Below are 72,089 nucleotides of genomic sequence, written 5' to 3' on the forward strand. Positions count from 1 at the left end.
ATATATATTATGTAAGCGAAACAAAATGAATTATTAAGCTGGTAAATTTGAATAACCGTTTTACTAGACTAAATAAAATATCTACAGATGCACCTAGCTAGTATCAGAAATATAAGTATAACGAATGTAACAAGCATATCTATACTTTATATATGATAATGAAAAAAAAAACACAAGAACCTACACAGATTTAATATAAAAATTTAATAATATCAAATTGTTAAACTAATGTCTAATTGTTTATTTATAAACTACGAGTATATAAGTAATAAGTTATAAGTTAATATTTTTATTGTTAATATATAATATCCATTTTAGTTAAAATATATCAATTTCATTTAAATATTTTAAGATGTTTTATAAATACCTAGACACACTTCTTTCATATATTTTGCAATTAATTAAGCTGCAATATGTATTAATTAAAATAACGCATATAAAAATATGTTAAACACGTCATTTCATAGAAAAGTAGTTATATATATTATCTTAAATCATATAATATGTATACAGGTACATTTAAAAGATACCAAATGACTGTATATTATTATAGTGCATATTAAAATTAATAACATATATAATACTTAAGTCTATATTAGTTTATTATACACGTGTGTAATGTATATATAATGTATATATACATAAAGCCTAAATGAGCCACAGTGAATCGAATACTGTTTGTTCAATTGAATGAATAGAGATTACACATAGGCTATACATGTACTGTGTTTAGGAACTGCATTTAAAGTATAGACCGTGACTTTATCCTTAGCAATTATTATTTAAAAAAAATTACACACTTGTGTAAACAGCATTATTTATAATGTCTTAAAAATCTATTTCAACTGTCAATATCATATAAAATATGTTTTGTACATTTAGTAGGCATTTATTAATCTTATGCAGTTATGCGTACTGCAAGTGTATGAATAAGTGAATTTACACGGGAACTTTTCTTTACGCTTAAATGCTTGATGGAATTAATTTGAAAACTAAACTATAAAAAATACTAAAAGTATATAGATATAGATGAAATTTAAAAATGTATTGATGTATTTTTACAAAAGGGTTTGAAACATTTTAGAAATTTTTACATGACCTGAAAGTTTTTAAATAGGAGAAAAAATGAGATCATTGTATAAAAAATTTATAGCTTTTTATATATTTGCATCATATTATTCTTTTTAGAAAATTTAAAAGTTATTGCTAAAAAGTTTAGTGTGGTAAACTTGGCAAAGTTAATATTTTTATAATTTTATTGTAAGTGTTGTTATTATAAAACTGAAAATTGTTAATTACAAATATCATGGATTTGACGATTGCAGTCTACCATAATTGATTGTATATTTACTAACATTTTGTAATTAATGGTGACTATTTTTTTTTTAATATACACATTTTAATGAGTATTTAATTTGTCAATTAACTTTTATTGAATTTTAAATGTTGTGGTCAGATAGGAACGGAGTAATTCTTCGTAATACCTATGTTGATATAATTATATTATATATACGCGCACACATAAACATAAATGACACATAAAAGTAATACCTACGAATAGTGCATGCGCGACTATACATGAGACGATTATAGATAATAATCCAAAGAATATATTAATAATCGATACGGTACATAATAGTTATCGTATCTGTTGTTGGCTGACCGATGATCGTTCTGACCACCGTCTACACTCGATGTAGTAAATTAGGTATACCATATGATACAGTGGCATATCGATATGGTGACAGGCGGGCAATGGGCCACGGGCCCGTGACTCTTGAGCTAGAGCAGGAATCATCAACTAATTTCTATGGAGGTCCGTTTTGAAACTTATCAAACTGGTCGCAGTCTCGAACAGCCCGTAAAGTTTGGTCGAAACCCATTGGTTATAATTTAAAACCATTATTGGAGTACAGTATATAATATATACGAGTATACTTATTGGGAACCTTACGTCAATAATATAATTTCAGTTTGTCATTATTCACCAATCATCATCGTGAATTTTATCAATAATAATTCCCAATGGTTTTAACCTAACCGTGATCGTTTTATAATATATTTGTTGCTATATTATTATGATGCAATGAAACGAAATTTCGAATTTTAGTATTAAGTATATACAAGGGGATTCTTTTATCAAACAACACTAGTTATTTCAAAAAGTATTAACTTTTTTCATTTTTTTTTCAAAATATTTGGTTTTATGTTTTTCTAAAACTATGTAAATTTTTTTTTCCACTTGTATATCTAATAGTGAAACCACTATCGAATTTTGATTTTAAAATGCAACCTATATTTAAAATGTCATAAAATAGTAGGGCTATTTTTATCAATTTTAACGTTCAAATTATAATTTTTCGTTAATTCGTTAGCGAGATATAGCTTTTCAAAGTTGGGCTGTTTTCGGTTTTTATAATACTTCTTATTTCTGAATACCAGTAGCCACATGGATAATAAATAATAATAATAGGTATACATATTTTCACATGTAATAATTCGTTATCGACTATCGTTCAACGCAGTAATGATAATGAACTCTGTACCTGTAGCCTGTAGGTTGTAGTCTAGTCAATATTAGTCACACATATTGTTATAACTAATTTAAATAATAACCAGGCTGGGTATACAAATAGTTTTGATAAGAAATTAAATAAATAAGTTGGGGCAGTCGTCCAAAGGTCTACCACTCTTATCATTTTTCGGACAAGCGCTTATCACAAAAAATAAATAGGTACTTTTTGTTTGTAAAGACTGCGGTATAGGTAAAAACCATGGACTAACCTTTATACGGTCCGTAGTAAAAGCAGAGAATCATATTCGCCATATGAGCGGCGTATAGAGAGATAACCAATATCAAAGACGGTATAAAGAATAGAGATTGTGCACAGTTTTTTGAACAATATAACAACAATTACACTGTATAGCATTCTATTTATAAGATAAAATATTTAAATGGTTCAATCTACAACCATCAGCGTAACTAGAGAGGTGGCTTAACTCCCCCCTATAAGGTTTTACTTTTTAGCCTCAATTATCCTTCAAATTATTTTTAGCTTTGGCTTTCTAGGACTCTAGCCCCTGTAACTATTAAATACTAGTTATGCCCATGTCTACAACCGTGGTCTAGGCTAACCTAGTTTTAAATATTATCGTTCTGTATTTCTTTAGTGATATTAATTTGTATTATTTGTTAATGCATAATTCTGTGTGATAAAGTAAAACCAATAAAATACAGTTAACACTATAAATTATAAGTATTAAGTATTAAAGTAATGTAAGATATTAATTGTTTTCAAAACGATGTAAAACATGTCTTGAAAGAAATTTAATTACAAGATAATTTTTACAATGAATTATAGTATTAAAATATTATAATACTTTCATATTATGATATTGTTATCATAATGAAACCACGATAATCAAAATTTAAAATGATAAGTTGTGTTTCATTTGATTTATTATTAATTATAATTTTGTGATATTACGTGATATCATATAGTGGCATAGTCCACTATAGTCCATAGTTCGTATCCCGTATTCGTGTAGGTAGTATGAGGTACAAATTAAACAATAAAGATATTATAGTACCTTTGGTCGAACGATAACAATTTATAATTTGAACAACTGTCTATACTAGTCTTTGCAAATAATAATTGTGTTCTAATCAATGCTTCACAGCCGTAATAACCTTTAGGACCAACACCTATTAAAACATTATAGTTTTAGAAAATTATGAAACTAAATATTTTGAAAAAAAAAAAATTGATAAAAGTCAATACTTTTTGAAATAATAAATGTTATTGTTTGATATAACAATCTCTCCGTATACTTAGGTATACAGAACCGTAAACAGCTTTACCGGGCCCCAGGATCAAATATTGCAACCGTATTGTTTAATATGTTTTATTTTGTTCTCATAATAAATAATAATATTAATTGTATGTATTGATAATATATTTTTAGGCTTAGGGCCGGCTCTGGACATATATATATATATATATATATATATATATATGACCCGTATATATTATACGTATATATAACAACCATGAACCAACCCGTTAATTCGTTAATCACATACAGTTAGAAACCTGAAGTTAAATGGTTAGGTGCAGTGTCAAATGTTATAATAACTTATAATACACAAATTATTGTGTGTCAATTTTGACCTTCTTGCAGGCTGCAGCTCAAAATCAACAAGCCTGGTGTTGATTTCACACTTAGCTATAATTAAAATAAGTAATATTCGTTCAATGCAAAAACAGTAAAAATAGATTTATATAACAGTATCAATAAAAATAGATAATTTTCTAATAAATCATAAATGTTACTGCGTAGGTATTTTAATAAAATTCATAATAATATAGGTATAAAATACATAAAAGTTTAAGTTCCAGCATAAAATGTTTTTAAATTATAACATACATTATATTAATTAATATATCGTTTTTATCGTTTAAATAAGTAATTTTGTCCAAATTAAAACTTAAAATGTCTATAAAAAATAATTATTTTTACATATATGTATTTTAGATTTTATGATTTCAGTATGAAATACCTATCTACATGAAGAATCTTGTATATCATTTTCAAAACTTTTTATGAATTTTTATATTTATAAAATAGATAGTTTGCATTTTTTTGCGATTTTGACGAAATTCTAATTTTAAAAGTATATAGGTATAATATTATATATATAAAAAATGATGCCTTTATGTATTTTTAATATTTTTATACAGATATATAAATAACTTTTATGGTATATTGCTGTATTCAATTTTCAAAAATGTTGACCTACTAGCGAATAATTTTATCGATATTTATAGAAAACAACTAAAAAAATTTAAAAAATTTCTCATATACCTAACTACAAATAATTCAAAAGGAATTAAAAATTTGAAAATTTGAATGTAAATAAAAACGATAGGTAATATCAATATTTGGTAAAAATCTTAGGTTATTCATTTTTGACTTACATCTAAAAAACAAAATCAATTTTGTCAAAAATTGGATTTGTGTAAGATTTCCGTTTTTACAATTACAAAAATAAAAACGAGAATCTAAAAATTATCCCTCTGAAGAAAAAACGCTAGAAACTAGATCCAATTTGATATCCAAAAACAAAACCATCATCCCTATTTTTGAAAATCGAAGTTATTTTTATGGATTTTATACTTATAGTGCACTACTGTATTGTATAGTAAGAGTTTTAAAAGTTACGAGGTTAGTCCATCCAAGTTGTCTTAAAACTTTAAAAATGGTTGGTACCAAACGATAACTTTTAATTTGTTAGTATTTGCAAGTCGTTCACGTGACCGCTAAATTTTGAAGTTTTGCTATTGACGTGATGTTTTAACCTGGAAGTATGAAGTGAATATCAAATAAGCGAAAGCTAATGATTATAACAAATATTTGCAAGTTCGTTATTATAATTTGAAAGTTACTCAGGGATTCATCTAATTATCATCCCTAATACTATATTATTCAATTTTTAGAAACGAACTTGCATTATATTTACTTGAAAATCATTGGCTTTTGTTTGACAAGGATAACCAATAATTATAAAAAATTCTCGATTGAAACGGTTGTGCTAAATTCCCCGTTTGCAGATAATGGCTGCCATATATAGTGACTTGTATACAGATATTTGCTTTAAACATTATTATATAGCTTATTTGTTTGATACCGATTTCAAAATTCTAGCCAAAAATGGGCTACGTGAAGTTGGCTCAGTAACTTTAAATTTTTTGGTTTCTCGGTGAATATAAGTTTTGACTTGCAAATTCTAAAAATTGATTTGCAAATATACATACTTGCAAATAACTTGAAAAACAATTGCATTTAGGTACATTTAAAAAAAATTACAGTAGATACTAGTGAAACAATAAAATAGGTGTAATATAAACTTATCGGTAAAAAAAATATTACTCTCCCCCAAGCTCCTCTCATGCAATTCTGAATACGATCGTATACTAGCTGTATATCTATATCTTACGGTAATATTTTTATTTATTACAATATCGTATTGAATTATAGGTACCTGCATGTACATAATATATTTTGTATTGTGCACTGCGATAATGAAAAATATCGTCGCGGGACCATCGGACAGTGGTTTCCCCCTTCGACCACTACCGTAAAATTCCCCCGTCCGATTGTTTTCGGTGGGCACTGCGTGCGCAACCATCATACACCAATCACAGGTCCTGTGGGCGGAGCTTGTTCTATCGGACAACTCGGAGGTACCGGGTCTGCCACGCGCCAACGTCAGTCAGTCGTCAGTGAATCACGGTAGTGCTTCCGTCATCGTGTTCGTCGTCCTTCCGTTTGCCTCCACCGCAGCCGCCGATTGACGTATAGCCGTAATTTCAAAAAATCTCGCATAGGCCTAAGTCACGCTTATTTTTTGTCTGCAACGATCACAGGTGAGTTGATAATAATATTTTATTATTATATTATATAATTTCTATCGATCGGAAATCGTATAACAGGTCACTGGGATGGGACTCGCACGATAACCTGCGACGAGTTATTGAAAGGATTTGACGTAACGTAGGTAATTTAGGTATTTAAGTATTTTCACAATATTTGATTCTAACGTCTTTATTCTGCTAAATTATTGTGATATGGTAATATTCTATTATATTTCACGGATAACTATTCGGTAGGTACCTATAATTATTCTTTGGGAATGGAACTGAATTTTAATTTTTAATGGAACTAAAAATAAGTTTATCCGTACATTATTTTGATAAATACCTGTATGACAATTGACAATTGTCCACATTTATTAATATTGCGTATACCGTATATTAATATCGTGTACGATTTAAATGTTTAAATGTGTATGGCATACACACATAATAATTATTGTTATAAATGTATGAGTATCAATAATGTCTCTCTCTCTCTCTCTCTCTATATATATATATATATATATATATATATATATTACTTACGTGTATCTAGTAAATTATCAAAATAGATTTATGGGGTTTATAAATATTTATATTGTAACATTTTTTTGACCATTTCTTATATGTTTCAAATATGTTTATAGTAAATACCTAATGTTTTCGTAAATTAAATAACACAACGTAGGTATACTCACTTACGCACAAATGAGTGATGAGTATTTCATGCATAATTTAATATATTTTAATGTCATCCGAAAGTTGAAATTGTGACTTAAAAAAAATGTATACTAATTTATGCTTTATTCATTACGCTATAATTTGTCGATTAACAATATTTTATAATTAATCATTTACCTACCTACATATATAATATTTAATTTATTATACATAATATATCTTTAGTCGTATTCTTGGGCAATATTGCTATAGAAATTATTCTCGTTTTCTCGTTAATTTTGATATCGCATTATCGCGATTATAGAAACAATTTATTACATTTTTAGCGTAGAGTTGTACTGTATATATTGGATAATATAAAGAAAAATTTTTAAAATAAATACTTACTCGTTTAAATTTAGTATACTGTAATTACCTAGATATTTGCTCGAGCTAAAAAAATAAAATAGAAATTAAAAATCAAATATATTTTGTTTATTTTGTCTGTAGTTTAAAATACAATTTATCGTCTCGTTATTATTTTTTCAAAACATGCCTTGAAAGAAATTGTATGTTATTTTTATACATATATTTTGTTTATACGCTGATCGCCAAAAAACCTCGAAAAAATAACAAGTTATTATAATTTATAGGGCTACAACACATAAACGCAACCCAAAAATGCAAAAATAAATATCTCATAGGCGTAAATAAATTTTACAAATTTAAAGTGTATTTTATTAAAATTATAATCAAATTATTAATCGAACTATTATACTGTAGTAAAATGTGTATATATCCCAGGTATTCCACGCCATTTATTAAGTGACGTGTACATGTTAATTTAATATAAAATGTGTGTGCTAAATAAAATGTACCATGTGCACCCTCTGCACACGTCATAATAATATTTTAATTTATATATGCTTATGTTTATTCTTAATAGTTATTACATGTTAGGTACCTTTAAAATAATTTCCAACTGTTTCTTTATAAATTTTTTTCGTACATATAAACATATTTTTTTTTTAAAAATGTAGATAAATATATAACTTTCTATTTCCATGTCTTATATATATAGATAACCTATGACAACGTATCTATATAATATAATATATAAACATAAAGTAGGTACCTACATATTAATATATTAGTTATGTGATATAATAATGCTTCAGGTAAGATGTTTTTATTCAACGAATATTGAGCAATCATCATATCTATATTATTTAAGATAGGTGATATATATATCCAATTGCGTTTCATAGCTTTTATTTTCTGACTGTGATATAGTATAAAAACGTTTGCTTGTAGCTCCATTATTGAATATATAGGGATATATACCACTCTTTCTGCAGAATAAACGTATCAATAATAGACAATCCCTAACTACTGTTCGAAACGACTCTCTAGCCTGATTATACGCATAATTTCTGGACAGTTAGATCGAGTCACATAATAGGTATAATGTTTTTATTGAACAATATTTAATATATAATATAATATATATAGTGGTATAATAAGGAATTATATTATATTATATTACTTCAGTATAATGATTATTCATTAGTGTTTACTTTTTTGTCAGTTAAAAATGAAAAAAATAACAATTGGTGGTAGGTACCTACATAGGCGGTGATTGGGGGGGGGAGCTTAGCCCCCCAAAAGATCGATAACCCCCCCAAAATTATTGAACCATTTTTCAAAGTCACGTAGCCGGCCGGACGTCGGACTTATTTTACAACAATTGCCAAAATCTTAGAACTTAACAAAATATTTTTCTCCCCGAAATTTTGTCAATATAATAATTATTACAATATATACCTACTTGTCATCGGTGCGCACCAGGCGACCGTCGCGACGGATTGAAGTATTCAATAACTCTTCAATATTATGCATTGGAAAAGATATCAATATCAGTATTGAGAACATTATTAATATATTTGATAATCAAAATGGGTTTATTATAGTAAAATAATAAAATATTTTTTGTATTATAAATTAATGATTTTAAAGTACATATATTATATGTAGTTAGTAATGCGTATTTAGTAGTTTTTCTTTTTAGTTGGTAATTATTAGTTGTTTATTTAGTAGTTAATGCGTATTGGAGGTAATACAGTGGACACCGCTTTAAGACTCATTTTGGACCAGCGTAAAGTGAGTCTTATAACCGAATGAATCTTATAGTCGAATTGAGAAAAAAAATTGATTTATATATTTATGAATTTTATTTTATTATATATTTTGCATTAATTTTAATTTACTTTAATACATATAGTATTACATATTATTATATATCTATTATTGAATAAATTTAAAAATTCTGATCATAAAATTAAAATTATAATACATATACATATTATAAAAGTTATAACATATTAATAAAAAATGTATTTTGGATACGTTCGGTTCGGTTCCAAACGATCTTGAGCCTAATAAGTGACTGAACCTTATATCCGTGAGTTTTATAAACGGCGTATATATTGATATTAGTGAGGGGGTGTTCGGGCAAAGCCTTCGCGGCTTATTTTGCAAAGAAAGATTTTAGCCCTCCCTAAAATTCAATCAAATCTCCGCCTATGGATACCTATATCAGAAGTGAACTGATCTATCGTTAAGAATTGGATTTCGAATAGTTTTTTTTTTTTTTTGTAAATAGACTAATTTTTCATATGGCTTACGACATGTATACACGGTGTTATTCGTAATTAGTATACTATAGTATTATGTAATACGTCGGTAAGACTAATATTATTATAATTTTATTTCCTATACTTTTTACCCTAGAATTAGATTGAATTAAATCGGCCGTCTATAAAATGTTACTCATCATACCTCGATTCATATCGCTAGTTATAGGCCCGGATTCCATTTTAACTCCACGTGTATTATATAAATTATACTTATTCGAAATAATATTTTATGTAAAGAAAAAAATCTCCCTTTGTTATATATATATATATTACTTGCATATTTATATTATATATCATGTCTCCTACAGTCTACGTAAATAATTCACGCAAATGATCCGCCGCGATGTAATAATTAAAAAATCGATGAAACCCATTGGCAAATGACTATAGGATTGCGCGGCGATGTCACGCCACAAGGCAATTAGTTAATATTTGAATAGTTGGTGCTGGCTGGTATATTGTTATGCCTATGCCTTATAATAAATATATATGATATAACATGCACACACACACACATGTGGACATACTTGAAACACACGCTATACGCTCCAGTATACTGTGGTGAATATAATATATAACTGTATATTATTGGTATATGAATTATGATGTGTTATATTTCTATTATAGAGGTAGTTTTTGTTCGGCATTCGCATGTAATATGTGCATATAATAATATAATAGTAATGATAATCGTGCATTGGATAAGTCTCCATCCAAAATTTCTAGTTATGACATTAAAATTTAAACGGCAAAAGAGATATTGATTGTTTAATTGGTCTAAGTTTTCGTCACGATATATTCTTTACATTTTGCTTAATAATATAATGATGTGCCATCGCATGCGCAATCCCATTGTACTGATCCCTGGACGACTGCACTAATAATTCATGTAGTAAACGTAATATGAATTATAGGCAATGTATGTAATTAGGTATGCACGTATAAATAATTGGCCAATGAAAGTAACTATATTTTTAGAATTATCGCGGATCGATTTAAATAATAAAATAGTCTTACAAAAATTTAAATCAAAAATATAAAATCAAAAGAGTTATCTGTTATACATAAACCGGACAATACGGTTAAAAAGTTTTTTATTTTCACATTTAACAAGTCGTAATATTATACTTATTAATTTTATTTTATACAATATTATGTAATATTGAAGTATAGATAATAGATATATAAAAACAAGTTATAAGACAGGTTCACTCTGAGAGTATGACAATCAATAAACTATAATTTCCATTGATAGGATATTTTTAAATTTTCAAAGATCACATATATTGATTTTTTAAATTTTTATATTGGTTTATGTATGAATTGATACATATTATAAAAAAAAATTCTTTATTTTAAAAATGTTTATTTTATCTATTTCATATTTATTTCAATAGTATAGGTACTAGGTACTATTAGTTACATATTATAATAGCTAACATAGTTAATAATTTAAAACTGTAAACAAATTGTAAAACTTCATACTGATAATGACTGCATATCAATCGGCCAGTCAGATGAACACAATGTGTATATAAAGTATCTAATAAACTTATTTTTGAACCTTAAGAGGGCGTCACAACCACACGTGTTTCTTCATCTTATACAAGTACAAATTTACGCTTAGGAGATCACGTTTAGCTCCATATTGGCATATTGGTTTAAAGATTGGAGTGAATTAACCTATTATGAAACTTTATAGCATTATCTGTGTTTATATGTTGGTTTTTTACGATAATTTAATTTTTTAGAAAGTTCTGCGTATATAATATAACGTAAATTAAAAATGCACATAACTCGCGTAAAAACCAACATATAAACACATATATATATTGATAATTTTCTTACTATTGAGTTCCATAATAGGTCAAATTACTCTAATTTTTAAATTAACCGAGCTTAACGTGATTTGCTGAGCATAAATTTGCTTAGATTACGCACTTGTAACACGGAAACAACACACGCAGGTGTTACAGGACTCTTAAAGGTATTATGTATAAAACACAAAATTAATTGTTTAGTTCAAATGAAATATTTTTCACATGTAATTAAGTCTGTCCATAAATATAGTACCAGAAATATAATAATCTGGAACTCAATTCATTGATCACGGTTTTCTCATAATTATACAAAGATGAGGTGTATTTATTAAATATCCCTTGGCCCTTCTACTGAAAGTGAACCATACAAAAGTGTTTGTATCTATAGCTAGAATACTTTTATATATACCATTAAACATTAGCCACACTGACCAAAGTATCTATCGTCGGTATTAATTAAATTAAAAATGTCGAAGATGACAGTCTTAACTTACTATTATGTGCATTTTAAATTGATTTCATTTTCTTATTCATTTACATATCATAATTAAATTATGATATATATGATAAATTTGACTAGGTATAAATTATGATAATTTATACTTAGGCGAATTGGTTTAAATACCAATTGTGTATCCGAAATACGCACACGTTAGACATATACTATCACGTTGATCAGCATCACGAAAGTTTCACCATTTCCGTTTTATTTCAGACGATCGTTGCCGATTACATATTATACAGTAATTTCACATTCAGGACAGCCGCGGGAACATATTAAGCAGTAGTATCGCGACATCATCTGTCGTGGTATTATAATATTGCAATTTTGTCGTCGTCGTTGAAGGCTTTGTGAGGCGACAATGAAACTTCAGGCACGTTCGTCGGGCGGCAGCACACCGTCACCGCAAGGTCCACTAATGTCGCCGACGGCTGGCACCAGCGTCCGGTGGTCGCACCGGAACAGCGCGTTCTGTCCGGTGCGGTCGGCCGCCGCGGCCGCGGACACGCCCGCCGCCGAGATGCCGTATCCCGCGGTGGCAACGCCCGGCCACATGATGCCATACGGATTTCTCAACGTACCCATGTCGCCGTACCTGTGGCCGCTCATGATGCCGTACTCGCCGCTGTCCGCACCAGGTCAGGCATTCTGCGCCGCCAACACCGGCACCACCGAATACCAGCGTCAGCTCCAGCTTCAGATCCATCACATGCACCGGCAGCAACACGAACGGTTTCGGCAACTGCAGTTCTCGCCCGACAGGGCCAGCGTGGACGCGGCCGGCCAAACGCCCGAAATGGCCAGACTCGGTAAGTGTGTTTTTTGCTGGAGATCCGTTTGGATATATAAAATATATTATAATGTCACCCATTCGTTTAGTATTCAAATGTATTATACAATTAAGAGGATCTCTCAGTGCACTATACTTTTTAAATTGTCGATTATATTATTATATACCGGAATAATTATAAAAATATAAAAAACCAATAAACTCAATAATAATTTAATCTTTATTTATTTATTTTTTTTTTTTTGGTAATTTTCTTGGTGATTTCAATGTAAAATTAGGTACTTAAAAATCATAAATAATTAAAATAATCGTTTTACATGAATGCGTTTTATTCATGTTGTTCGTGTGCCTTATAAAGAGAAAATAAATATTGCACTGATGACCTCTTGTAATAATAATAATTATGAGTACTAGGAATCTGTCTGTTTATTGTCTATACAAATATTAGTTAAATGCTATTATTAAATCAAAACAATATTATTGTTTATATTAATATTTTTATATTATATAGCACAAAATATAATAATTAGAACGGTCGACAATAAAATTAAACAGTTTAACAATTTATGTATCACAAAATTTGACATACATTTTGTATACGATAAAATATCGATTGTAATCTCGACAAAGTTAAATACCATTACTATATTCGATGCTAACATAAAATTTACAAAGTTACAATTCTGTATTTTGCCAAGTACATATTATATGTCGTCACTGTTACGTTCGGTGTCATAGCCAATTGATTCTTTAATATCGCCCAAAAGTGTTTCAACCACCGGTTATAGGTTGTTATTTTATTATTAGGTGATCATATTATTTCCAAATTTAAGTTTTAGCCATTTTTAATAACATAAAAAAACCGATTATAGGTCTTTTATAATTATCAAACCTGAACAATATTAAGCAACTTTGTCGTGAACTAAACAAAAATATTATACCATGGCGTCTTGACACACCCCGCGTATCAGTCATATCCATGTGTAATTTTATATTGTTTTCTAACAGCTGTGCAACCCTAAGTGTAAGAATGATGACATAAAAATGTTTTAAAATAAAAACCAATCGAATCATCTAAAAATGCATGTTTTTTATAATACATTTTTTCTAACATTGTACACCAAGATACAAAATTTATTAACACAATATTATAATATTTATATGTCAATAATTGTATTATACTTAACTATACTTATAATCGAAAAACAATGTTACTATCACTTAAATAGTTAAATGCGATTAGTGAATACAAAAACAGTTAAATAGGGAAAAAGCTTCTGTAAGCCAAATTAAAATTAAAAATGCTACATTTTTCTATAACATTGTAATAAAATCATGTTTTATCGTTATAAAATAAATTATATTATTCCAATTTACTCGTCAAAATAGTCTGGAAGAATATGTTTGGTGATTTATTTCAAATTAGGTTGTTTAATTAAAAAAATTGTATATATACGTATATGTATTTAATTATTAACTGTGGAGGTTTTTTTCACCGATGACAAAATTCTATTGTAGGTAATCAAGTATGTTATAACATCCCTCTTAACAGTAATCAACTTTCCAAACACTTCCGAGGTCATCGTTTAAACCTAATAAAAATAAACGCTATGTTATAAGAATTTTGGTAGATTTAGATTAATAATATCTGCATACGTATTATAACTGAAATATAAAATCAGTATTTAATCGTTACGTTGATTATATTATTATAATTTATAGTATCATGTCTGAAAAATGAATAACTGAGTTTTCCAAAATAATATAATAAAAATATATGACTTTGATTGAATTCTTAAGGTAGTACGGTGTAATAGTGTACACGCATGCACAAGTCATCGTACGGGTATTCGAAAAATATTTTTGTAAATACACTATACAATGAATAATGCTAATAAGCTGGCGAAAAATTAACATACTTCTAGTAATCAAATTTCTATTTTGAAAAATCATTTGAATTTGTTACCGTCTACTCTATATTTTTTAGAAAATAGATTTTGGACATTTTGGATAGTTTACGTAGTATAGTTCTAAATAACTTACTTGTTAAGTTAATGTTAGCACTTTAAAGTGCTAACAAGATAAATAAAATAAAAAATTTTCCCTACAAAACATAGAAAAGAAGCTAACAAGTTCAACATTCTTTTCAAAATTAAAATTGGACTACTAGAATTACATTTTTTTTTCGCCAGCTTATTGTTCTAAATGTATAAACAATTTATTCGCTTAGAACCCCCTTAAACGAATACGTTCTTCGAAAATTTACTCAACACTGTCGAATACGGTTAAAAGTATTTTTTAGATAGGTATATTAGTGACATTAATTTATATGATATTTAATATTCCGTTTGTACATAATATTATATAGGTACTCGTGTTATATACACCTAGTTAAATCTGACCTCATGAAATTATTTTTAAATTTTGAATTATTAATCATGTTTACATTGGCTTCATTTGTGAATTTTTTTTCAACCCCAGTGCCTTTATCTAGTGCTGTATTCAGCAGAGCGATTGTAAATTCTTCCGATTTTAATGACCTATAATAAGGCTAAAATTCTTTGAAGAATCTATTTCAGTACTACTTGATGGGTTTATGTAAATTCTTCCGAGTCTTAAATAAATTCGTTTGTACATTATTGTAATTTATTGTATTATTAAACTTTAATGTTGTTATAATATAAACGTAAAAATCAAAGTAATTTTTACGCAACTCTGAAGAGTTTACTAGTTTTTAAAATCGGATATTTATTACCATCCGTCTATCAATCCTGTAGTAAGCCAACTTAAATATGTCCAAATGATTCATTCAAATCTTACCCCGCAGAAATCATCACGAGTCATAAAATATGGTTATAACGATGTCTTATGTTTTTATATATAATTTATTATAAATATAAAATAGTATATAATAAAATGATAAAGTAGTACATGTATAATAAATATATACTTACAACAATCCAATTGGCAAGATATCTTTTGAATCTGATAGCTGTCGTTTTATCGCTTCATCAGTTGTTTTATATTTTATCGTACAATATAATAATATAATATACACATGTCGTAATGTACTTACTGTATGACGAGTTACATAAGCTATCATATAATAAATAAAAAATATATACGCTATACGTTTAGATCGTCAAATATTCAACCCCGAGGAACCGTTTCCATTAAGAATTGAATTATTTTTTGATTTTATATATATTATAGGCTGTATGTACTTGAATAGGTATATTATGTTTATAATATAGTTATGATATTATATATACTTTATTATACATATTCATTATGCAGGGTACCTATCTGGCTACCTACCGCAGTCGACGAGATGGCTATCGCCAGTAATCATTTATTTTCACTTTTATTCACTGGTCATATAGGTGTACATATTATATTTACATAATTTATGCGACAACAACCCTTGTCGCATCATGATATTGTATATGACACGGAATGACGGAATTATAATATCATCGTTCTTTTTTGCCGTTTACGGAAAAATAAAATTTTACTTTATTATCACTATTATCATTTCAGTAATTTATTATTTTTTCAATACGCGCGGTAAGCAATTATAATTAGTAATTACTGCGTATATTATGGTGTAACCAGAATGCGGTAAATTATATGGCGTGTCATACACACATTTTTGACAGCCGCCTCATGGAAATTAAATTTAGTCGACGATAAATCGACCGAGTGCATCACCAACTGCCCGACGAATTGGTCCGATTATAGGTATAATATTATAATATTATGTCCCTGGCGCACACCGTCATTCCATCACACAATGTATATTTAATAAAGAATTTTTATATAACAATGTAACCTAAATGTATAATATTGTTAAGAAATCCAACTGCAAATATTTCAGATGAAGTTTCTGAAACGCCGTTGAACTTGTGTATCAAAAAGCGAAGTCAAGAAATTTGGTCGCCCGGAAGTTTGTGCGAGAAGGAAACGTCACCCGTATCCGTTGCCCCGGAAACTTTAACAGACAATGTTCTGGGAGTAGAGAGATCTTTTCAGGTACCTATATATAAAACATAGTCGTATCATAATATACGCAATATCATACTTTTACTACGTTTGTCGCACAAGAAATTTTAAACGCACTTCGTATTACTTTTTTTTTTGTAATTTGCACCTATCTGTTTTATGGTGTATACAAATTCGACGTATTTTTTTTCCTGTTTGCTTATAAGAAAAATCGCACTAAACTTTTGCCGCCAATAATGACATTAGAAATGCACATATTATACTGCTTTGATTTGCCAATCTACGATTTCGGTTATTATTGCTTTATACATTATTTATATAGATCCCACTGCCGTTATAATTAGTTTTATTATTTTTACATGTCATTTTTAAATGACGTATTCGTATCGATGTTTAGGTACAGATATAACTGCTCAGGTAGACCAATCCATTCATTTCATTATGATAAGGAATAGGTGTTTCGTCATAGACATAATATGAGGGGAAATTGGTTCTTTGATATTTTATGGTGGTGGCAAATATATCATTATTTTTACGAGAGCATATTATGTAATTTCAATTTTATCAAAAAATATTTATGTTGTAATAGTTATGGATGTACACTTATAGGAGTGCTTATTTTATATAATATGAATAGTACTTCGATATATTTTTACTAATTATACAATTCAACAACACTTCAATGATAACAATAATAATAATAATAATAATTATAATGTGTATATACCTATATATATTTTATAATATTATTGGTAAATTATTTGAAGAGTAAATGGATGTCGTCTTCTCCCATAGTATATTAATTATTTATACACAATAAGTAAAAAGTATTTATTTTATTTTTTCCCTTCCAAAAAAACCCTACTATTATCCAAATTAAATTCTTACTATATTACTATATTAAAATGGTTATACTTGCACGCATTCCTTTTTTATTCAACAGGCTTTATTTACAAATCTTTCGTTTATTGCGCAATAAATATTTTCATAAACTGGCCTCATTTACATATTTTAACTTGCGAATGATTGTTTTATTGTGATACAATGCGTAATCCATCCGTATTAGATCGTTGTGTCGAGGACTACTGTACACATCTCACACGCTCATTAAAAACAATCGTCCGACGCGTATATTCATTTGTCGCCTATGTGTGTTCGGTCATGTATACTATATATAGGTATTACCGCATAATTGCATAGTTAACAAAATATTGTTAATACAGAGTTAATAATCATAAATTCATAACGATCACATCATAAATTAAACAGATGCGCCAACATTTTTTTTTACCTCGTTGCGATCAATTAAAATAAATTTATAAAAAATAAGAAATTACAGTAGTTCTCGTTTAAATATTATTATAGCGGATGAAATACTTTATAATATAAGTACACTGTGTACTGTACTTATATTATATGGTTTGTCGGACTCGTTCATTTTTGTGTTGTCTCAACGTTTATGAATTCTTACATTATTTCATTTAATAAAATAGGTTAGGTATATTATTAACTCACAAATCTGTAACAGAGAAAATAATGATATTTTAGTGGTTGTTATCGCCATTTATCCGCTCGACAGGTCATTATTAGGAGGCAAATAGGTTGGCGATTCAGAAAGTGATTTTTAGTGGGCTTTAAAAATTTTAAATAATTGTCATGTATGTGCTGTGCAAATATATAATATCGTTTATCGATGAAAAAAAAACAGAGGACGATAAAAAGCTCCACATGACCGTTATTATATAGGTATAAGTACTCCCGTGTGTTCTTGACGTAGAAATCCAAATCGACGGAGAATTCATCATCATTAAATATTTGGTAAACGCACATGGTAACCGTATACATAAACGCCCCCGCATTAATCTGTTTATTTCTTTTCGATTGGATATATCCAAAATGTTGTTCACTATATTATGCTATTTTACAACAATATATATTATTATTTATTATACTTAAATTCACAAACGTATATCGGACACGCGATATTATATGGCCACTATATTGCAGGGTAGTACTTACCACATTGACCGTTTTTGGGTCACTTCTCAATAGGTAGAGAATAGGTACAATAATATCTATATACGTATTATATACTCGTGTTATAATGACTTATAACCGACGAGCATAAAATATCCAATTGAGACTATTTTATTATTATTATTATCTTTATTTGTGCTATACTGTTAAACGAATAGCAAAAAATTATGTTGTAAGCAATAAGCGTATTTTATGTGAACAAATGTATATAGCATAGAAATCTACGGATAATCCTAAAAATGTTATTTTTATGATTTTGTGTGTTTTTATTTGCAGCGGTTCTATACATGATAATGTTTTTTTAGATAAACATATGATAGCGTTATTGATTACCTAACTTCATATCTGATTTGGGTGTGTGTAACATTATTTTATCCAAATACTGCATAAAAACTAAAAAGTAATTAGAATAACTGTAATATGGTTCGCGAAAATATTGTATTATTATAGCGGCGCACTGTACTGAAAACGCGTATCACCGCCGCCGAGAAGTCGTTAAAAAATTTACGTCATGTCGGTCTTGTGCGTGTATAAATATCACTATAATATACTCACACGCGTCATACGAGTTAATCGAGAACGTATGAGATTATTTTTTTACTGCCGAGCGCAATGGTACACGATATCAATACATATACATAGCGACTTGATCTTGCGACAATATTTCCATATTTGTCACACCGCAGCTAGGAATATATTACAGTATTGTATGTACAGAGACGCAAATGCGGCCACGAGTTAATTAACGAAATTGCAATTTTTTTTTATGCCACTCTCCGCGACGATATAAAGCTCGCGGGACCGTTGTTGATTATTATTTTTTTATTTCCCATAGCGTCGGCGATTTAAACCGAGTTATACTGCGCGCTTGATATATATTATACTGTCGTTGCGACGTCGAGTTTCGTAAACGTGTTTACCTCACCCCCTCACCCACACGTAAACCGATCACCCAGCGCCTTTCTCATTGCGAGTCTATAATAATGTATTGTGCCAATGCGCTGCTGTATACGACGATAACATAATTTATATACATAATATTATGTATATTATAAAGCGTTAGGCATATATAGGTATATATTATACGTGAAATGGTTTGAACGAGTTGCACTTTAGCACGAGCTAAGAATAACGACTTAGGAGTGTAAGGGGTGGCTGATGAGAAGACCACACGTAGATGTAATAATATTATATACTTGGCACTGATGACAGATTCAAAATGTGTGACCTGATATTAGTAGTAATACGCCTAAATGCCTAATACGAGTAATGTGCGACCCTTAGAAATGGTGTACGAAGATACGGATGAACAGAGCTTTAAAAAAATAAATCGTCTTCGAATACCTTTGCAAAATTCTGAAACACGAGGATAAGAAATAAGAGTAAACAAAAATGCGTCAACTTAATTACTGATTCAACTTAAACATGAATGTTGGTGATCATGTCATCCAAACAAACAAAATACACATTCCGTAAAATGCTTAACAGGTATGATAGCTACTGTCTATAATTTGAAAAATAACGATTTGATAACTTGGAAGTTGGAATATAGATACAATAATAAAAATGTTAAATCGTGAAATTGATAAAGTTGTTTTTATCAATAATTTAATTCATAGGTGGTACATCGGGACTGGTAACAATATATTCTTGTAGGTACACGTAAATCATTATAATTTATTTGAGGCTATATGATTATAATGATTACAATAATATAACAATGAATAAATAATAAATAATATATTTTACACAATAAATGATAAAAGTATAACAGTAGAAAATATTACATCTGCTTTGTCTGTAGTACAAATATTACTCAATATATTATATGTACCTACATCATAATCATCGTCAAATCGAAACAAATATACCGAAACATGTATATAACAGTCTATAGGCGATTTGATTCACGGAACTAGCAAAATAATTAATAAATAAATATACAAATTAATAGGAACCCTGATTTTTTCGCCACGATATGCGTGTTTTAAATTGTCTGCGATTTATAATCGTTAATAACTACCTATGCGTAATTATTACCCTAAGCTTGGTCGGAGAGTCACAACCATGCGTACGATTATAAAATTGGACAGCGTTACATTATTATATGTATACAATAAATCATGTGTATATAGATATACCGCACGGTGAGACGCGGTCGCGAATCTCAACCCCTTAAATCGTATTTATGAACTTTTATAACAATCGTCCAGGCGAAACTCGATCAGCCCACTCACCCAACGTCCAACTGTTCGCCATGAATTCTTGCTTTCTTTCTTAACGTCGACTATCACTGGCCTGGAGTGCCAGCCGTTTCGTCAATTGCCGTGTATAATGATTATATAATATGTAATAGGTTAAATTATTAAGGCGGCCATCTCTTTTTAGTTTTGATTTCAACAGTAATGAAATCATCTTTTTAAAAAAAATTTTAATGCGATAATAAGTTATAAATTTAATACGTATTTTAATTAATTTTGCATTGCATACTATACATATATTTAATGGGTAAAGACAATATTATAGCTTAAAAAACTGAAAATTTCTTTTATAAAATCTTTAACTTGTGAGTAACAACTAGTGACTCGCCAAATTCATTTCACAATTGATAGATCACAAAATGATCAAAACCCACGAAGTAATGATTTTTTGAAACCCAGACTTTTTTGTAGTCGGTACAATGTACATACGTTTACACTTTTAGTTAATTCACACCACAGTCTCGCGTATGCTGTGTTTGGGTTTTCCTAATGTTTCAAAGTTAAATTTATGTATTTAATATGTAGACATTTTTTTTATGCTTTTACGTTTATAGAAACTTTGCCGCGTCTATAGTGTGTAGCATATTTACGAATACCCATTTACGCAGTTTTTTTTTTCAGTGCCAGTTATGCTACAAGACGTTTAAGCGTTCTTCCACGCTATCGACGCATCTACTTATTCACTCTGACACGAGACCATATCCGTGTCAGTTTTGCGGTAAACGGTTCCACCAGAAGTCAGATATGAAGAAACACACATATATACACACTGGTGAGTATCTCTATAATAATCATTAGAGTAGAGCAAAAATGAAATTTTATTTTATTCGAGGTTTATCAAGTATATGTAAAGAGTATTATTATTTAATCGATGTATAAAGTCACACAAAACCGATGATGGTGTGACGGTTAAAATATTTTGAATAACCAAAATATTCATGTACTGTATGTATACTATTATAATATTGTCAAAAACACGGTTTCGTAAAATAATATACGCCGTTGTCGGTGACAGCACTTATTAGGGCGTATTTATATTAACTGCAGCGAGCTCCCGTCTACGCTCGTCTTCATTTATTACTTCATTCAAAGCGTATAAAAAAACTGCAGCTGCATCGTTGTATTATATATTATGCGGGAACGTACAATAATTTATGGTGATCCCTTTAATGAAGACTCATAATATTTAAGAAAATACTGTTTTAAAAAATATTTTTTTAACGTACTTCTGTTATAAAATATATATTTTTTTAAATAATTTAATTGTATACTATTTTTTATTGCTATATTTTTTTAAGTGTTTTACACTTTTGAATGACTACATATATATTTTATTTTACATTACAAAGCAGAATTTTATTTAGAGAAATTGAATTTATATAAATCAAATTTCGGAGTTTATTAGTTATAAATGTATAAATATTTAAAGTTATGATCAGTAAAGTAGTGGGCCGACATTTTGTGAAGTACCCCTGTACCATTTCAGTCAGCTCATCTAAACTTAAATATTATATAATATTGAAGTACTTAAAAAAACATTTTGTTTTGGAATAAGGAATTAAAAATACATTTTTTTTATCAAAAAAGTAAAAAATTAATAATAAAAAAAATAGTAAAAAATATATATTTCAGAAAAACATTACTTCAAAACAGTTTTAAAAAACTATGCAAAAAGTATTATTTCATAAACGTTATAATTTTTTTTTCAAATAATGAGTGTTACGTAAAATAGATCACTCGGTGGTAAACCTATACCGCGTGTATCATATATGTAGTGTTTGGTTAACGGGATGGAGGACACGGTAGGGGCGTCCCACGAAGATAGATTGACTTTTCCATTAACGCAAATCGCGTCACTACACTATTCTTATACGTCGTAGACCCAGGCGTATGTGCAGTAAAACATGCACCACAGTGACTACACACACATTATACTATTACAGTAATAAACATATTATATTATATTATTATAATAATACTTAAGCCCGTATTGTGTTTGAACACTGGCACGAGGCACGAGCGCGCGTTTGCTCGGTTACCCTTGAGAGGGTTTTCGACGGTGGGCGCGACAGCGGTGTGGAAAATAAGAGGTTAACAAAAAAAAAAAAAAAAAAAATAAAACACAAAAAATACGGTTAGGTAAACGGATACGTGTGACTTAACGGTTCGAAGATTCTATACACACATACGGTAAGCGCGTGGCGGTGCCGCTGGTTCCGGGTGGTGGTCTCGTCGCGCAGAGGATGCGCGGGGGCGTGCGGAGGAAATGCAAAAATAATAAATATATATACCCCACAGTCGCACTCGTTACAATAATATATAATATTAATATCTATCGTACACACACTTATATATTTATATATATATTGTACATAAATACGACCCTATAAATAATACATCGACGGCGGCCCTCGTCGTATATAATAATAATAATAATAATAATAATATTATGTTATATTGACTATAAACGCGTGTGTGATGTGCCACCGCCGCCACCGAAGCGAGTCGTAACAATAATTCCTCGGACGTGTCAATATTTATTTAAACGGTCGACCGAGGCACGCGTCCGGACGCGTAAATTTCCGTACGGTTTTTATATTGTGTTTTTTTTTTACCTCGCCGTCTCGCTTCGTCCCCCGCGGCGCAGGTTATGTATTTTATTATTGTGTATTTGTATTTTTTATACGAATATCAAACGATAAAGCGAAATTGATGACTTTTTCTAGTTCGTTTTTTACTTAGCTTGTATGTGTTTGGGCGGCAGGTACCTATGTAATTATATAGGTACAATAATAATATTATGATTTATGTGTATGGTTTATTGATTTGCCCCGGCGGGGTGTTTTTCCGTTATTATAATATACTTGTATTTGTATTTGCGCAGTAAATTTGTAGCGAGACCCGTGTAATGTCACCGCAACAAATTTGTTAGACGCGTCACGCGTATTATTGTCATTTATTATACTGCGACATTGGGACAAATAAGTTATAAGAAGGATTTTAGCACTCGTATGTTTTTCTGTGCCTCTAATTTATGTAGCAAATATCTGCAAAACATACACATTTTAATTTAATTCTCGAGCGAATGAGCAATAGGTGGAGATGGGCTAACTAAATGTAACTGGGGCTTTGTCTTTAGCCTCCACTAGATGTTTGTAAGTTATAAATTATAATAAACAAAATCGTTCATATTATTAAATTATATTTTTTTAAATTATATTTTATTGCTCAGTATAATATTATTATTTTATACAATTTCTTAAAATCGATAGGAATTTTAATTTTTTCTTCAGCATCATCCAAATCTCCTCTTAACTATCATAAGAGTATAAAATAAAAATGTGTTTCTTCTCGAGAAAAAAAATTAAATCGCACCTAATTATCACGAGTCCAGAAATTAAAATATGTTTAAATTGCAATTATCAGTTGCCTAGAATTTTTTGGGAGTAGCCAAATTGGTTCCCATTTTATCATTTTTATGACTATATTATACATTTTTGAATATTTTTTTATGTAGAAAGTGTAATACGTTACTAATTTGTACATTTTTAGTATGGATTAGATCGATAATTATTGATTACTAATTTGCAATAATTATTAATCAGTATCCACATTGGCTGGCTGGTTATTATAATACTTTTTTTTTAGTTTCATATTTGAATGTAATCGAACGCATATTTTTAATTATTTTGAGTTTTTAACTTCCCCATTTATAACTTTTCAGTCTAATTATCATTAGTCATTTCTATTATTTATACTATCGTTGAAGGAGTAAGAGGGAATGAAGTGGAAAATCTGCAAATCGGCAAGGGCACCCTTCACTTCCTCCTCTCCCATTGCGAGTTATTGTTTTCTAGACGTCAAAAAACTCAGTTATACAGGTCGATAACAAAATATTAATATTTTATTATTAATTCCACCCGCGAGAGCGCGGCGTGCATCACGTCATTCCGATTATATATTTTATACGTGCGGTATCTTTTTATAATTTATTTATGATTTTTACGTTCGTTAAAAACCTGTGCGGTAAGAAGGTCGAGCGTTATTATTTAATAATATATTTAAATATATAATATACATATATACTCGCGACGTGTGTACACACGAGAGTTAATGGGCGCCCTGCGATTCAACACATACATACACACACACACCAAACGCGTGCGTGTGCCCGTTTTCAGTTATTTTTCTAGTAATTGTCGGCGACGTCTTTACACTATATACGTATTTCGTAAATAATGCGTAATAATAAGATATTTCACCCGTAAATCAAACGTCCTTTAATAACGACGTTTACACACCGACTCTCAAAACTTCACCGCGCGTATATATTATATATGTGTGTGTGTATATAACATTATACATAATATATACTTTTATATGTTATATGTTTATATATATATATATATATATATATATATATATATATATATACATATATACATGTATATAAGCATTAAGTATATAATATATATACTGTATAGGCGTGTTTGTGTTGTTTGTCCGATCTGAATAATAATATATAATGATTTATCGATAACCCTCTGAAATATTATTATGTCGGTCGCATATACCGTTAAGTATGTGCGTGCGTGTGTTATGTAGGACTTGGGTACATATAATATTATGTTTGTTGTATATATATATATTGTAGGAAGGTGGTGGGTATATAAAGTCCGTTTAGACCGGAGGTTACACCCCTTAGCACTGCCGTAAATCGTAATAATAATAATATTATTATTATAAGTATCTATTATAAGTATAGACGTTTTACCCGAATGATGTAAAACGCCAAACGGCCACGGTATATACATATGTGTTGGGTGTGCACATATTATTTACCGCTGTGGTTTTGGTGTAAATATTATATATTATATAATATGTACCATATTTATTATATACAAGACTAAATTAAACGGAACTTATTGTAATTGGGATTTATATTCACTTTAAGTCCTAGACTGTTGTGTTTAGGACACAAATTAATAATTTTTATTCACGGTAGAATCCGATAAATAACACACACTTCTGTCTTTGTACATTACATATTTTGTGCAAATAATATTTTTTAATTTTAATTCGCCTCATAAAAAGTGATGTTACTACTAAAATACAAAATCCCTTTAAAACTACAGCTCAACTTTACAAATAAAATGTTTACTATATACTATACTATAGATATACACTGTTTTAATAAGACCGCTACTAACCTACACAATTCTAGTTCAGATACCCGCTTGCCAAACGAAAATTAAAATATATACCACTAATACCTCGTTTATAAATAAAATATAAATTACATATTATAAGAATTTTATTCTTCGTTACTTTTTAAATCAGATAATGTAGCCTACTATTATGTAGGTCGTTGTCAACATGAAATAGATACGTGAAATTACCATCGATGATTTGGGTTTTCTACGAGACAAAAGTTTCGGAATCGCAAAAATAATAATCGGTAACTTCTAAGAATTTATTTTGCATATACCTATGTATAATTTTCTACTCTTTGGTCATAATCATTTTGTTCCAGATGAATTGCGTATGATATACTTACATCATGCCGCGGTCATATAAAGTATTATAATTTGGCATATAAATTATACATACCTACGTAGTGTATACGATTTAATTCATATAAATCAATTATTTGAATCAATTTTGCGATTTGAGTAATAAAATAGGTACTTACTATAAGCAGTATAAGCTGTGTAATATGTATATAGATGTATATTATACTATTATAAGTATCAACCTCGAGATTTTTAAATAATAAATAAATGTATACACTTATTTAAGTTTGAGAAAAAACTGCGATATATGTACATTGTACAATTATACATACATTGATATATGTAATTACAGACATCTACTGAGGTCAAAGTTGCTATTGTGTTTTTTGTTTTAATGCATCTCAATGAATTTCTTTAGGTCTTTTTTTAGGTCAGTCGAGAAATGTCACTGTGTGCCTAGGATAATTCTCGTCCAGCAATGTGTTCCCGGTTTATGGGTATTGTGTTGGTATACAGAGTGTATCACAATGATCTGACACATTCAAATTTAATTTTAATGTAACATTGTCATATCTCTATATGATACACCGTGTATAGTTGGGTATAATGGTATAAAAAATAATAATAAAAGAATGTGCGTGTTATATACTTGAATTAGCTAGAATTATTTAAACAAACGCTTAATTAACTTTAATTCTAATCGTTAAAACTTTAAACAAAAAAACATAATTACCGCTATATGTTTGTCATAATAATAAGTAATAAAATCACACATCTTCACATTTGCAAAAAAACTTACATTCATTAGCCGTTGCCCGTTAAAGCCCATAAAAACAAATCTTATTTTCTTGTTATTTGTAGTCAATGTGATTGTGTTACATTAGTTTTTTCTACATTTATAATTTATTATTCCCTTAACTTTTCTATGTACGCGACAGTCAACCAAACATTTTACGGCAACGAATTGATTGCTGTCATAAAATAAATTACTGTTATAAATTAGTATAAAATTAGTATACTTCTAATTCAGTCGTTACATTGTGTGACACGTACATAACACCCCTTATAATATTGAACACATAATTATTATTATTATCCACTTCCTAAAATATTCAACAGCACATTAACGTCGGAAGAAACTCACGATCAACTGAAACATCACTTATACTTCAATGAAAAAAACTTAAATCTGTAATAATTCGTATGTAAATTAATACCGTAGGACAGGGGTCCGAAACCTTTTCGTGTAAATGAAGCAATTTTTCAAATAATTGCAAAATCGTGATTTTCAAAGAGCCGCACTGATTATAGGATAGAAAAAAACAGGCTAATTATGTAATTAAATAATATTAATCACGGTAATGTATACATACATTTAACAATTAATAGTAGTAACAATAACAATCACAGTATATATTAGTGTATAAGTATATTATTATTATTATATATTCTTTTCCGGCCATCACTCCATCATTATGCCACTAGATTATATTTTATTGTAGGCGTATCGTATATACCCCGTAAATGTCGATCGAACGATTTGATGTCAGTATAGAATTCCAGGTAATACCTATATTTAAATATACGCATGTATATGAGAGGTACCTTATACTTATATATTAGTAAAATATTATATTATACACCCACGGTATGCGATACATATTTTATAAATTGATATATTTTTGAATACCTACGTGCGTATAATATAAGCGTGTGTACGTATATGCCCCCTCCCCCGCGGACACAATAATAATTATGGCCTTTATTATATTATTATGTCGATCTGTAATAATAATAATAATATACATCGACTTTCGACGAACACTTTTATTTTAAACACATTAATTGTGTGTGTGCACAAGCCTTATAATACTATGATATGCCGCGGGCGCGTGGCGACGATTTTTGGCGAGGTATTTAAAATATTTTAATAAAAAAATCAATCGCAAACGGGATTAAGTGCGAGGTGTACTGGCTATCGGGGTTTTCCACCGTGTAGAGTATATAATTTGATGTCGTGTAAAAAGCTCAGCTCTCGAAGCGTATATGCACGTCGTCGCAGGCGTCGCACGAATACAATGTATAATTACGGTATAGCGGGTACATAATGGCGAATGCAATTAGTCGCGGTAAGTGCATTTTAATTATTGTATACGTATAGCATACGAAGTACATATATACACTAACCTACCTGACTTATTATATACTTTCGTAGTAGGTATATCATACGGTCAAATTGAAACGGCGGCGGTGAGTCCTCGGCCACATGCGCCCTAATTCACCCCCTACCGACCCCTCCAAACCGGGCACGGGCGCACGCCACCCACGTACGCTAAACACTGACGTCACGTGCAGGGATTGGTGTAAAGTTTGCGCGGTCCGTCCGGTCACTAGCGGGGGAGGTCGTGACTGAGCGAAACGAAAAGGGGGCGCGTCGAATGTTTACGAGCATATTACACACACACACACACACACACACAATATATATTATAATATTATGTGACACTATATTATAATATACAGAGTGATCGTTTTCCGTCTGAAATTAGTAAATTTTGGTATATTATGCTGTAGTGTAGTACTGTAGTGGCGTAATAAGAAATTTGTTTTTGTATTTGTGGGTGAGGGTAGCACTATATGCTGTCCGTGAGTAATATTATCAAATAATGTAGTAATACCTAATAATATGTTGATAATTTAAAGGGTTTTAAAACTGAAGATTTATAGACTATATAGACAGGTAGTTGAGTTAGATAAGTTACGTATAATTCGGTGCATAGTATAGTGTTATTAGTAAAAAAGATGAACCTCCGAGGAGATCTACCCCTACCTCCTCCTTCCACATAAGAATTACGAGTTTGGACGTATACCGCCCATAGGGAGATCTGTGATGGTGAGAGATTTGAAAAACATGCTTATGATAAAACATAATTGTACGGAGCTGAGTTGATGGAGCTATCTATGATGTGGCTGTAATGCAGACTGGAATAACGCGTTATAGCAAAACATTGTTTGTGTCGTATATGCAATAGGTGTCCCATCTATACCGAATGACCTTTGATGAAAATATGTACATAGATTGTGCGCGTACAGACGTTAGTGAGATATCGTCGAACGATACAGGGGAACACGTTATCATAAAAAAATTACTAAACTCGTCGGTAAATTGTTTGCGGGGAGTAACTCGAGAAATTCATTTGAGCGTGGTAATTTTTCTCGGATAGCTATTACGTGTATTCACCGATGCACCGTTCGACAATCGCGTGTATTTCTGTATACACATAGCATATAATATTATATTATTATAAAGCCCCGCGTGACAGTACGGGTGCAGTGTTGTTAACGGTTGATATTTTTTAAGGGTGCAGCGACTTCGAATAAAATACGATACAAATATATAATAATATAATGATGTATAATATTATACCTATGTATATATATATTTTAACTGGGTGATACGGGGGTGTTGTGCGATGTATTATATTATATTTGTTTTTCCCGGTCATTTTTCAGGTGAGAAACCGCACAAGTGCGTGGTGTGTCACAAGGCGTTCAGCCAGTCGTCCAACCTGATCACGCACCTGCGCAAACACTCCGGCTACAGGCCGTTCCCGTGCGGCCTGTGCGACAGGGCGTTCCAGCGGAAGGTGGACCTGCGCAGGCACCGGGAGAGCGTGCACCCCGGGTCACCGGCCGCCCAACAGTACCACATCACCAGCACCACGGCCGCGGTGGCCGAGCACCCGACCGCCGTCAGCATCGCCGCCGCGCTGCAGGCCCCGTCCCCTGCCGCCGTATCCGCTTCCGCCGCGGCCGCAGCCGCAGCTACAGCCTCGGCCATTGACGCCGCCGTGGCCGGAAGTGGCGGCACGGTCAGCTAGTGGACGCGCCGCGGAAATGACGCGTCGACCGGCACACGTTCTCGTCTTGGCGGTGCCCAAGCCCACTGCCGCACTAGTCTGTACCGCGGCAGGCCTGGACACCGATGACGAAACGAGAGGACGAACTCTTGGCGCGCTCCTCTTCGTCGGATGTTCGACACGTCCGCGCAAGCGAAGGCGGTGACCACCGCCGTACAGCGACTCGTCAAAGACTAATATATATATATTTTTGAAAAAACCTATTCTATATATACAAGTACGCGCTGCTACCGCCTCCGTGCCAACGAGACCAAAGTGAATGTCCAAACATCACCGTTCGGGGAAGTGCCACAAAGAATTATCTTCACAGCACCTACCCGTGTGACTGACAGTACACCGCGAATTCTTTGGCCACGAACATATGCAGGAAATATTGAAGAAACTAACGATTAGCATTTAAACCGCAACACGCGATGACGACTACGACGGTCGTATAATAAGCATTAATATAATATAACACGTCATTATGTGAATTACGACCGGTCGCCGCCGATCAGGGTGGTCTGCGCCTGGCTATTTCTTTTACGCGAGTTTTGCAGAAATATAACTTAGAAAAATAAATAACGCCCGCTCGCCCCGGGAGGCCTGCAGCGCCGGTCTCTCGGGACGCATCTCCAACTTGCGCGAACATATGTTTCATCCCTCCACCCACGCATCGGCGGGTTATACATCATATTAGAATGCGTACTACATGTACGAGTATATTATGTCGTGTTCGTCGAGGAACTTCTTGTTAGGCAAAGGCCGAAAATCGCGTGTACCTACCTACTGCAACTGGGAATGAGAACGGCACACGTGGTCGCTCTACTGCAGTGGTGTTTGTATTCAATGCACTCGACAAGTCGTGATTTATAGTGTTATCGACGGCCGAAAAGAACTAAGCGTGAACGCATTATTATTTATAGTCAACAGAGTCAACAGACCATTATTATTATTATTATTATTATTATATTATTATTGTACATATAATTATTATTTTAACGTCGAGTCATATATGTATATCATAAATATAGTTCATTACAATCGTAACCCGCAGCAGTTCGCACACATACGGTGGGCCTCGAACCACATGGATTCCAGTCATGTACCTGCCGTACACCGTAGCGGACATGTGCGCATCTCTAGTCCGTCCACACGTTTACCATTCGATTCTACTAGTGTGCAGAATCGTGTAATATATAATATTATGACGTTATATAGCCTCTATGTTAAGTATTTCTATTTTGGCGCGTTCGAAACACGCCGCACAGTCGGCGAGTGATGGACGCAGCTTGATCATTATTAATAGTATTTAATAATATTATATATATATATATATATACTACGCATTCACCCCATACGAAAAATGCTTGAAAAAAATGATTGCCTATAGTTTTTATTAACACTTTTGTTTACGTGTAAATATTTTTATTATAATTTCAATTGCATTCAGCGTGTTGTTGGCCATTGTATCGATTACGATAGTTATATTATACCACGGGCTTTCGCAGCGTTATACGCGGCGTAGCCGCACGCGCGTGTACACTGGGCGCGATAACATTACGACGAATTTAAAAAAAGAAACCGTTTTACTTTTTACCGATGCCCGTTTTTGTTCGAAACAATTATTTATACATCCCAGCGAAGAAGAAAAAATATATACACCGGCGCGCTCACAACGCGGTAATAAAAATACCCGGCACACATTTCACAGTTTCGGTCATTTTTTACATATATTTTCTTTTATTTACACCTGTCCTCACTGCAGTGCAGGACACGTGCGCATTATTAATTACTTTGCCGGCGCCGCTAGATAGTAAACGGCGCTGATATTATTTTTACCGGTATACATACTTATTACTTCGACGTAAAGCAAGCTCAATGCAATTGACGAACAATCCGTAATATTCGCATTTGTCATAAGTCATCGCTATCACAACCATAATCCTATTGCTAATATTTTCGATGGTCCCACATTTCGGTGACTTTTTTTTCATCATCATTATTAATAATAATATTATTGAGATCGCTTCACTTCGTGTTAACCATATCATATACATCATACTCAATATTATTGTACACGCGTTTACTTATCGTTGTGATTATTATAATATATATACCTAATGCATTTTTATTTTGTGCTAGCTTTAATAAAGTGATAATTAAAATGATAAAATAACAATATTAAGTAATACAATATTTTACACTGTTGTCGTTCGTAAACATATTTTATTATATTTGAATAATTAATTATTATTATTATTATTATTGATATTGATATTATTATATTCGTACCGCTCCGTTGTCCGTATACACCAGTGATTTGTAAATTACATCACGATACGCGACGGTCGGTAATTTTATTAAACTCTATGTAAGGCATTATTTTGTTCCTTTTACTCTAATTTTTTTTTTTTTTTTATATATTAATATGTTTTGTTTTATTCTTTTGTTTTTCTTTCTTTTTTTAAATCAAATCATTGTATTGCGTTCCAAATACGGTACGTTAATCGGATATGACAGTTTTAACTGTACGCCTACGTTTCTATTTTGTGCAAATTAACTTTTCATAATATTATTTAGTATGTATTAATTTTTTAATGTGTATAAACACCATGATAAACGAAAATTATGTCATCACATTTTTTGGCCCTGCATGTTGTCAAAAATCACGCACAGCTCTTTATATAACCACAGATTAAATATACCATATAGATATGCAACGCCAACGTTATCATTTATCGCTCATTATTTTTATTTTGAATTCGATTCACTATAGCGGCGGATTGTGTCGTGATGAGTAGGTGGGAAATAAAAGTGTCTACTCGTCTCCTGACACCACGGCGAGTACTCGTGAGCCGAATACAAATTTAAGTAGCGACCGATTAATGATTGCATGTAGGCAATATGAGTTCCATACATATTCTATAGTGTTATTTAATTTATGATAAAACTAATGAGAAAATTCACACTAATTGTATACCTATTATTTTATTATAACCAACGATAAACAATGATTTTGTAATGTACTTTTTTATACGACGATATTATATACATATAAAATAAATATACATCCGTGTTGTTATTCCGTAGACCGTAGTTAGAACGGGCGGTCGGAGAGAAAAACTAATCACCTTTGACCGTTTACAGGTATGATATGTATTATGTATTTATATGTATGTAACCTAACCTACATTTGCGATGACGACAATTTGTCGACAAATTTATTTTCCTACACGATAATAACAATATAGATAGAACATAATTTTTTACTATGAGAGGATTCGCCCGATAAGTGTATGCAGTATATACATGATAATTCAGGTAATTATATATGCGTGTTCACTGTTTCGGCTCTTATTTTAAGGATTTTTCGATATCACGTTATTGCTGTCGATGATGTATTAATACTCCGATTATAATATTATATTTGAGGCAATTTAAAATTTCAATAATAATTCAAATTATTTCGATGTTTTATGATATTTCTCAGAGCGTTGGAGTGGGAAGTAGTATGCCCGAGGTTGTGTACGCGAAAGTTGAAAGGAAATTATATTTGTTAATATTTAATATTAAATTAAGTATAAACATGCGAACGAAAATCAGTTTAACATTTAGATTGGAATCGAATTTTTTATTTTCATACTACGACTGCTGCCCAATAAACGCTAATCATAATTTCTATGATAAAAGCGTTACATTTATATGCACATGCCGTATAAGCGTTTAACCTGTGTGTTATCGTGGATTTTCTCTAGAACAGTATACCTATATAGGTATGCGTGAAGATTTTCAAAACTCGCAAGCGGCAACGTTTATTTGTAAGTATATATCATTTAAAAACAAGGTTGAAGTCTGCTGACTCGGAGGATGGGATTAAACTATAAGATGTTGCGGAATCGAGAGCCCGATTTGAGTGTTCCCGAGAATTGGGCCCCCGCGTGTGCGTAAACACAGTGCAGAAACTTCCAGGCGACGAACTTATTCTATTTAACGAAATATTTTTGAAAATCGTTATTGATATCGAATTAGAACCAAATCTATGTAATTCTATTTAACGAATTTCTCCATACTATGATATTTTTTTTTTTTATTATTGTCCACGAGAGACTTCTGCGACAGTATCAGAAGAAACCGCGAGAACAACGGGTGCTGCGCGCAGTTGTTCGTCTGCCTTTTATTTTATTCTTCGTATAATGTTATACATGTTTAACGTTCAACCGAAATTACGTAATAACCTTAGTCGCCGTCGTTAGTTTTAGTTTTAACATGTACGAGAGGTACAAATAACGTCTTCTGGAAGCCTCACACACACACACACACAATTATATGAACGCGTGCGCGGAGTCTATGTATATAAGTGACACCTGTCGCGGTGGCCGTCGCCGAGTAGGCATCTAAAGTCACCTGCGCGCCCCTTACGTTATACGCGCACTTATATATACATACATAGTACTTATATACATACCCAAAGGCGGCAGCGGTGTCGTCGTACCAGGTGCGTTATATACCTACACGTAGGCACTATAATACTTCATAGGTATTTTTTTACCGGTAGTTACGTGTATATGTGTGTTAAAGAAAGTATGCGGTGAGTAACCGGTGCTAATGCTTTATAAATAAACAAATAATGAGAAATTTTTTTTGAAGGAATTGCAAAATACACTATATGTTTAAAATTTTTCTATTAAATAATATTATACGGATATCAAATCTAACGTTAGTTTTTCCACAAACGAACGACAAAAACATCATAATATCGGATGTGTTAAATAAATTAGAATTTGAATTCAATGATATATCATTGGTAAAAGTATAATGAATGTATCTATTTAAATTGTATACCTATTAATTTTTTGGAAATATTATTTAGAATAAAAATAAGATAGGAGAACTAGTCGATGATGAAAATTATACGAATAATTAATACCTATATAAGAATAAAAATGTATATAATTAAACAAACTTTTTCGATGTTAAAAATAATTTTTAGAGCATTTTTTTTTTGTGCATTTAAAAAAAATTTCTTTTATGAGTGTATTAAATCGTATTTGTTTAAGGTGTTTTCTTGTTTTTTAGAGTATTTAAATCCGTTCTCTAGTTATTATTATATACATAACATGAAACATTCCGTCAGTCAATATAGCGGTAAATCTTAAAAGTACATATAAAGTAATACCATATAGTCAGTTTAAGTGGATGATTAATTGATTCCGCCGAAACATCCAATTTTTATAAAAGTTTTAATATGTCCATTCCACTGGACTACTAATACACTGATATACTAATATGTAAGTACATCGATTCTGTCGAACTGTAAATAATAAAATAAATATAAATTGAATATACACAAGTGAAATTGTTTAAAACAGTAAGACTGAAAAAACTATCACTTTATTGAGTTTTCTCTACAATAATAATAATAATAATTGATATTCGGATAATCGTTGTGAGCTGATTAGATTCGTATTATTATAAAATATTCAATTTTTGTGGGTCAAAACGAAATTCATGCTTGAACCACCTTCGAGAAACTAATATATATATATTAGAGTTGAATAAAAAAGTTTAAAATACCCTTCGAGTCTCAAGGATTCCATATTGATGTAATAATATATATATATTTAAATCGGCTCATTATAATTTGAGATTTAGTCAATTATATAAAACTCATTTCACATTTACATAGATATATAGGGTTATAAATTTTAAATATTGAAAAATATTTTTTCTTCTTTAAACGCACATATTCGATTACAGATGATTAGAAATAATATATTGGTTACACGCCGAATTATTCGACAATGATTTAAAATATGTTAACGGTTATAAATAATATAAATTAAGTTTGTTAACTGTATAATTTCTTAAAATATAGTACATTGGTATTAATTGTATTATATTATCGGTTATCAATTATCAATTGGAACTTTATTTGCTATTATTATTCGCTGTTTGTTGGAGCCAAAATGTTAGGGTTGTTATTTTGTTTATTCTGTATTCATATTGATTGTTTGATGTTACTTCGTAAGTTTTAAGCGCAATTTATACTTGTAAAGTTGTAACTGTATACCTACTTAATAGCTATTCGCCTATACTAATTAAGTATCACTGAATAATATGATAATTATTTACTATATCTTAATATGGGCAAAATTATTAAAAATTAATTAAATCTTATGTAAATATAATATATTACATATTCTCTTTATTTCATACAATAAACCAACTTTTAAAAACGTTCACTAGCAAGTTGACTGGACTATACATTTTTATATAAAATACAATTTATTTTTATTAATCATTAAAATGTATCATTTCATGATACATTTTAAAACCGTATGAATTACGTACATGGTGCGATAGTAGATTTCAAGCAATGATTTTCAGGGTGATTACTTGAACTGTTTTATGTTTGTTGTTAAAATCAGCAAATCTACATTCAATGAAAATAAATACTATTGTACTTTACAAATATTTCATATATTCATATTTTTATATTTATTTTGTATGTATATATTTTGCATTATGCAACTGTCAATTGTACAGTCGATCATTTTATAATACGAGCTATATTACTATATTTAATAATAACTAATTTCGCATTTATTGTATGTTTATATTGTATATATGATGTAAGTTAATTCAACCGTTTTGTATAAACACACATTATGTTATTAGATAATATATTATACTTCTTTATTTTTGAAGTCTACCGAAATACCATACGACCCGCGGATATATTCGTACATGAGGTTTTCATCTCCGTTAATCTCTGTTAATATATTATGATAGTGTACGGTACTACGGTGACCTTTCCAACTTTATGCCTTGGGTGAAAAATTAATTGAGGTTCCTGCCTATTAAGTGATTTTTTCCTCATGTTTTAGGACGAGAAAAAAATACTTCAGACATATGGCAGCCCGAAAGCGGCAATCGGGGCTACGGACGAGTAGATTAATACGGAGACGAAGGTACAAAAGGGTGCCATTCGACTCTTTGACAACAGCGCAACATCATAGACCCGCCCCCAGTCGTTCAGTTAGGGCCAGCTCCACCGGCGGTCTAACAAAAATTAATATAATATGCAGAACAGATAAACGTTCCATGTTCCATTTAATTAGCCCAATACATCATTACCATCCCGAATGAAAATTTAAAACAGTAAAAACCTAACCTACTCGTAGGCTCGTAGCGTTTGAAATAATAACGAATAAACGGCCATAATTCATTAATCGTGTAAAAATTCAAGAATTCTGAAGTTGATTGAGACTGAAGTGGATGACGTTTTTCGGTATCAATAATATATTTGCTCAGATTCAAAATAAATCTGTGGTATTTAACTTTGGGACAAAAGTGTCTATGATGAGTGTGATTAAAATCATGTAGTAAAAACGAAATATTTTCAAGTACACGATTGCAATTATTGTTACTTTTAAACAGTGCAGATATCAAGGGTATTATTTTTTTGACTGATGAAAAGCAGCTATGCGATGCTGTCGTTACAAATATGTCATCTGTATCGATGTTTTTGACCTATAACAATTATTCTGGAACGATTGGTTGAAGTCGCGGGGAAAAACTTGGATGTTTAACGTTCAAAGTAGACTATTTTGAAAATAAAATATGTATAATACACACGCGTCGGCCATTTGAGCGCTGAAAATTATAATATAATATATTATTACTATTATCGTGTCACCCGTTAATGTTTACTGCGCCACACTTTTATATTATTATCTTTAATACGAAAACTCAAAACGACTTCAGTCCTATAATAGTGAATTTTATAACACTGTCGTTTAAATTTCGCACTCATTCACCATCCCCCCCCCATCTTTCTATCCACCCCTGCATATTATCTGAACACGCCACCTGCAGTCTATCTATCTATATAATGACGTAATAATAATAATAATAATATAACGGGCAATTCCGACAAACACCGCTGCAGTGGGACGCGTTGTATTTTATACACATACATTTCTACACTATGTGTAGAAGCGTGCGCCGAAGACCGAGTTTCCGGAAAGGGGACGGACAGAGGAAAACCGTTATATATATGTTATGAAGTATAAAAGGTTGGAAGTTATAAATATCCTCGATACATTGTGTGTTACGTTGCAGATACGTGCGCGCTCAAGGGAAATCGAAGGGGGTAGGATCTGTGACGGGGCGCTCGTTTGCGGGGGCGATGTGTCGGGTTGGGGGAGGTGCGGGCTCGACAGTTGTCGGACATCTCATTAAAATCGTTTTAGAGCGTGCGCAGATAATACACGTGACGCGTATGCGTGCGTGTACCGACAGACGGCGGCGGCGGCGGCGGCGGCCGAGTACCGAGAGAAAGCGAAATTAACGGTGTTTTGGCAAATTGTCCGCGTATATACGTATACCATAAACAATATAACATAATGTTATTACGACGGAGATAACGATTATATACTACGTAAACCGCGTAAACCTCTCTACCACACACACTGGACCGTGTCGCGCGGGGTTCTGGGGAAGGGGGTGTGGGAGCGCGCACGAGCCACAGCCAGCTACCGACGACGAACTCTCCGAAAAAAAAAAATAAATAAATAAAAAAAAAAAAACGGTAACAAATATACGCGCGAACGCGCCCGCGTGTAGTGGTAATAATAATAAATAAATAATGACTGTGTGCGCGCGCGCGCGTGTGATGAACCCGCCGCGAGTGAACTGGTCGGACGAGTGTCATGTGGGATATACAAGCCGCGTCTGCAGGGCGATGGTGGCGGCCGCCGGGGCACGTGCCTCTCGCGACAGATGGCATTCACCTGGCCTCCTCCGCCGACACACACACGCGCACACACACATATATAATATACCTGCCCTGTTTTATTAACAAACCCTCGTCATTAGTGCCGTATCACGATATATATATATACGTATGGTGTAGTAGCTGCACGCTCAACCGACTTGCACGCACGCCACTCGGATGTACGAGGAGATGGGCAGCATCGTAATTTTGTCGTTATTATCATCGTCGTCGTCGTCGTCGTCGTCATCATCATCGTCATCATCTCCACCGTCGTCGTCGGTAACTCGCAGGTAAAGCGCGCCTGATACGTGTACGGCGAGTGTGTACCTATGTATATATTTTACGCGTGATATGTACACGTTTTACGCTTTAGATACAGATATAGGTACGCATACCTTTATGTAAATGTTTATATATTGTATACTTATATCGTGTATTATAATATATACATTATACATATTATATTATGGTTTGGTGTGCACTGGCCCGCCGACGCGTATGGCACACGGCAGACGTCACGGGGCTCGTTCGTCGCCGCCGTACCGAACAGACGGAAATCACGGGATGTTACCTGCTTTTTTTTTATTATTGTTTTTATACTTTTTTTTTCGCCTCCCCTCGATCCTCAGACAGTCGGGTCAGTGACTCGGTGGAGAACCGCCGCCTCGCGTCTTCACCCGCCGGACGGACTACAGGCGAGTCGTTATCGTATATGTATATACTATACCTACCTCGTATAGAGTATTTATAATATATACATACGTACCTGGCTATGTATATATATATATATACACGTAGACGGTATATTTGGTAAATACCTCTACCCGTTACTCGTCAGATCTGCTGCAGCTGGTAAATTCATTCTGTATAGGAAGTTATCGGACGTTTGCCCGTTGGTTTCTCTATGTATATATGAGTATATATATAAACAGCAGATTCGTCTGTTCGACCTAACCATATTATTTGACCTCGAATAGATATCGTCTGTAGTTCTATCATATATGTTATCGAACACTAAAGGGCTGCTTGCAGCAATGTAAACGGCATTTTTTAGACAATAATAATAATCAATAACTGCACTATCGCAGTATCGCCCGCAATGCGATATAGAAAATTAGTACTCGTTTTTTACGGAACAAATTTATTCGGCTTAACACTCTTAACTGTAAGGTATAATTTCGTATAATTTAGTTACCAACAATTCATATAATATATAATGTACCTTAGTGAGAATTTTAATTTCTTTTTTTCATAAAATTGTTTAGCAGCCACAAATTATGATGGAAAATTTTTCCAGTATAGGCCATCTCGTATATATGTGGTCAAATAATAATTCTACGATTGTTTTTATTTTTGTGTTATTATTGTTAATTGAGTTTTTAATTCTCATAACTTATTATTCAAATGTGTGAGCACCGCGCTTAATACATTGACAGACTTAAAGTTTATATTAGTATATGTTTTATTTTATCATAATATTATTAATATTATTATATTATAGACCTCTATTAAACTTAAAAAACGTCAAACGATGACGTAGCTTCAGTCTGTGGGTGGGGGGTTGATGGTCTTCGGTTTCCGACAACTGGCCGGCTTTTACTGCCTGCAATTATATAATAGGAATTTTTTTTAACCACTTAATAGGTATCATATTTTTTAAATATAGTCACACAACTATAGTTGTCTATACATTTATGGAACATAGTATATATAATGTATTGCGCCTTAAGATGTCTTAGTATACTTTGACCACTCCACGCTAAATAAGTTACATTGATCGATATATTTCGTGTTATTACTTTTTCCAATCCGATTTTTATACGAGATGTGACTATGCTTGGCGTACTAAATGTTAAGACAACAAATAAGTGTTGTTATATATTTTTCATTTTAATTGAAATTTGTATTAATATCTATAATAAAATCATTATTTATAAATAATATACATTTTATTAGTTATAGTATTAAAATTAAATTTTTTATTTTAATAGAGTTATTATCAAGGAAATGTTTAAGGAGCGAGAGAACAAACTGGGCAGAGAATTAATCTCGTCAAAAGTAGATATTTTTTTTTAGAGATATAGGAGCGGTATTATAACATATAGCCAATAACCTACAACTATCGACCATCATGTTCATCGTTCATCAGTGACACGAACATTTATTTACATGAGTAAACATTTTTATTATTTAATTAATAAATTATAATTTAATTTTCAAGGTAGTAATAACTTACAAATAATAAATAATAATATAGTATTAAGAAAACAGCAACTTAATATCAATAATATCAGTATGGATTTCAATAGAAGTTTTGGTCGTATTTTACACAATGCCCAATATAATAGTTGGTTCGGTCAAAGGAATGCGAGGAATTCATACGAATTAAAATTGAATTATAATGTGACAAGTATACGTATTGAGTAAACCTGCAATAGTATACCTGCGGATTAATTAGTGTGAAAACGATCGTTTAAATCGACTATTTTTAAACCACAATATTATTCTGCTTCTGCATAGGTAGTGCGTTATAGATAATTTTAAATAATGACTTTTAGGTAAAAACGATGTCATAAAAAGAAAATCTGTTTCTGTATCTAAGAAATCGTATCGTCGCATAATGTAGACAATAATTAAAAAAAAAAAAAAATAATGATTTAAACATTACGGTATAAACGGTATATTATTGAAATAACTAAAACATGCTGTATCGCTCGTATTTAGTATTAAACATTTTTTTTTTATTTTAGAAAGTATTGTCCAATTTTTAATTTTGCATACCATGCTAATGAAGTTTGTGTACAACTATGCATACAGTATTGCATAAAAAACTATTCTCCAAGTATTATTATAATACATATAATATGTTTTTCGAATAGGGCGATTGAGGTATAAGCTATAAATGTTTATATTTTCTATTAAACGTGTTGTCCGTATTGAAATGCGTTAATATTCTATGCTTGATTGTTTAGAAAATAACTACCTATCGTGTGGTTTACGTTTTTTCCCTCGGTGACGTTAAAATCTTAGTATTTATTTTGAAATCTTTAATGACTAATAATTTTGGTTGGCACTTGATCGTTGTTTTTGAAATGTACTGGTGATTCACAATGAGTTGAAGTTCTTATGTAATATTGATTTTGGTTTTTGATTATTTTTAGTGTTAGTACTTTAGTAGTTGATAGTACAGGTATTAGGTACTATTTTTCTTTAATGACGAATATGGACTGCCCAGGTGTGCTAGTATACAACTGTAGCACACCATGCCGATTGCCGATCGTACATACGCAACCCGGATCGTGGGGGGAATAATAACTCAATAATTTGGCCCATTTTCCAATATAGTTCATTTGAAAAATAATAGGACTTAGAGTATGTTTTTGAAATATATAAAAAATATAAAATAAAATATAAAATTATAGCTCACGCTAATTCTCACTTATTACATGCTACTATAATTATTGATATAAAAAATATTGCAAAATTGAGTTGTTATCAATTTTTTTTTAATACTTTTTATTATTATTTGTAGGCAACTAGATATATTTTCGGAATAGCCAAACTGATTTCGAATTTTTAGCATTCCGTGGCGCAAAACTTGTTTCTATAATATATTAAGTATTTGTTGAATACTAATTCAGTTATTTTTAATTTCAATTTAATTTGATTATAAGTATAGTAAGTAATAAAGTATGTGCACGCATAATAATAATAATAATAATAATCAAAGCTGTGAATTTAATACACTTAAAAACTATTGAACATGCATGTATATATGCACTAAAAAGTAAAAACTAACAAAATATGTTCTACAAATTCTTAAAATATGCTCTCATTTTTTAAAAATATGCAAAAAAAAACTATAAACTTTAAGTCTTATTTTTTCAGTTTAATTTTTTATTAATTTTACAATTAAACAAAGAAATCAACGCAAATAAGAATAATACTCGAACACAGGCATGACGCACGTTGATCGCACCAAACTTAAAAACGATTGTCTAACGATCTTTGTCATCCGTTATGTACCTACGAGTTGATATTAGAAAATTAATTTAATCTCGACTTCAATTGTACAATAGTCAATAATACCCGTTAAATATCTGACTAAAAATAGAATAGTACGAAAAAAAGCATTTAAAGAAAAACATCATTAAAACATGCATTTATTTTATTCCTAAATTCATGAAATATGCAAAAATATGCAAAATAAAAAAATATAGAAAATAAAAACATGGAAATGCATTAAATTCATAGCCTTGATAATAATAATAACTTGTCTTCATTCACTAGTAGTTTTATGGTAAACACGAATGTATAACTGGACCAAATGAGATTAAGACGTAATTTCGTATTACTCTAAGACATATAAAGTTGCCTATTCCACACGCCTCTTATAGTTGCATCAGCGTAAATGAAAAACGGACAAGTTTTAACACAATATTATAATTTAATATAACTATTTACGTAATTAATTACTTTAAAGCAATTAATAGTTTATAGTTATTGTGTGTATACTGTATATAACAATACTACATTTTTAATTCAATAATACTTATGTATATTTTGTATTTAGGAAAAATTATATAATATTTTTTAATAAAAATATTTAGATGGTGGAGGAGTTTGGGTAAAATAATAACATTGATTCTGAGAGAGGGAAATCATATGAAATTAAATTTGATCGAAGTCAAATGTCACATGAGTCGTGAGTCAAATGTCTACGTTTCAGTAATCAACATGAACATCGCAGTCGTATATGAATCAATTACTGAATTAACATACCGACCACCACGGCTACTTGCCTCTAAAAATTAAAACGAAAAAAAATTAGAAAGTAAAATCAAATACAAAATGTGTCAATGAATTAAAAACTAATGTACATACGATAAAGATGGAAAATAAAAGCGAATTGGTTATGCTGATCGACAAAAAATATGCGTTGCGTTGTACGAATGTAAACTAACTATGTGGACTTTAAAATATTATTCGCGGTAAATTTAATCATAACAAATGGTTAATTAAACCATCAAAGGCATTGTTACGATTTTAAATATTATCGCGTACATTTTTGAGGGACTCTACTCTAAGCATTTTGCGTGTGGTTTTTATTTTGTAAAGCATTACAATATCAATAAAATTATTAATATATTTTTAAAATTTCAAACATTATTTCTTTTCTGATATTATGTTATATGTGGTTATTATTTTAGTAGATTGTGCATGGTTCCCTGCTAACAGATTCCCGACAGTCGATCAAATCGATGGCAGCCAAACTGGTGTTGTGTATATTTGAACTATTTCGTAGGTCTATACGGTAACACTCTATAACGTATAATTGCCAAAGTCTAGACGACTAGACATTTTATTATTAATAATTATTATTATAGGTTGCCGGTAAAAATTGGCGTAAGCGTGATTAATAAATAACGACATCCGAACATTTAAACGCTCCGACGTCTTTATAATACGTATTATTAATCACCGAAAGTTATATATTATAGTGGTAAACTTATTATTCATACACTATTTTGTCTAGTGGTATTTTAATATTTACCGAACTTTTTTTTAATTATAGGACATCGGTTCTGGATTATATTGGCGTAGTCGTACGCATCGTTCAGAGGGGTGCGACTAATGACTATTATAGGACTATGTTGGTAATATATAATTTGATATAGTTTGATTTTTGGTCGAGTAAGTATATAATATTATAGTATTGCAAAATATAAAATTTAATTTAAAAAAAAAATGTATGCTATAATGTAGACTCCTTTTTCATGATGATTATAATACAATTATATGTGGAAAACAAATGTTGGTCGCGGAGGTAACGAAATTTAAAACAAGATACACATAAACATACGAGAAAACCTTATATCCATGTCTTATAACTCTATTTTACAATTAAGATACTTGAAGCTATAAATATATATTAATAAAGTTAAAATAGTAAAAATGTACAAAATATTTACGTATATGTTACAAAAAATGATCAGAAATAAATTATAAAAAATAAACATTTTACTTTAAGGTATCTATTAGTATAAATCACTAAACGTCTAAACCCATTATTTTTCCCTGGGCTATATTTTATGTACACTATAGCGTTTAAAATATGCAAAATAAAATGTTATATTTCAATGGTAATGTATTGAATCAAAATCGTCTCTCACTTATTTAAAATTCTGAACGGAATTTATAAATGTTCTGCCCTGCATAACCTATATTATTTTACCGGATGATAATTATACTATCTGAATAAAATATATGTCTTCCTGTTATGATTTTGATTTAGACAACTCAAATTTGCGTATATTAAACCACAAACGTCAGACTGATACATGTATATATATATAAAAATTATATTACCATAATTACTACACTAAAAACTCCGTTAGTCAAAACGACCATACGAGAACATTTGTAATTATATAATACGCGTAATGTATATTAACCATAATATACGGTCTCTTGGCGCATAGGTTAAGGGCCAAAGCGTCTATTGGGGGGGGGGCTTACTCTTCTCATTATAATAACACCAGGACGGGTGGCTTTTTTATCGGTATATATATACTTAGTTAGATATACGCTGTATGTAATAATTCTATAGTTTATAAGTTTATATATATATATAAATGAACTGATGGTGACAATTTATGGAAACAGAATATATTACAATGCGTTACGCGGGAATCGCAGTGCTGTTCAAAAATAATCCTCCAAATTAGCTATCACATAAACTGCATACATGAAATGCAGACAATTTAATAATATAATAAGAACGCCGTGTTATCGTAATAATGTTGTACAACGCGCACCGCTGTGTATAATTATTGTGAGAATCGCTATTTAATAATAATACCAGCTAATTAATAAGTGGGGTACGTTTGTATATTCTGTACAAGTGTTGAGAGTACGAAATTCCATGTGCGTTCACACGTGTATTTATGTATAATATTACATTATTACATCATATTGTTTAAATAATTATTACTGATCGATTCCGTTTCATATAAACGTAATGATGAATTCGTTTTTACAGTATCGATATATTATTTACATAATATATTTTTACGTTTCCTCATTTTCAGAACATACGTTACGAGAATATTATAATTATAAATTGTATTTTCAGTGCTTTTTCAAAAGAGGCAAGCTATATTTTGAAATTTTGAGGTTATAATAGGTAAGGCGGTCGGTAATTGGGTCACATTTTGTCTTCCTGTTTAGTATACAATATTTGTTTATATTACCCAGTTATTAGGTCAAAAATGTTATAAGACAAAAATATACGAATATATCGGTGCATCCGAGTTGAATCCCGAGTACTAGGGTCTAATCACAAGTACTACACTAGTTAGGTCTACAATTTTATTAAAAGAAAATATGAACGAAAAAAATTTAGGAATAATTAATTGTAGTCATTTGTAAGATTAATGTCTTATCTCTTATACATTTTTACCAACGCAAATGTGATTTTTTTAACAATATTTTATTTTTTATTAATATTATATAGTATCTATTTTTATATTTGTTTTATATCATTACGCTTAATATAATATAATAGAGTATTGATAATATAGACGAAATAATGAGTGTTTAATGATAAAAGAATCATCCTGCATTTAAAATGTTTAAATGCGATGTTTTCGACAAAAATGTATTCATCCGATATTGTACTACGAATAGTAAATTAAATACTCAGCAATATTATAGGCTCATAATATACCGTCTCCGCTCAAAGTTGTTTTCGTGTACGACGATGTATCGTTGAATTCGAATTTAACACATCTATCACAGTGTTACATTGGACACTTACTGTACAGCAGTGAGCAGAGCGATACCCACTTGCTACCTTTATTATTATTATTTTTTTTTGTGTGAGTAAATATGTATATATATATATATATATATTGAGTATTTGGACCATTTCCAAAACTTATTGTATTAAAAAATCCAATATTTTAAAAGTACTTTTTTTTTAGTATGCATAATTTCATATATATTAGAAAAATATAAATAATGGAAATCATTTAAAAATTGTATACTCTTTCTTACATCATAATATTATGTAAATATAACGTGTATAACTATATAATAAGATATTATTAATAACTAATAAGAATAAACTTGTATAGTATCATTAATATATTGGTCGAATGTCAAAGGTCTTAATTTCATGTCTAGTACTGATTTTGAATTTCGCATTACAAACCTTAAAGTCTAATAGCTTTATAACTTGTTTCATGGCGAGAATTGTAGGTTTGTATCATATTATAATTGGCACTACACACTTTAAAATTGAATAACTTTTAAAATACCTTCCAAAAATGTTTCATTTTTATCATGCGTCAATAGGTGTCTATCATTGCTATTATTATAAATAAAATTGATCATGATGCTCGTATGACGTTATTAAGCTCTGTTCGATTTGAATTTTCCAAATTTTTCTTCTATAAATATTTACAATACATTTTACATTTTAAGTTCGCGTATGAATCATGCCGATATAATACTTTATGAAAGTTGTAGTACATTTTTATTTTAAAATTATCAAATAAATATTTTGTGAAAAATTTAAGTATTAAGGGTTATTAATTGTATAATTACAACAAAAGTTTCCGTTTTTGTTAATTTTTTTTTTGTTTTTTTCCGGTTATTTTGAAAAATACTTGGAATTTTAAATTTTGACCACTCAAAAGTAAAAACTAGACTCGATTTTGAAATGCCTACTGACTGCCGTCAAAGTAAAACATTTTTTTGACAACGTATCGTGAACATACATAAAAAAAATTATAAATGTATTAATTCCCTGATCCATATTAAAATTAAAAGATTTATAAAATTATAATTTAAACATTTTAAATGTTTACTTTTTAGAGAACGTGATCAATTAATACAAACATGAACTTTCTAAACGCTACAGTGTAAGAGCTTATAACTGAATAGATTAAATAATCTTTTTAATATAATTATCTTAGTAATTTACTAAAAGTATATGAAATATGAAAAGCGGCGATTGTAAACTGCGCCCAAGTTTTTATCAAGTATAAAAATATATATAATTTTAAAAAGTATAATATTAGGAAAAATAATAACATTTCTTTTATTTATATTTGGTTCATTACAGCCATATTATAATATGGTTTAAATTTTGTTCAGTGTTTCTATCTTCATCACCTACCGTTTTTAAAAATGCTGTACAAGTTTTGACTGTACATCGCCACTTAACCTCACCTGAACTTGAGGCCGATTTATTTTACGAAATTTACGAAATTATTTTCAAGCTCTTTTCGCGCTGTGTGATATGAATTGTTCGGCCATCGTGAACTTCACTGATTAAAGTACTAGCAGATCTATGCCGAATGTAGTGATAATCATCAGTTATCGTATACCGCAATAGTTATTCGATAATGTATTAGTATTTTTATAAATACTATGGTTTTGGACAAAAATACATTTAGATCGAAAAAGTACACATCATAGATTCACTTTGATAAGTGAAAAGTTTTGTATAATTTACAAACTTGAGCGCGGCTTACATTATATCTTTTTAACAAGGATAACAACAATTTGGGCGCAGTTTACAATATATGCCCATGAAAAGTATACGATGGTATAATGGTATGCCTATAAGTTTCAAACGTGTATAATAAAAATTGGTCTATACAATAATATGAATTATTATAATCAGATATAAATTATTATTTTTTAAACCTTCGTGATTTTATAAATAATGTAAGTATTTTTGTTATGAAAATGTAAATAATGCATATAATTCCAGTTTCTATAAAGTTATTATTATATTATTGGATGACTCATTTACTCATGGGTGTATAGGATATTATAAAAATCTATTTTGTTTTATTATTCACCTAATTAGGTGTTTCTATGTCGATATTGTCTATAATAAATAAATATATGAAAATAAAAATATAAATTGTGTATAGACAATTTCTATTGTGAAAAAAAACTTAACACATATTAAAAATATTATTTGCGTACTGTAACTGTGCCTTCGAAACAATTTCAAAAGTCTGTATATAGACATTGAATAGGTATAAGCCATGTGTAATGCTAAACGTTTATAAAAATAATATATAGTCCCACGTCAATTGTGGCAGTGTTCAATTGTGGGTGTGATCGTGTATAACACTACTATATAATATTTAAATATACACACACACTCATTTAAAACATAAATATTATGCTATATATATAGTGGAACTCGTCCGTCCTTTCCTCCACGGAAGACCACTGCGCCGATTAGATGTTATATATACATACGTCGCAAAAAGTCTTTGAATTTTTAATAAAAATAAAATGTACGCGCACACGTCATCGAAATATATAGTACCTATGTACTCATCCTGCGTGGTGTATAACCACTGTGCGTATTATTATTAATTATAATAATAATATGATGTGTGTAATATCGTGTGATCCTCGCCGTTGTTAGTTCTGCGCAATTTGATGATTATAAATTGCTAGCGATGGGAGGCACTTAATAGGTGATGCTTACAATGCGACATTTAAATATTGACGTTGCGATGCTGTGCAATAAAATACGTGTATATATTAAACTATTACAAACCTGTTAGGTATAATAGTGATATTATCATAAAATTATGGTCAGTTATAGTTACTTGTGGTAAAAATTATATTTGTTATATTTCAAGCGATATAGTACCTTATACAGTTATACCTATGAATCTAGGACAAAATATCGTGCACTTAAATATCCAAAGGATAAAATAATCAAATATTTTTTTTTTTTTTTTATAAAAATCTGTTAAAAAAGATTATTAATACATTATTTTTTTAGTTAGATACATTGCTCATTTAAATAATAGGTATAATTATTACATCTTAAGCTAGGTTTGGACCAACTTATTATGTCTACTACCATATAGATTACAGATATGAACATATTATTATTATTATTATTTTATTACTGCATTAAATTTTATTAAAATGTGATTTAAAAATAAACAATGTATCTAACTAAAAAAATAATTTATTAATATATTTTTTTAATACTATTTTTTAACAGGCTTTAAAATTTTTTTTATTTGAATATTTTGTCTTATACATTGGTTATTTTATACGTTGGATATTTTAGCACAGGATATTTTGTTCCAATACCAGCACCTATATGTAGTATACTAGTATGTTTCATCATTAATTAGTAATTACAATTTTCAAATATCTAACTATAGGACACTTTAAAATACCAATAGTTAACAATACCCACAATTCTTAACCACTTACTCAATTTGGTATGGATAATATCGTTATCAAAATTTACCAATAAACCTAATATAAATTTATATTAATTTTCCATTTATAGTAATTTTCCATATTATTTTTTTAAGTTACTTTATTTGAGAATATTAGTGATAAAAAAATATTTTGTAGAAAGTGATGTCCCTGTAAAATCAATGAACGTCGCCAACTCTATGCTCCTATTAATCCGGACTTGTTTTTATAAGTACTTGTATATTACTTTTATAATTTATTATGATTTGATCATTTAATCCAAGAATAATTATTTCAAGTATGTAAAATAAACTTGATACCCGTGCACGTAGAATAGTCACACTTGTAATTATTGCGAGTGTCGTAGGTAGTAGATATGTATTTAATTATCTATTCTACGTATCAACAAAGACCGATTTATTGAATGTTTTTTACTTTGTATTCGAATAAATCATAATACATTTATATATGTATCGATACTTATCTATTCATAGTATTAGATTAATTTATTTTGATATGTTGTAAATTATATCAATACTATAAACACTCGACTAAATATTGAAATCGTAAGATTGACATTTTATTTTCCTATGTGGTATTTAATAATTGTTGAAGCAATAATCGTAGACGCATAAATATGCAAATATAGATACTAGATACCTCAGTATGAAGTATATAGGTAGAATGCCGTAACCTACTTTCTGTCTGTGGCCGATCATTACCTCAGGTATAGGGTATGATATTGGAACCGTTGCGGAAAACCTTTATATTTTTTGGACACGGAACCTTGTTGACTATTTCGAAGAATTGACTATATAAAGAATTTTGCGTGTTTCAGATATCCTTCATGCATAAATATAAATTAAATAAATATATAATGTATCGACATGGCGAGCGCCAATCGATTCGTTTCTCAACTACCGTCGTTAGCCAATTGTGAACATTCAGAATTTTTTAGCGCTAGCTGAATTTTCCATGTACACCTACTCCGAAGAACCAATTATTAAAATTATTTTATTTTAATTCATTATTCGTAAATAAATTTGTTTTTTTTTCGCCGTCAGTTCGTACTTTGTCGTCACTTGCCGTATTATGTTCGTTGATAACGTTTACAAACCTTTAAATCATATTCTCTGCTGTACTGGGAATCAGGTGTTGATTGTAACTTGTCAACCGCGAGTAGTGGGTACGTAATACTACATGTTTTATTTAAAAACATAATTTTGATAGTTAAAGCCTAATACGCCGATAATAAGTTTATACAATTTATGAAGTGGTTTGACATTGCATTTAAGAGGACGCTACTCTCGAATGTGCTGTTTCTGTCTTACATATACATATAACGCAGCAAATTTTTGTTTATCAGAATCCATTTTATGATGTTGGTTTAATTTTTAGTTAGTTATAGGCTATAGCTATGTAAAATATTAAAACTTTAAATGACATTCATAATTCCCTTTAAAATAAAAATGTCAATAAAATTATACTCTAGATAATATTCTTACTTTTAATTTTGATAATAAGTAAATTTATTCTATAATATAAACTAACAACACAAATTGATTCTGTTAAACAAAAAATTTGTATGTTGTGTGTATTTAAGACGGAGACATCACATGTGTATAGTGTTCTCTAAACGTTAAAAAAAATCCATTAAATAATTTTAATAGACTATTCATTTATTACTTTTATATAATTTTATAATGATATTATATTGCGTGTCATTTATAATTTTAGATTCTGATTTCTGAGCAGAGTGATTGGTTTTGCGTTGATATGATGTATCTATACCTTTTTTATATCTTAAGGTCTAGTTAAAATTTTGAGAAGAGTCCTGTACTTTTTTCTCAATATTAGAAAAATATTTAAAAAATACCGTAAAAGGTTCATTTTTCACAAAATCGATTTTTAAAATTTTAGTTGTGATTCAAAAATAAATAACTGTAATTATTCAAATTACAGTGTACTCTCGATTATCCGCAAGCGGACTATCCGCGTTGCGGATTATCCGTTGTCTTCCGCGGAATCATCTACATACTCATATGTATACAAAAAAAATATATATTTTTACATTATACATAATTATTGGTTTAATTAGGTTGTGATAGTCAATTACTCGATAATGACATAAAATACAATACGCTTGTTTAATACATATTAATAACTTTTGGTAATTGTTACGTTTAATTCGTAATTTTAATTTTTTCGGATTATCCGCGGAATTCGCTTATCCGTGGATACCCTGCCACCCTATTCCGCAGATAATCGAGAATACATTGTGTAATAATTATTTTTAAAATATTTAGACTGGTTTTGAGCTTTTTATAAATATTTAAAACATTTATCTTTCTTATTTATTTTTCCTATAAATGTTGATAAAAAAAGTTATGAATAAGCTTGAAAATGCAATCACATTAATTTTTATGAGAATTTGAAGTTCAAATTATGTGACATTCGATATTCATACGTATAATAATAATTTATCCTCAAACGATGTATTTGTTATTTTGTTAACATTCTACTAATTCGCTGTATTACTTAGGTAACTTATTATATCTATCTATCTATTAATTTAAATTTTTAAAATATTTGGACCAGATATTTATAGGATTATAAAATTTTAAATTTTGTTTTTTTCTAAAAAGAAATTATGCTGTGTCAAAAATCTTAAAAATGTAATATAAAGTTTCTCATAAATATTAATTGTACTGATAAAGAAATATTGAAAATATACATGTATATAATATATTTTATTACGTTTAATGAAATTCATCAAAATCACGAAAATGTCCTACTATTTTATAGTTCAAAATTCATACAATTTTCAATTGTAATAGTTATAAGTTATAACTGTTATAAGGGTTGAAAATGAAATATAAAGTTCCTCATACTAGTTGTCCTTACAGTACCATAAAAATGGTACCTAAATCGTTATAATGTTGCAGATTGCAAGTATACAAATATAATTTGATTATTAAATGTTATTATATTACAACAGCATATTGTTTTTAAGTAAAACACTTCGCATAAAATATTTAAACGTATAAAATTTATTAAAACAAATATCGCATTACATTATAATATTTTACAAAATATATAAATAAAAATATTTTATTAAATAAATATCGTATTTTCGTTAAGAATTAATGCTTTACAATAAGTTGTATTATACCCAAAAAGATAGCCTTTTAAAGTTAGTTTAAAAACATTTTATTTTTCAAACAAATATAAAAAAAGGGTGTGCAAGTGGGTATCGCTTTGCTGTATAATAGTAGTGATGAAGAGAAGTCATTCTAATGCGTGTGTTAAATTTGAATGCAATGAACCATTGTATATGAAAAACGATTCTGAACGGATATGATTTGTCAGTCTAGAATAATTAGTAGGACATATATATATTATATTATAACCTATATTCAAATTGTAATTATATCGTTAGTTTACGCGATTTTGTAAAAAATTAAATTTCATACGCTCATAAATTGTTTTCTATATTGAAACTAAAATTTTTTTTATGGTTATTTGAAGAAAAAATCACTTGTAAAATAAAAATCCTTGTATTGGATTTTTTAATATTAAGTATAAATCACAACAATTTTTGAATTTTCAACTTTAAAATTCCTTGCAAGTTTTCCAAATTTTGAAATATTTCATATACATTTGAATTTAAATGCTTATAAACAAAAATTGTGACTAATTCTCTCTGGTGAGTTTCAGGAGGACACCTTAACCTAACCGGGTTCTAGTTTTTTTTAAATTTTTTCTATTAGTCAACGAATCGATGACACATTGGAAGCAGCATCCCATCCGAATAAGATGCGAAGTCATTGAATAGTCTCCGTAACACTTTACTCTATAATATAGAGACCTAAGGTTTATTTAGATTTTATTAAGGATTTGTGCATGAGCATATTTCAATGTTTAAATGTGTGTTGTTAAATCCAATATTTGATAAAAATTAATGATATTAGTTTTTTTTGTTGTAATTCGATAAATATTATTCGTAGAGATTATGCTATTACTTTATATTATTATTATTTGCTATAAACAATAAATTGCGTTTTTAAGATATTTAGATTGATTTTTAGCCATTTTTAGTATAACTCTTTCTACGACGACATAGACTTAATAAGTTAATAACATCTAGTATTATTGATATAATTAATTATTAAATTATTTAATTATTACATGATATAATAATATAAGGTATCCATAACTGTTTTTATAAAATACGTGAATTACTAGGTAATATCTAAATAAATACATAATAATTTATATTTATACATTATTCCTTTAGAAATATAGGCAAACCCGCAGACCATTACCATTCCCGTTCAACATTTTTTTTTATATGCAATGATTTAATAAATTTACAATAACAAGAACCCCTTGACATCTATTACATACAGCAGAACGTCTTTCCTGCAAACTTTTAATTATTATGTTTTTAACATATTATTTTTTATTTTTCAGTCATTTCATAAAAATAATTACATCAAAATAGATATTTATAACTTGCGTTAATTAATATAGTATGTTTATTATATTTTGCATTATATTAATTGTTTAAACAGAAAAAAAAGTTTTATGTTATTAACACCAGTTGCCGGTACTTAATAAATCGTACATTTAATAACGAATAAATAATACGCTATATATATATATATTACTGTAACATCTTTTTTATGAATAAAAATAATTTGTTAATTAACAATGGTTGATATTCACTAAATTAAAATCGTAGTCTGCCAAAAATGGTTAATAGTTCATAAGCTATATAGTGACATAGACCATGTGTTATTAGAACTAACTTTTTTATTCAACCTAGAATATTTTGTTAAATATGCTGATGTGTTTTCGTAATACCTATAATTTATTTTTGGTAAGAAACATAATATAATATTCATTGCGAATAAAAATGACATTTTTAAGAATCGATTTTTTAATTGGTTCATTATAGGTATTTCATATTAATTATTGATCGTTAAAAACTATTAAAAATTCGAGAAATAAAATTGGTTGTTTCGTACACCACAGTTATTTATAATATATATAAGTTAAACATTTATAATTTCATACATACATGTATATATATATATTAAATCCATCAAAATATATTGTATATCAATTATAGTGATAAATGCAGAAAACAATTTCATGAGGGGTGTTGAAAAACTATTATAACATCGTATAAATTAACGGCACTTGATTTTTTTTAATTTTCTGTTTTATTTTTTATTTTTTGAGATATATCTAATTAATCCCTGAGATAATGAGATTCCTTCTTTTTTTATGTGTAATGATAATTACCGAATTAAAATTAGTACTGGTGCAGTTAACTGAATACCTAAATTACTAAATTCTCATCACTTTTTATAGGCGTAGGCACATAAACTATAATATAAGAGTTTAAATTTGCATGTACTATAGTAAATACCTACTATTTTGGCTCGGTCGACAATATAATATGTATAGCACCGTGATGTATAGTGATTTAAGTCATTATTATTATCTTGTTGGCGCCATCTACTTGTAAAAATGTATTTCATCCCGAAGGGTTACTTTTAACCAATCCACCACTAGACCTCACCCTCAGCATTGAACAATGAAAATAATACTACAAAACGTTATAGTATACAAGTGCACAAAAGTAAATTTATTATAAAATTATTCAAAATTTTGAAAGAAAATGTTTTATTTGCATCAACATTCAGAACGTAGACTATATAAATGACAATTAACTTTCAAGTAATAACAATTAATTCGATATATCTAGTTATAGTTAAGTGCGTACATATTTACTATATGTAATGTACTTTTGTGTTTTGTCTAAGTGAATATCAACTTAGGCAATTAGGTTGTAGACTTGTAGATAGGGAGACATAAATAGCACAATAAGATCCAAAATATTTTGAAAATATTATTATTATTAGAAAATAATCGTATAAATATTTTGTAAAATTTTCAAGTTTACATTTACAGTTATTGTTTTTTAAATTACAAAATAAAATCGAAATATTTGATCCAATTAGATCCAATTTGCAATTATAAAAATCTGATTTTTCATGATTTGAAATTCGGAAATTATACCTAACGTCCAAATTAGCCATAAAAAACGTATGTAATGATCCACACAAAATCAATTGAATTACATATTTTTTGGATTGCCAATAATAAAAAAATATTTAGAATAAATAGAATAGTTATCTATTATGTTGTAAATAGTGAGATTGTTGAACTGCGAAGGCGATGGCAACATATTAGTAATAATGTAAGTACTTGTTAACTCAATTATCAAAATAAAATAAAATTCTAGTTATTAAAAATTTCAAGTATCAAAAAATCAATATAAGTTTTATGGCATTTAAAGGAGAAGAACCTAATTCTCTAAGAGTCAAATATATTATGTAATTCAGTTAAAAAATGATTTTATCCATAGCGAAAGTAGAAACCGTGTATTTTCACTATTCTGACAAGTAAGTGCAGAAATATAATTAGGATACGATCAATGACAAAATGCTTAATCGACCAAACTCATTTAGAATGCGTTAAAAGAAACGAAGGGCACAGTATGTATAATATATACTCTTTTTGACAGTTATTAACTCAATAAACGCCCACCCACCCAGCTCACATTCTACCAATAAATATACCGAACCATTTTTAAATTAAATTATGTTTATGTACTTTTTCTGTACACGCCTCTTAACACTACAGCTTTCCCCCAATGCAGTAGTTAAAAAAAAACTATGTAACTTCACTTGACACAACAAACGGCTTCAATATAAAATAATAAAATATAATACAACATATAGCAAACAAAACTACCTATTGGCTATTGTGTAATATTAAAAAAAAAACATTATATTATTATTATAAAAATAAATAAATAATTGCATTTACGCATTATATGCGTTTTAATTAAATGTTTGCAGTTGATTCAAACATTAGTTTCAATCAAAACTAAAAACCAGATATGCAAAATGAAAAGCTGTTTTAATGGATGATAAAATATATAAATTATATATTTGTATAATAATTAAAAACAGTTTTGAAGTAGACATATTATATAAGAATTTATGTTTTAAGATATATCCATGAAATACACAATCAGCGTAAATTTATACCGTGAATGTATTTTCCATAAAACTATAATTAAATATGCATGCATTTGTGAGGAAAAAATTAGTAGAATAAGATGTGTTAAACAAATCTACCCAACTCAAAAACATTTACGCCAAGCTGAAAGATTCGGACGGAGCCCGTCATTACCAATTAGGAAGGAAAACCAAAAATAGGCAACTGCGACCCCGACTGTCTCAAGACAAGTGTCATCGGAAGATTTTAATTGTAATTTACTGTACTTGTTATAGCACCCATTGCGCTGAAACATTTAAATAATAATAAAAGAAAAATAAACCTAAAATCAACGTTCTGCAAATACTGCTATAAGGTTAATAATATAACGACTTTAAAATCATGCAAATAATATAAAAATAATTTAAAAATAATTGAAAAGAAATTATTTTATATAATTATTTAACACAGTACTATAATTAAAACATGTGAAAATATTTATCACAAAAATATTTTTTTATTTTATATAATTGTAGTAATAAAAATAAATGTTGATCAAACATAACTATTTTAATGAAATTTCCAAAAATAAGTCATGCGCAATACATTAAATTAACTTCTGGTAGCAGATTTTCCTATTTTATTCAAACTCCTACTTTTCCTGGTATTTAGTTTTTACCTAATTTTTCCCATTTATTATGAATTAGCATTGAATATGAGCTTTAACAATTGTTTTGCTATTTATCACACTATATTATATGTAAGAAAAAATATTTTATATTTTTAATTTTTTGATTTTGATATTTTCATCTTGGACATACCATTTAAAATACTTTCACGTACTTCCTCAATAGAACATTTGAAATGGTTAGCTATCCTTGAGTTAGGTGTGTGTTACTCATTTGATGTTCAGTGGCTAAATTAATAAAACGTGGTCACCTAATACATGGTAATACCTTCATGTTATTAATTTATTTTTTCGTAAAAAAATTTGAAATTGTCGGTATTGATGTTTTGGTCATTCGGTTTGTTAAAAATTATACAAATAATAATATTACTATGTAAATTTGACGCACCTCTATACATATTTGAATACTATTATGTTTGTTTACACGACGAATTATTTATTATTTTGTAATCGATAAAAGGATCTTGAAGTTTTTAATGTAAACAAATCATGATGTTTAATCCCGCGAGTTTCATAGCATTTATTTTGGATTTGAATAAAGTCATAAACATTTTTGTAGAGTAAATAATGTAAATTTTTAGTATTTTTGAAAACATATTTCGTGTTTATATGATAAACCATGAATACAAACAAATTATTTAAAATATTTATCCTTTCTAATGTTATTTTTATTATTACATATTTATTTTTACACGATTTAGTAGAATGGACACTTGAAAATTGCATAGACTATCTGCTTTCCTATACTTGCATTTATTTGTTTTGCAAAACTGCGTACATTTACTGATCATATCCTTGTCCTCCTAAATTGGCTGCTTCTTGCAATGAAATTAAATTACCCGGTGCATCTTCAATCAGTGCAAATTTTTTTTTACAAATCGTAAATTGGTGTTTGCTGTAGAATTGTTTCAGTTTTCCTTCGGTTATACCAATTTCATAGAAATTATTATTCAATGAAATATAGATATATTTAATTTAACTTATTCCCCAATATTTCATTGGCCAAATCGTTTTTCGGAAATTTCCATCATTTTTGTTAACCTTTAAAATTTTAGATTATTTTAACTATTCTTTTCTGTTTTGGTTGATTGATGTTAGTCTTGTATTTGTTGTTTTTAAATTATTTTATCTTCATTATCTTTTTTTTCTATTTCACGAATCACTTCATTGGTTCATTATTTTTATTGTCGTTAGAAAGGACTTGTTTAATCTAAGTAATCTGTAGTTCTTCTTCAGTTTTTAATTTTGCAATTGTACTTACAGGAAGCAATGAAAAGATGTTAAACCAATTTTAGGGATGTAGCAACATCACTTCATATGGTTAATATTTTGTTGTATCATGGTGATAATCCCGATTTTTCATTAACTGTACAAATCTTAGGTCATTGCTCAATTAAAAAAAATTGTATTTAAATAATAATTTAAAAAACATTAAACTTTAGATACAAATGTTTAACATACACAATAATAAATAATAAGACATAAAACAAAAATTGAATTATTAAAAATTTACTGTTTTCATTTTATAATCAAATGAATTAAGTTTTTGCTATCAGTACTGTTATAGTGTTTCTATAACTATAATTGTTGATTGAGCCCATTCATTTTTTGAAAATAAATACATAACACGTGAAAGTACTTATTATGTACTATACAGTTACTTTCATTGTATAATAAACTATATGAAATTTAAATGTTAAATTAGTTTAAAATAATATAAATACTGTAGTTAATAATTGTTAATATTAGGTTTGTATAAAGGAGGGTTGGGAAATCAACTTCTCCCTCAAAAATTAACAGTTGTGTAATTTATTTATATTAATCATCGATAATTAAAACAATGTAGATCTAATAATCTAAATCTAAATCTTATAATTAATTTTTGGACAATTTTTTAGTTGTTTAAATTAATTTAATAATTTTAATCTACAAGTTATAAAATATCTCTAAAATTATAAATTGTAAATTTGTTATGAATTCCTCTACCCCCTGAATTTTTTTTGTATGAGTTTGGTTAACTTAATAGAAATTTATATAAAGACATATTAAGATTTCGTTTTATTTTAAAATGGTATATAACTTCAGAACACGTTCATTTTATTTTTGTGTTAAATTTAAGGTTTACTTATAAACAAAATATGGCTTTTACTTCAAAAAGTTGGACGTAATATATTAAATATCGACGTTTAACATATACGTGCTGTGCAGTGTATATTGTATATATAATATCCATGCCACTGATTAGATACTAAATCGACTGGCAATGTTTTTAAAAGGCGAACGAGGGGGTAAAAGAAGGGTTTTCCTGTATAATAATATTTTTGAACCTTTGATAGTCAATTTCTTATTCCGGCTAAGCACAGAGCGTGTAGAGGGGGGACGAAACGATGGGAAGAAATTGTTACACTCTTTGATGTTGAATGAAATTGGGTGTATATGCCGTAGCGGTATCGTACTGTATCCAGTGTGTATATTATGTATATATATGTTCGCGCCCACATCCCCTCCAGAACCATCGCGCATCCCGTTCCCGAAAAGGGGTTGTAGATTTTTGTCGGTCCGGGCCCGGAAGCTTAAAACGATTCAACAGATTATAGACTTTTACTTGGCCAACGGGCTTTTTCATTTCAGACATTTGCATAGCAAAGAGATCAAGCCGACAATTTCATGTACGGCGCTTTCAGTACAATTCTTACACCGCTTTCTAACGTTTACACATACACGTCCACATAATATATAGTTTCAAATATTTTTATTGTAGAAAACGTCAGTTTTTTGGGTCACATATAATACATATTAAATTATTTTAGATGCTATCCTTGTGTGAAACAATATGTATAGACAGTAGAAATTTATATGGGCTAGTCGCTAGTATATTAAAATTGATCCCAACATATAAGGGGGATACGGGGGATCCATTAGTCCAATGACTCCAATGAGTGTCTTATGTTAAATTGATATCTTATCGTCATTATTACCACATATTAAGTATTTAGAATGAATTATCAATATTATAGTAAAATAATTATAAAATATAAATCAACCGAAAAAAAAGATTTCAATGAATGAAAGTGAGTTATTCAATGAATATGGTGAGTCATTATACACCACCACTCTTTATTGGCTTATTACAAAATATGGTAAAGAGTTTTCTTTTTTTCTACTAATTATATTATAGTTAATAATAATATTATATATATTATACAGTAAATTCCCGTTACAACGAAAAATCCCGTTATAACGAAAGTAATAGTTCCCTGCCAAAAAGCAGAGCTTATAAAGAGCTTATTCGAATTTTCGTAATAACAAAAAAAAAAAATTCGGTCCCCCGGAGTTCGTTGTAACGGGATTTTACTGTATATATATATAACTATCTATATTATCTCTTTCAAATTATTTAAATAAAAACCAACGGGAAATTAATCTAAAAAAGATTGATTTATTATTTTTATTTAGATTATTTAATGCAGCATTCATTTAATAGCTAGAATTTATTTTATGGTTATATTATTTGCCTCTTGAATGACCAAATAGGTCAAATAATTTGTTTTTTCTCCTAAATATTTAAAAAATAATTAAAAATTGTATAATTTGATTGCCATGTGTCATGTGGTATGCATATTATTTAAATATTGATTTGATTGTTACTTTTACATCAGAAATACCAAATTTATATATATTTATATATTTACGTATACACGTATACTATGTTTAATTTTTATACTACATTATATATATAACATGTTAAAATAGTAACATCTTATTTAATTAATAACTGATAAATGTAAATTTCATAGTATTATTTTTCGTATGAATGAACATTAAACTACCTTTTTTATAAATTGTTTTTTGTAATTTTGACAATATTCCATTTATAAATTATAAATTATAATTTAAATAGATCCTATATTATTAGAATGTGGGTAGAATATATGAAGTATTTATTTTATATTTTACAATAAACTATAGGGGAAATTATGATTATTGACTATGAAATATTGTATTATATCAGTTATTATGTTTGTTTTTAAATTAAAAATTATTGTTTTATTAATTGTTAAACATCAATCAGTTTTGTTTATTGTAAAAAAAAGCATATTTATTATTTACAAGTATAATTCAATAATAATTTTCAGCTTCTATAATATTCAATATTTGTATTATACTGTTTGAATTGATGGTAATATATTATAGTATATTATTATTTTATAATTTATTGTTTAATAAATAAGGCTATAAATTTAAAATATTTACATATTTTTTTTTACTCGGATATATGTATTTTTTCATAATATTGATTTTTTTGAATTGTATTTCAAAGTATAATCCATTCATAAACTAAAATTTAAAGTTACATTTACTTATTAGATTATAAATTATGTATATGTATTAGATTTTGGTACCTATATAATATAACATTAAAACTATTATATATTATTATTTTGTGAATTAATATAATATTTTAATTTATGTCATCTTAGGTCATCTTCAAAACATAAACAAAATTAAATATTATGTACAATATTATTCAAGTTATAATAGTTTTAAAATATTTTGACTTAATAATTTTTTATTACTTTTAATTTGTAAACAGTTTTATTAAATGTTGTATTATTACTATGTGTAGTTTTGTAGTGATAGATATTTATTGTTAGGTATATCACAATATAAAATACGTCGCTTTTTTACTGTATATACCAATGCATTAATGTATTAGAATTTTAATTGCTTTAATATTCACAGTCTGAACAAATATTTGACAATATTACAATTCAACATACCTACTTAAATGGGCTATTAGATACATGAATCGTATATAATTTATTGAGTGCTATATAAACCAATTTTGATTTAAAATTTCAAGTAATACTGATCGAACTATATGCACTTAAATACTTTATACCAATAGTTATGACATTTTTAAGAAATTAATAGAGTAGAAATATTATATTGTGATTATTATTTCGAACTAAAATATATATATGAAATTTGTTACTTTTTTGTATCGATTTATTTTATGATAGTAGCCGTCGTCTATAAAATATAGATACTAAGTTAATATTATATAAGTCCTTGCTGGTTGTAATGTATTATATTATTAGCTTAAATTTAACCAGACTGATACGCATTAATACAGAGACTTATCAAACATATATTATTTACGGGGGATGAAATATATATATATCGATTGCTTTTAGTTATTTTTCTTTCGGTATGAGGGGTCGAAACACTGTCTGGTTTACGTATATATATATTGGCATAGTATTATATTTGTGGTAGACACATGTATCCTTAAATCCATTTACATTACGATTTATATGAACAGATAGTTTCCTACTACATAGCCAATAGGTAATTTTCTAGGCTTTTAATATCTATTAGTATAGCAGGATCATAGTTATCAACGTTTCTATTTGAAAAATATAAATTTTAAATTTGTGTACTTTAGTATTTATTTATTAATGGTCTAACATCATATGTCAATTTTATTTAAATTGAAATAATTAATATTAAATATTGTATACACATTTTATAATGTATGCATGCATGTATGTTAAGTGTTAACTGTACCGCGAATCGTTTAAAATTACAAAGGTCCGGTAATCCTGGTGTGTGTTGTGTGTTATACTGATACTTTTGTAATGCATATCATGATAAAATTGAGGATTTAAATTTTAAACAAAAAGTAACATTTAGTTTTCCAAAAATATTATTTCTAGAAAAATCAGACTGTTCACTATCTCGTATTCTGGGTTATATTATTTCATTATACAATGACATTTACAAAATATTCATACTAATTTTAACTACACTAAGAACCAATTAATTATACCATTATATTAGTATATACTATACATTTAGATTTTCTATGGATATGATCATTATGATCAGTTATTACTTTGTAAGCAATATACATGTATAGTATATAAATATTACTTGCGGTTAAATCACGTAATTGATATTATTTAATAAATATTAATAATAATATTTGTTCCTAATTGATAATTTTATTCTATATCATTTATATTCAACATCAATGTAAAACGTTAGATTCATATTATTCCATAGGTAGGAAGTTACATATTATAATATGCTATTTTATTTTTATACAATTATTTTAATTTTTTTTAACGTATACTGAGATAAGATATACTTCACAAGATAATGTTTGAAAATAAATTAACAATAATATTTTTGAGCTATATTTTTTTGATGATAGCAAAATCAAAGTGGTATTTTAACTACATTTGGTATTAAATCTCGATATAATAAATATGTAATTATTTATTAAATAAAATAATAATAATAATAAAATAATAAAAAAATGAAAATGAAAATTTATTATCATATTAAATGTCTAAAAAGTGTATAACTATGTGATCAGTTTAAAAACTGAAATAAAGGGTCATTTTCCATCAAAAAAAAAAAAAAAAAAAATGAAAACAAACAAATAAATATAGGCTATTTCTTCACAAATTACTTTTTTATAATAAAATAGGAAATTATAATTCTCTTAATAAGTTTTATAAACCCATAATTTACATATTTTAAATTCTAAATAGAGCAATGAATGTACCTATTGATTTTATAATGATTTGTGTGTTTATGCTTAAATTTTTAATTTTGAGGGTGGTTTCTGATAACAAATTTAATCTAATTATCTTCAGAGAGATCAAAATTAAAAATCTCTAATATTTTTGAGATAATCAGTAAAAGATTTTTACGCAAATCCAGTTTTTGACAAAATCAATTTTGTTTTTTGGTGTTACTCAAATACCTGTAGATACTTCAAATTTTTACCAAATAGTTAAAATGTTTAAATGATTTTTTTTGATACATAATAATTTTCTGAATATTTTACTCTTTTTGAACTATTTATAAACATTTAAGATTTTATATAAAAGTATTTTGTAGTAAAAAAATTGTAAGTGGATAAAACTTTGTATAAAAAAGTTGATACAATTGTTATAATTATGAACGTAGTATACGGATATATGTGTATTTTTATTGGGATTTATCAAAGTTTCGAGATGATAAATAGTTAGTGTCATACACTCATACTAAAGTAGGTACACAACAGTTTTAAGCTTTATGTTTTTGGTACAGGCTAGTAAATATAGTTTGTTTTGTAAAAATTATGATGTATTACATAAAGTTTAATTATGAATTCAATTTTAATATAATCTAACTAAACGTATACTATGACTTTATACTTGGGTGCATATATATAATTTTAGTTTAAAAATATGTAGAAGGTAAACAGAATATCGTTTTTAGAGGGAATTATTACATACTAACAAAGTAACAACTTATAATATACAGGCATAATATTACTAAAATCAGACTATTTTAACTATTTTAAGTGCATATTGTTCTTATAAATATATAAGATAGGCCTACATAAATGTCTGATAAGGAGTCTATGCAATTATATTTTTAAGTTATGATTTTATTGATTCTTTTTTTTTTATAAAAAGAAATACAAAAACTTTTACGTTAATATTATTTAGGTGTTAACCTATTTACAAAAACTAGAAAATATTTATAATAAGTTATTGAAAACCATAATCATTTTTGTAATTTAAAATATCTTCTTCTTTTTTTTCTCAAATTAACCTTAAAGTTCTTGCTTGTTTCTCTACATCATATTTTCCCTTTGATATTCCTTTTCATATAATTATAATTATGATATGAATAGTTAAATTGATCGGATAATGTGTCTGATAGTCAATGAGCAACTTACTTTGTTCAATTACAAATAAATAATTATAAATAATTGTATTTAATATTCAACATGTTTGTATTTATTATACATAATTTATTTATTTATTGACTGTCAATTTTATTGAGTATACGATTTCTGTAAATTAATACGAATTTTTATTAAATTGTATAATATTGGGCACCATTTCCATGCATAATAATAAATAAATATTGAAATAAAAATATCATCAGCTTTCCACAAACTGGGATTTATCTTATTTACGATAATGTACATTAATAATATAATAATATACCTATTTTTTAACTTATAAACATCAAGCTTTGAATAATTTATTTCCCCGAAACTTGAGATGTAGCGAAGTATTTATAAATACATAAATTTGTACTATATATACAATAATATTATATAAGTATACTGTATAGTTTTAGAAACATGCTTAAAATATGTATGTATACAAAGAATAATATTTTAATTTTCGGTGTAAATATGGTTTATTTTATGAAAAAGTTGAGTAAAATATGATTTATATTAACATTTGAAATTAATGACATTTTATTTTTGAGAAAATGAAATATATAACTTACAAGTTAAAAGTATAAAAATCCGAGCCACTACTGAACAATATTGGTTGAAATATTTTAATTAAAATTCATCGATGATCATCAAAAATATGTATAAGGTAAATATACAGTGCATAAATTCTTATTTTGAATGGAATGATCGAGGAAAGAGTATTTAATATATAATTTTTATGAGGGTATGTATAACTAAATTAATTAAACACATAAAAACCTTATTATTTTCTTTAGAACTTAATCTTATTTTGGCTTGTGATGAATAGCTAAGCATGAGTATTTTTAAAAAAAAAAATATTTATTATTAACAGAAATAGTTGGTGCAAAATAAATTTGATTTAGACACGTATATGACATATTATTATTTAGATAATAATTCTGATAGCGGATGCATGTCGACAGTACAGGCCAGTACTTAATAGGAAACTTTAACTAAACGGTTTCTGTAGTGTACTGTTATGTATCGTACTATACAATAGGGACATACTCCGGACTTGAGAAATCGTTTCAACAAAAAATGTCAACTGTCTCGCGGCCGCCAGCGTATTATAATAATGCGCAATGAGGGTCGTACTCTGGGAAACCGATCCAGACGCGCGCCGCCGTCGTAAGAACATAATAATAATAATAATAATAATAATGAAATAACTCGAGCGAAAACTGATCCCATTCTGTTTATTATATATAGTACGCTATAACGATAATTACGTTCATCGAGAAGCTTCGCCCACCCCTGGCTCTCGCGCTACCCAGTCGTATATGGTACGAAAAACGGAAACTGCCCCATGGGTGATGAACGCGACGGCACACGATGTCATACACGACGAGTGACGACCAGTGGTTTCTGTTGACACGACACGACGTGTAAAATAATGTTATCCCGGGTGCATCGATCGACGACGTATTGTACTGCGCGTATACATATAGTGCGTATATTATTATTATTATTATTATTATCGTTGTGTACGTATAATATTATTATGATGTTATTATTAATATTCTGATTATTGTGTTGTGGCGACGGACAATGTGATTCGTCGAGGGTATATAGACGCGACGCGCGTCATTGTTATATTTCACGCATAATATAATAACAGTGTATAATATATACCTAATGACGGTGATGATGATTTCGCGTATTATGTCGTACTGTTTATTATGATATAACAACAATACAGCATGCGCGAGCGGATTTCGACGGCGACTTTGCGCAAAAATACATGGGTTAGCGGCAACGCGATTCGGCGGGGATTTACTTACGGCCCGGGTTTTATTTTCGTCTCTCACAACCCTCCTCTGACAACATCGTTTATTCATGCTATTTTTGTTATTGTTTTAGTTTTATTCATTTTTTTTCTTCCGTTATTTTGCTTTCGACGAACTTCGCGCTGGACGCGGTTGATATAGAGCTGGTTGGCGGTGGAGAGAAAGCCCACGCGGCGCAGATCGCGACTATGTAATAATATGTATATACATCGCAGAGTACGGCAATAACAATGGGATTTTTCACCATCCCACGTCCGTTAACGCATATACACATACATACATACGCACATATTATATATTATATATTATATATATATATACACGGATAAAGGCCTGAGACGGCGGCGGTGGCAGTGGCAGTTGCGGCAGTGGAGATTCAGTAATCCCGGCGCGTCAAGATAGGCGATAGATGACCTTTGCAGCTGACTCGTTCTCACGATAGTTTTCCACGCGAAACGTTACCACACAGATACGCACACACACACACGCGCGCTCAAAAACACATACAATATATATATTATAAATACCCGTGCTTTCTATCTACCTCCTCGCCACTTACCCGAACCCAGTCATCATTCATCGCGTGAACACCCCTCGGTGTTACTCTTCCCCGCCGACCACCATCTGCTGGACTAACCCTAATCTATGTCCTACCCCTCAACTCTTCACTACTGGCTGCCCGCATGAAACACATCATATTCTTCACATTTACACACACACTAAAATTCACATCATAGACTATTTTATAAATATACATATCGCATTTACATGTATAGTACCTTTTTTAATATTTATACTACGATTTGTGGTTTATATAATATTAATTTACAAGCGTGGTGAGTTGATACTTTATATATATTAAAAATAATAAAAAGTTAAATTTATCAGAGACTTAAAAAAATTGCATCAAAAATCCCAAAAAATAATTTGTATATTTTGAAAGTTATTTTTAAATTTGTATTTATACCATCAAACAGCAGTTGCTCAAAACTCTTATTTTGCAGGAAAACTTATATGAATAAAATTCAACATACTATTAATTAACAGAGTTATATATAGGTATTATAAATTATAATAATTTTTGAGGTGTCTATAAATTATTATTATCATATAAATTTAATTTTGCCGAGGTACTTTAGTACCTCGTTTTGTACCTAATAAGAACATTTATCAAAAATATTTGTAATTGGAACAAATTCAAAGTTGAATGAGTAATAATTAAATAGGTTTATTATAATTTTAATCTTATGTAGTAAATAATATAATAAATAGTTAAAGTGTGTCTACACACATAAATACATAATATGCATACAATTTATGAAAATGATAATAATACACTGCGTTGTATATTTTGCGAGGTTGAAAATGCTAACATCAGACCACGGAGGAAAACATTCGGTTTTCGCATGGAAAATAATTGTTTCCAGTGGAATCCAATGCCTCTTTTCAATGGAAAACAGCCAACGGCAAAAACAACTGATCACTGGACCGCATGATTAAAACGGTTGCACTATGCGCGCACACACACACACACACACACACACACACACACACACATACACACATATATATGTATGTACATATATATTGAAAGAAACATGCGACGAATGAATTTTTCTCTTCTACTTTTACAAGCTCACACATGTACACGGATATACATGATATAAACATATGTGTGTGTGTGTGTGTGTGTGTTTGATAATAATAGTAACGCGAGCTAATGAATTAAACGCACAATATAAACATATATAATACACAATATGTGTTCAACGACCGATGCTTCTACTAGCTTTGCTCAGTGTACTCTTATACTACTTCCAGTCATCGTGTTAAATGGTCCCAAACAAAACAAAATGCGTTTTTTCTACGCTGCGTTCACCACTCCCTAGCCACTGGTTTCCGCTATTCACTTGATCTTTCAAATTAAATTCGAATTTATTACCCAAGTATATAAAATTATATATTATTATATATAATATAATAATTATATATGTAGAGATGTAGAGTGTGATATACAGATATTCTTCAAAAGACTCTCCCGTAGAGGTCATGACGGTTGCATGAATCAACCTCCGTATACGATGAACACAAAAATATTTTATACATAATATAATAATACACCGTTATCATAATATAGCAGTATACGTACAATATAGTCAAACCAATGTACGTGGGTATATAGCGTTCATTTCATGAAAACTTGGCACTATGCATATTCCTGATTAAATTTTGATATGTAGAGGGTAATAAAATCAGATAATTATTATGTAGTCACACAGTAGATACTTGTGAATGAATAAATATTACATAATAGGTAATAATTATTGTTCCAGTATTCATTAAATAATCTTCTATTTTTTATTAATTGAATAATTTTAAAAGTACTTTATGCATATCATAGTAATTACACGAAAACCTTCTCCGAAGTAATCTTACGTAAAACTATTTAACTATCTATTCTCAAATTTTACCAGTAGATCTTTTGAATTTTTATTAGCTTAATTATTGGGGAGTATAAATAATTAAGTGTAAAGCTATTAATACAATATTAGTTCTACTGAACGTAAATTTGTTATATTGTATGTCTGTTAGACGAAGACAACATACGTTGGTGTATAGTGTCCTCTTATAATATATATATGAAAATCCAGAAAGAAGGTTAATCGCTATACTATACAGACAATAGAATTTACACTAGGAGTGTATCTCGTGATTGTTATGAATGTGTCAAATTTAAGTTCAATAATAAATACGAAAATTAAAAAAATTAAAATGCCTATATATTGATTAAAATTTGATGAAGTAAAGATAATTGTAATTTTACTAACACTATACCTTGTATAATTTTAGTTTCTATTATCGATCAATATGTTTTGAGTTATCGCAAAAAAATTTAATTAATTTGACGAGAAATCGTTAATTTATTTGTGACTGTCCAATTTCCCAATTTAGACAATTATAAAAAATATTTGCGAATCAAACAGAACTTTTTTTATTTTTAACAATTTTATACCTAAAAATATGGGGAAGGTAGTTAACCACTCCACTGTATAATAGGTGTCAAGTATATATATATTGTCTCATTGAATAATTGAACCTAATGTATGTGTTAAATTTTAATTTAATCAAGTGACATTGCATACGAATTAGGGCAAAGACGGTCTATTATAGCCTGTAACATCACAAATTATAATTTGTATGTTTTTTTGAAATTGCTATTAAAGTAAATAAGTATTTTATTTTAATAATGGTAGATATTACGAAAGACATTAGTAGGTTGGTATAATTTTTAATACAATATTATTGCTTTGATTATTAATCATATTTAGTTATATTGTTGTAGTAAATATTTATACATATTATGTTATTGTTATTTAATTTTGAGTTATTAACCTAATATAATATAGTTTTAATATAGATTCATTTACTATTGCATAAATAAGTAATAGCTTAAAAATAATCTGCATATTTTTAAAATTTGTCATCGTAGTGAAATTCATAATATACATAAAAGAACCAGCTTTAGGTATGACTTTATTAAGGTACCTTGTATTACATTTTTAAGGTTCTAGACCATGCAAACAATTTTTTATCAAGAGTAAAAAATAAATTAAAATACCTATGGCTATTTATTTTTGAGTTCATCAAAAAATAGAATTGATTTTTTTTAAATCGGTTTTACGTAAAAATTTCCGTTTTACTTTATTTTTATTTTTTTTCACTAATTATTTTGTAAAATATTGGTGTTTTTGAATTTTGGTCTAAAAAGTACAAACTAAATTTAACAATTTATTATCACAAATTACCCTCGAAGTTGAAGATCAAAGTATTTTTCAATTAAGTACTTATTATGTATAGTCATTAGACGATCATTATAAAATATATATATATATATATTAATTAATCCACTCAGAGTTTAAAATTGTGTGCAATTTTAATTACAAATTGAGTTGCTAATTTTTGAGACTTAAATGAATTTTACCACTCATAAAAAATTTATTGTGGTAACTAGTTATGACGTATTTCTGGTATTTTTTAATTGGTACCTATACAATAAATATACTATGGAAAAAAATATTATATATATACGTGGGATATCCAGAAAATAAAAGTACTGAGG

At 29.1% G+C, this 72,089-nt stretch overlaps 1 protein-coding gene across 1 annotated transcript; it reads left to right on the forward strand.

The window, feature by feature from the left end:
- Positions 1-6,288: 6,288 nt before the first annotated feature.
- LOC113556225 (fez family zinc finger protein 1-like) lies at positions 6,289-32,708 on the forward strand. The gene is made up of 5 exons (XM_026961046.1): positions 6,289-6,428; positions 12,308-12,903; positions 16,762-16,916; positions 21,806-21,956; positions 30,211-32,708. Exons 2-5 carry the CDS (start codon positions 12,456-12,458, stop codon positions 30,576-30,578), a joined length of 1,122 nt encoding a protein of 373 aa, XP_026816847.1. The 5' UTR covers positions 6,289-6,428; positions 12,308-12,455; the 3' UTR covers positions 30,579-32,708.
- The last annotated feature ends 39,381 nt before the right edge of the window (positions 32,709-72,089 follow it).

Source organism: Rhopalosiphum maidis, chromosome 3 (genome assembly GCF_003676215.2).
Source record: "Rhopalosiphum maidis isolate BTI-1 chromosome 3, ASM367621v3, whole genome shotgun sequence".
Lineage (NCBI taxonomy): Eukaryota > Metazoa > Arthropoda > Insecta > Hemiptera > Aphididae > Rhopalosiphum > Rhopalosiphum maidis.

Bases quoted from the DNA above. Each gene is read 5' to 3' on its own strand.
- LOC113556225 (XM_026961046.1), top strand. From the start codon at position 12,456: ATGAAACTTCAGGCACGTTCGTCGGGCGGCAGCACACCGTCACCGCAA. The intron at 12,904-16,761 runs GTAAGTGTGTTT...CAAATATTTCAG, and splicing joins GCCCGAAATGGCCAGACTCG to ATGAAGTTTCTGAAACGCCG. The intron at 16,917-21,805 runs GTACCTATATAT...TTTTTTTTTCAG, and splicing joins GAGTAGAGAGATCTTTTCAG to TGCCAGTTATGCTACAAGAC.